This window comes from Balaenoptera ricei, chromosome 21 (genome assembly GCF_028023285.1).
Source record: "Balaenoptera ricei isolate mBalRic1 chromosome 21, mBalRic1.hap2, whole genome shotgun sequence".
Taxonomy (NCBI): domain Eukaryota; kingdom Metazoa; phylum Chordata; class Mammalia; order Artiodactyla; family Balaenopteridae; genus Balaenoptera; species Balaenoptera ricei.
The window spans coordinates 31,039,168-31,109,678 of record NC_082659.1 but is presented as its reverse complement, the minus strand read 5'-3'; the positions used below and the strand labels follow the sequence as shown (position 1 = coordinate 31,109,678).

The 70,511-nt window shown below is 41.0% G+C and overlaps 2 protein-coding genes across 2 annotated transcripts in view; both read left to right on the top strand.

The window, feature by feature from the left end:
• Positions 1-3,846, top strand: part of IDO1 (indoleamine 2,3-dioxygenase 1) — a 13,155-nt gene extending 9,309 nt beyond the window's left edge. The window contains exons 7-10 of the mRNA XM_059909332.1: positions 1-105; positions 1,154-1,205; positions 1,658-1,806; positions 2,749-3,846. The exon at positions 1-105 is cut by the window's left edge and continues 13 nt beyond it. Of these exons, the coding sequence (XP_059765315.1) occupies positions 1-105; positions 1,154-1,205; positions 1,658-1,806; positions 2,749-3,113 (671 nt within the window). The 3' untranslated portion in view covers positions 3,114-3,846. The remainder of the gene's footprint in view (positions 106-1,153; positions 1,206-1,657; positions 1,807-2,748) is intronic.
• A 6,430-nt stretch (positions 3,847-10,276) lies between these two features.
• IDO2 (indoleamine 2,3-dioxygenase 2) lies at positions 10,277-61,384 on the top strand. Its single transcript, XM_059909365.1, has 10 exons — positions 10,277-10,497; positions 30,240-30,335; positions 37,165-37,284; positions 39,401-39,519; positions 40,548-40,562; positions 41,986-42,085; positions 43,398-43,515; positions 52,736-52,787; positions 58,817-58,965; positions 60,235-61,384. The coding sequence occupies exons 1-10, from the start codon at positions 10,399-10,401 to the stop codon at positions 60,588-60,590; spliced, it is 1,224 nt and encodes a 407-aa protein (XP_059765348.1). The 5' UTR covers positions 10,277-10,398; the 3' UTR covers positions 60,591-61,384.
• Positions 61,385-70,511: the final 9,127 nt, after the last annotated feature.

Here is a 70,511-nt window from a genome sequence, read left to right as displayed (position 1 = left end):
TATTTAATGCAATACAATGTGAAGACCCAGATACTTTGCAAAAGGCATTGCTTGATATAACTTCTTGTCTGCACAAAGCCCTTGAAATGTTTCACCAAATTCATGGCAAGTATTGTATGCCTTACAACATGCCAGGCCACTGTCAAATGTTTCTAGTTATCTAAGATGTAAGTTGTAGAGAAAACAGAAGCAAAACCAACTCTCACGTAGTGGGTGTGTTTGCGCTTTATTTTATCTCACTAAATCATTATACTTTCCGTATGGCAGGTTTTATTATGTCCATTTTACATATAAGGGAATCTAAATTTGGAGGGATAAGATAAATGACCCAAGATTACATAAGTAGTAAATAGTGAAGCCAGAATTCCAAGCTAGGGCTATTTACCTCTAAGGAACATCCTTGTCTCCCACTAAAAACCGTGGAGAAACTTACCGAAAGTACAGGATGTTTTAAGTTCTGAAAAACTTAGCTTTTGCTTGATAGGAACCGTCTGCGAATTCTGCTTTTTCACAAGCTAACTAAAAAAGGAAAAAATAAGAAAAATAGAAAAGCCATTGAGCTCGAAAGTTATTGCAAATTAACAGCTAAAAACCAACAATAACCAAAAGAGTACAGAAACAAGGATTTGCAAAAGGAAATGTGCCCTACTGGGTTGCTCCAACAAATATGTGACTGTGTATCACTGAGCTTTGGCAAGAAGATTGACCTTCAAACCAAAGACATTAGCAACCTTTGGGGAGGGACACCCGTGGTCCACTGGGGCTCCTGGAGGTTTTGTTTTCAGTTTTCTTTTTGTTTCGGCTTGTTGTTTTCTTTATGTAAGTAATTTATCTGTTGTATCAGTAAACACATGAAGTAGTCTTAAGTAAATATTGGCAGCTTAATTGGTCTCCTGAAGATGAGTGGTGGGCGGGCCCAGGCTCTTTGTCACAAGCTGTGTGTTAGCCCCAAGGTAGACCCCGTTCAGTGGACACAGGTGATGAGAATGGGCAGGTGAGGGAGAGCTTGTCCTCAGGGAATTTCTCTGCACAGGCTGACCTAACGCCTTTCTCGTATCCTATGCTGAAATCCATGATCAGTTGTTTATAACACCTTGATTTTTCCCAATCTAGCTGATGCTACTTAATTAAACATATCTCATCTTTTTTTCAGAATATGTGGACCCAGACCTATTTTTCAATGTTCTTCGCATATACTTATCTGGGTATGTAGCCTCATGCTTGAATCTGTTTTCTCTTAGACAATTAACATAAAGAAGACAACGTTTCCACTGATGGTCCCTACTAACAATCCAGTTTCAGAAACAATTTATATCCTAACATACACATGGTAAGAAACAATAAGACTATTCGCTGGGTTATTACTTGGCCAGGCATACGCTGGAATATGGACCCGAAAGCTAGTCATTTTAAGGAGAGTGGAATAATCTTTGGTAGTGCAAAGGTAAGGTTTCACGCATAGAATACTTATGCCAGATTTGCTCAGAACTGTATTATTTATTATTCTCATGCATGAACATGAGTAGAAGGGAGAATGTGGAAGAAGGATAATGAAATCTATCTCATTTCACCTTCCATTCATCCTCTGTTGCAAGATTTGACATATGAAAATTTGGCAATTCATAAAATAACAATTATTCTTTCCTTCCTGGTTTAGCTGGAAAGGCAACCCTTTACTGTCAGAGGGTCTGCTGTATGAAGGTGTCTGGGACACCCCAAAGAAGTTTGCCGGGGGCAGTGCAGCCCAAAGCAGCATCTTTCAGTGCTTTGATATTCTGCTGGGCGTTCAGCATACTGTTGGTGGAGGTGAGTGGCAAATGACAAATAATCATCATCTCTTATGCTAATAGAATAGTATCTAAAAAGTACTTTCCCATCAGCATCTTATCTGATGCTTTTAGGAGAATAGTAGAGACTTTATTGCAATTATCTCATTTCACAGATGAAGAAGCAGAAACTTAAAGAGCATAATAGACAGGCTCCCTGTTAACCAGCTAGAAAGCAGTGAAGCCAGAATTTAGACCAAGTTCAACACTGTCGTGATCTTGACCTTTGAACATGTCTATGAGGTCTGATTGACTGTGGTGAAGCCAATATCACATGTTCTGAAAATGTAAGACCAGATTCAGAAAAAGAAAGTCTCCTGCAGATGAGATAAGACCATGAGTTGAAACTGGGGAGTGGAGAGGCTTGGCACTGTCTAGTTCTGCCATCCTACTGCCTTGGGGGTCCCGGGGCAATGCCTGCACCAAAGTTTAAAGATGAGCCACACTCATTATATTCCTTCTAGAGGATTAAGGGGGCTTAGTGGAAGAAGCTCCAGGAAGAACTTCTTTCTACTTTTCTTTGTCTTCCTAAACTTCTATTGAATAGTCAAAGGGGAAGGCTTTGGGCTGCATGATAATAAGCTTTTTCCTGAGCTCATTCGCTTATTTAAAAATGATCCCTTATATTCTCTTGGATTCAGCATCATGATCTGTCAGGTATAGTACATATACTCTGTCCTTCTTAGAAGGATCAAATCCAGTAGGAAAGTGAGAAAGGAAGCAAAACAAAAATATGAGTTTAGTTCATGTGGTTTTCAGAATTAAGTATATTTTACAATAATTACCATTACTAGTAGCAAGCCTAGTAATATGCTAACAAGATGGTCGTAAATTCATGGCCACCCACTCCAACCTCACTCTGCCCTTCTTCCCTGGATTGGAGAATGCTTTGACCTCCTTACTAATCCGTCTTTGTCTTTAGTTCCTTCAGACTCTGCTGCTAAATTCCTCCAGGAAATGAGAACATATATGCCATCAGCTCACCAGAACTTTCTTCGCTCGTTAGAGTCAGGCCCCTCGGTCCGTAAGTTTGTCCTTTCAAAAGGTGATGCCACCCTGCAGGAAATTTATAATGAATGTGTGCAAGCCATGGTCTCTCTGAGAGACTACCATTTGCAAATAGTAGTTAAGTACATTGTGATTCCTGCAAGCCGGCCATCCAAGAAAAAACAAACCTCGAAAGAGCCTTCAGAACCAGAAAGTAAAGGAACTGGAGGCACCGATATCATGGGTTTTCTAAAGACTGTAAGAAGAAAAACTGTGAAGTCCCTGTTGAAGGAAGATTAAGGTCATCCAAGAAAGTGCTTGTATTGCTACCACATGTGGTAATGTCACTGCCCATTATATCAGAAATAGCGTTAACATTCATAACTTGAGGAGAGGAAAGTAAAACTAATGTCCATAAAAAAAAACCTGCACATGGATGTTTATAGCAGCTTGATTCATAATTGCCAAAACTTGGAAGCATGAAATAAACCGAGGTACACATCCTTACAGTAGAATATTATTCAGGGCTAAAAAGAAATGAGTGATCAAGCCATGAAAAGACCTGCAGAAACATGACATGCATGTTATTAAGTGAAAGATGTCACTCTGAAAAGGCTACAGACTGCGTGATTCCAACTATGTGACATTCTGGAAAAAGGTAAAACCATGGAGGCAGGAAAAAGATCAGTGATTGCCAGGGGTTAGGGCAGAGGGTGCGATGAACAGGAGAAGCACAGAGGATGTTTAGGGCAGTGAAATTATTCTGTATGATAGTATAATGGTGGATACATGCCATTCATTTCCCAAAACCCATAGAATGTACACCACCAGAAGTGGACCTTAATGTAAATTGTGAACTTTGGATGCTCATAATGTGTCAATGTAGGTTTATCAATTGTAACAAGGGTACCATTCTGGTGTGCAGAGATGTGTGTGTGTTGGGTAGAAGATACATGGGGACTCTGTACTTTCTGTTCAATTTTGCTATGGACCTAAAACTGCTCTAAAAAAATAAAGTCTGTTAAAAAGAAAACTGCTCTGCGTCCTTCAATAATTCACTTACCTCTCTCGTCTGTTTTCACACGTCTAAAAATAATCAGAGATAAATAGATTAAGGTGCTTTCCAGCTATGATTCAATCCTGTATGTGATCTGCAAATTCATAGAAAAAAATCAATTGATAGGCTACGTTAATCTATGGAGATTTTAAACAACATGTGTTCAAAAGTAGAATAGCTCTTCTATTTCTTCCAGATCATAAAGACAATGATTTTGATGTAACAGTCATTTTATATATCTATAATTTTTCAAAGTTTACAACGGGTTTTCCCTCAATGGCATTTTTTTCCTGTCTATAATGCTGTTGGTAAGTCAGAATAGGAATTATGTTTCTTATTTTTTGCTGGTGGTTTTCTAACATGGTGGAGGCACGGTGAATGAGTAAAGGGCAACACCAGGAAAACTTGTCCTTTGAAGAGAGTGTCGTTTGAAGAGTACACATAACAGGCTGTCTAATTCTCCAAGGACAGTCAAAGCCTCATGGACCCTGGGAAGATCTCCAATGATCATGCCAAAACAACCACTTCCCACCCATATCTATTAGAGACCCACTAGTTTAGGCCATTACCCAAACCACCTGAAGGTAGGGAATTCTCTCTCAATTCTGTCCCCACAGATTTTTTATTCTCTTTTAGTACATGTCGCTTTTCTCTTATGTAATGATCATGGCTGTGTGTATGTGTGTGTGTGTGTGTGTGTGTGTGTGTGTGTGTATCTTATTTCACTTGCTAATTTGTCAGTTCCCTGTAGAAAAGATCCATGGCTTTCTCATTTTTACATTACAGCACTTAGCAGTGTACTTAAAATATCACCTGTTAAGAGAAGAAATACATTTGACCCTTGAACAACTTGGGGTTTAGGGACACCAACCTTCTCCACAGTGAAAAATCCGCATATAAATTTTGATCAGGCCTCTGTATATGTGGTTCCTCAGTATTTGAAATTTGCATCCTGGGATTCAACCCTAACCCTAACCCTAATCCTAACCCTAACTGCGGAACACTGTAGCACTGCAGTATTTAATATGGAAAAAAATCCACGTGTAAGTGGACCCATGCAGTCTAAACCCATGTTGTTCAAGGATCATTTGTAGATGAATACTGCGTTGACTCAAGTACTGTTTCATTAACCAGGTTAGACCTAACCCTGTAAGCACCAGAATCTCTGCTCTAATGACTCATTTGTTCAATAACCATTTAATAAGCAAACCTAGGATGCTACCCCCTGAGCTAGATAGTAGGAAGATTAAGGGCACCAACCCTACCTTCAAGGAGCTCACTAGTGGAGAAATGGACAAATGGATTGTTTCAGCACAATGAAATAAGGGCTATATAAACATAAGCAGACAGTTTAGAAGTATAGAGTCCCCAACCCAGACTAGAGGGCAGCAGAGGGGGTGGGGCTTTCCAGGGACAAAACAGGGAAGGGGAGGGTACTGAAAAAAGTACGCGGTAAGAATAGATTTTCCTAGATGAGGCAATACATGAGATGAGTTTTAAAGGGTGATTAGTGTACAATATGCAAACCAAAGGCTAGAAAATTCCAGGAAGAGAAAGAAGGGTGTTCAAAGACTAGCAGCATAACAAGGTCTATTGAGGAAGTACACACAGCTCAATATGGCTGAAACATTAAAGAATAAAAAGGGCCATGCAATAAAGGAGTTTCAATTTATCCTGAAAACAGAGGGAATGTTTTTAAGCAGAGAAATGACTTTATTATATTCATATATTTGAATCATATTTAAATGAAGCATTGCCCATTGTAAAGAAATATGCATTGAAATGACTCTGGTAGTATTTGGGGGAAAAAAGAGTAGGGGTGGGATAAAATGGGGAGTGATAATGAAGGCAGGGGGATGAGTTTGGAGGTTGTAAAAGGAATCCAAGCCTGCAACGATGGAAAAGTATCATGGGCTTAGATTTGAGGCAAAGAGATCAGTTAAGCATTGGAATATATACTCTTCCAATAGTAAATGGTGAGGAATTGAAAACAATGGCAGTGGCATTGGAGATCATGGAAATATAAGAAATATCATGGCAGTAGGAGTGGCAAGACTGGTGTTCTGTTGGATGTGATAAGGGATGACTTTTAGGTCTCTAATGATCAGCTACGTCAACAGAGTTACTAGGACCAGCCCATGTTGTCAGGTAGGGTCTTGCATGCAGAAGGGCCCACACTTGGCTTCATACTCTACTGTCACTGTCTTGAAATTCTGAATAAGTTTGAACAAGGGTCCTTACATTTTTATTCTTCTCTGCACCCCACAAATTATATTGCTAGTTCCGAAAGATACCATTCACCAAGACATGGCATCGATGGGGGAGATGAGCTTGGTTCTTACTATCAGAGAATAAGTAATAAGTAAACCTTGGATTTGTTGCTTGGCAGTGGGCTCTCTGCTCAAGAGCTTGAACTAGTTGCTGGAGGTTTTGTAAGCATTTGCCCTGGTCTTAATGGAAGGTGTCTAGTCTATGACTGATGTGTTAAGGTATTTCTTATGATGCCTCTACAGAACAGTTGAGTAAGGATGTCTAGTAGATGGTAGGAGAGACCCAACTACAAACAAAATGTTGGGAGTCCTTAGCCTAGAGATGATGGCTAAAGTCTTTGAACAGAGGCAATCACCCAGCGAGAGGGAAGTCAGGACCTGAACTAGGGAGGGCACCAATGGTAAACTGTAACCAGAACAATGAGAGAGAAAAACCAAAGAAGGGAAGCCATGCCTCTAGTGGTTAAAAGTGAAGACTTTCAAGTCAAATGGCTCCAGCCCTGACTCTACCACTTACAAAAAGTATGACCTTGGGCTCTTACTTAACTTTACCAAGCTGCGGTTTCCTCAGTTGAATGTTGGGGATAATAATAGCACCTAACTCACAGGGCTGTTGTGAACGTTAAGTAAGTTGCTCCATAGAAGATGCTTACCGTAGGACTTGGCACAGAGGAAAAAATCAGTGAGTGTTAACTATCAGTTTTTTCTTATTAGTTTTAAGTATAGTCCAACCAGAAGGAATACGTGTCATAGGAAAGGTCAAAAAGAGAAGAGAGTTAAAAAAAAAAAAAAAAGCAAAATGCCAGATGCTTGAACAATTAGAAAGGACTAGAAATTCCCATTGAATTTATGAACAAAGGTGTAATGAATGAGCTGTACCAGATTAACCTCAGTGTACCAGTGCTGTCTGGGCTGATTGCTTTTGACAATTCAGATTTGGGACTTTATCAATTTGAAACTAAAACTAAGTATATCTGAGATCACACACAGAAAAATTTCCATTGTGAATGTTCTTCTTTCTTTTTTGAATACTTCTTGGTACATTTCCAAAAGACCCTAATGCCCAGTTTAAGAGACGGGGAACCTTCGTTGTATACTGAAACTACAATAATTCATGGGAAAGCTGATTATAGAACCCAGTACTCTGAAACGACAAACCTTACTATTAGGAGAGGAAGTTCTTGGGCACAATTATGTTTAACCAACTTCCTCTTGGTAAATAAGAAAGATGCCAAGCAAAGCTTCATGAGGCCACTGTGTTCCCTACTTCAGAATATGTCTCTGGGACTAGGGCTACAATGGTGTAACAGAGAACAGCACAAACTTCTACCTGGCATCAAGACCCCAAATCTAAAAATGAGATGCTGAGAGAGATCATTCATTTAACCAGCAGTTATTGAACTTCAGACACTGAACTTGCTGATAAAGGAAAATACAAAGTTGTGTTAAATATGGGTTCATCAAGGAACTTACAATCTAATAGAAAAGATTAGAGGGGCTTCCCTGGTGGCACAGTGGTTAAGAATCTGCCTGGCAATGCAGGGGACATGGGTTTGAGCCCTGGTCCGGGGAGATCCCACATGCCACAGAGCAACTAAGCCCATGCACCACAACTACTGAGCCTGCGCTCTAGAGCCCGCGAGCTACAACTACTGAGCCCACGTGCCACAGCTACTGAAGCCTGTGCACCTAGAGCCCGTGTTCCGCAACAAGAGAAGCCACCACAATGAGAAGCCCGTGCACCTCAACGAAGAGCAGGCCCCGCTGTGCCACAACTAGAGAAAGCCTGCGCGCAGCAACAAAGACCCAACGCGGTCAAAAATAAATAACTAAATCAATAAATTTATTAAAAAAAAAGAAAAGATTAGATAAAGACAATGTTTGAGTGTTAGTAACAGTCGACTAGGTAGAACTTGAAACACGATGTAAAACAGGTTCAAGGTGATAGAAGAATTTTGCACAGCTAGAGGTGTTTAGAGGTCAGGTGATGGACATCCTTAAATGTCAGGGCAAAGAAATTTGAACTTTATTTAATTTACAGGGAGGAGTTCTTAATGATTTTGTGGCAGAATCTGAGATGTTCACTGACCCACAAGTTCCATGGACCTAGACCTTGGAAGTAAGAAAAGTCAAGGCTGAATATGCAGGCTTGGGTACCTGCGCATAGAATTGATGGTTAAGATCAGGTGGAAATACATAAGAATACTGAGGTGGGGAAATGGTTATAATAATGCTGCAAATATCTATATATTTAGGTCTGAAGTAGGGAAAGGAGTCAGCGACTGAAACAGAAAAGATATATTCAGAATGATAGGGAAGAATATCAGAAAAAATAAGATATTAAAACTGTATTTCCAGAATGAGGGGAAAAGAACATGAGAAAAATAGTATTTACTGTTACCCATTTGATAAGTGTTTTACTTAATGTTCCTCATTTATTCACTGGGATAAATATTACTATTTCCTGTAGATGTGGAAACAGAAGCTTAGAATTTTAAGCCACTTGTTTAAAAAGCCACATAGCTAATAGGAGACAGAGTAGAAATTCACACTCGGGTAAGCCAAGCTGAGTGGGCTGAGTGGAAAGTTCTGGTCTGAGACGTCCAAATTCTAGTCCAATTCTGATGGTAACACCCAGGGTGACAGTTGGTAAGTCATTTCACTCCCATCAACCTCAGGTTTTTCATAGTTTACTGAGAGCATTGAACTAGATCACTTATTCTGTCACACTCTTTTTAGTTTTGGTATTTTGATGCCACGCTCTTATAATGTTAGAGTAAATTCTTAAGAGGGTGCATAGGGAATGGATAAAAAATAACAGAACTAGCATAAACAAAAATAACTGTGCCTTCTTTTCACCTGAGTTTGAAGGAAAAAACAAGAAGATGATTCAACAAATTAAGTTTGACAAACTGCCTTTAGGAGGCATAAGAAATTAATCTTCAAAACTGGTTGGTTGCTGGGCTAAGAGGAAGTGGATAATTGAAGATGGCTCTTAGGGTCTAATGAACCATAAATCAATTAGGCTACTTTTGACATACTACCTTCAAAGTTGAATGCTCCATGGGAACTGTTACAGGAGTTATCAGAGCACTTCCTGCTTTAGGTTTTATACTTATCTTAGAGAAAGGGAGGGAGGAGAAGATGTGTATAGACAAATCAGCTTCCAAATAAATTTGTTGACAACCTGACAACCTAAGTTCAGGGTCCAACTGGGCAAAAGGTAGAGTCTTCGGAATTTTCACAGTGCACATCTATGGCCTGGAACTTATCAGTGAGCTCCATACTGATGTGAATTCAAACCATGATGGCGCCTTTGACAGACAGCCTGGCAGCCTGATGGAGTGAACAAAGGAATGGCTTGGAGATCAAGCTACGTCAGCTCTAGTACATAATTAGTGGAGTGACAGTGGGCAGGATTATTCACATGCGTGTGCCTCAGTTTACTAATCTGTACCTGGTTCATAGGTAAAGTCTCCCATCTTAGTGGTCGGTTCTCAAAAGATGTTTAATAAAAGTAGAAGGTTAAATCAAATGATCTGTTAGGCTTTTCTCAAATTCATTAGTATCTGCTATACCTCATTTGTTAAACTTCACAAAAGTATATATTCTCCTTTAATGTCATGGAAGGTTTCAAAAACAATAATATTTCTTAAGGTAAATCAAAGCAATAATAATCTTTAGAATACACTGTTCAAATACGTGCAGAACACTTCTGAGGTTCTGATATGCGTTTAGAGACCTCATCCCCACTCTACCCATGGCCAATCCACTGAAATATCTGAATGTAACTAACTTCTAGTTTTAATGTTTACACCTTTGGAATAAAGACCCAGTTGTCAAAGTTCATCATGGACCAAGTTCCCATCGGGGTGTTTGGGATCATCCACAACCAAAACGCTTGTTCATTTCCCGTTTTCTAAAATAGAACAGATTTGTCTCTGGGTTTAAAAATCAATCTTCTTATATTCACATACATGAAAAGAAAGGAGTTCCCCCCCACCCCGAGGTGATTTTGTTTGCCTGTTTGTTTTAATCAGCAGTCTTTAATAATTTACTCAGCCTTATGTCAGAGAAAGTCTATGGCAGTGTGGAATTCAACCTTAGAGCAAGGTTCTTCCCCTGTTCCCGAGACAACTGTACAGCTAACTGCGAGGAAGAGATGCTGTTTTGAAGCTCCCTTACCCTGGGTCTTTGATGTATTTGGAGCAGTTGTCTCTTCAGCAGCAGCCTCTGTGCAGATACTTCAAACAAAATTATGGAGCCTGAAAGTCAGAATTTGAAGACAGCACCACCTTTGACTTTAGGAAGATTTCATATTTCTGAAGATTATGGCTTTCTTCTTCCAAATCCTCTGGTAAGGATAGGGTCTTAAAGCAGGTCAGTATAGCTTTCTTGAGAGGCTGACTTGGGTGTTTGTTTGTTTAATTGATGTGGTCATTAAGAGAGATGCAGTATAAATGCCAAGTCATTGATTTGGGACAGATAATACAAATAAGGCACAGTGTGATTACCAACAAAGGCGAAGTGACCGCTACAGCAGGGGATAGAGCAAATGGAATGTTTTAATGTCAGTTTTTTTTTTTTAAATGGATTGTCAATCATTCCAGCAAATTCATGAGCAAATGTGCAGTTATCAAAAAAAAAAAAAAAAAGAGAGAGAGAGAAAGAGAGAGAATTTAGATAAAGATCAAGTATATGAGTAAATCAGTTTATCTTGACTTGCTAGTGGGAGAGAAAAGAGAACACAAGGGACCCTGGCTGTGTTCGAGGTTCGTAGGAGGGATTAGATATTCACAGAAATTGATGAGAAGAGGAAAGAACCTTCGAGGACAAACAGCACCTATTTCTTTCTTTTTTTAAAATTTATTTATTTATTTATTTTTGGCTGCGTTGGGTCTTCGTTGCTGTACACGGGCTTTCTCTAGTTGCAGCGAGCGGGGGCTACTCTTCGCTGTCGCGCGCTGGCTTCTCATTGCGGTGGCTTCTCTTGTTGCAGAGCATGGGCTCTAGGTGCGTGGGCTTCAGTAGTTGTGGCGCACAGGCTCAGTGGTTGTGGCTCGCGGGCTCTAGAGCGCAGGCTCAGTAGTTGTGGTGCATGGGCTTTGTTGCTCCGCGGCATGTGGGATTTTCCTGGACCAGGGCTCGAACCTGTGTCCCCTGCATTGGCAGGCGGATTCTTAACCACTGCCCCACCAGGGAAGCCCCCGTACCTATTTCTTAATTGTTCTTAAGGCTCAACCTGTAATGCAATTCCTTTAATGGTCAGGTCTAAAATGTCAACACTTTAATGGTCAGGTCTAAAATGTCAACACTTTAATGGTCAGGTCTAAAATGTCAAAACCTCAAGAGTCCTTAGAAACCATAGCTGAAGGCCAGACGTTCTTGCCCAAAGTTATATTACTGGAAAAAGCAGAAGTAGTACTCAGGACTCTTGACACCTTTTTTCTACTATATTCTAAATAAGGGCCAAGCCTACTCAGCTAAGAATCTAGGGATCCAAAGTTACAATCACTGCAGTCATTTATTAGATCCAGTTTTTCCTTCTAGGGGTCTAATAGGGGGTTTAACTGTGATTAATGAATGATCTGGTGTTTAATGAGCTTTTATGGAATACCTTCTTCTGAGTGTGAATAGAAGAGTAAAAATGAAGATAGGATCTATTTGTTGATCCCAAAAGCCCTCTGTAGAGCTGTTAGTTGTGAGACCAAGTCACAGATCTGCAAGTAACTTGAGCATTAAAAGTAATGACTCTAGGGTGTTATGCAGAGGAGGGTTGTGGCCCAGAACACTGGACTGTGTTCTCTGACCCTGCCACTAGGGTGACCAAGAATGTCCATTTGCTAGAGGCCGAAGGGGATTCCAAGATGCAGGACTTTCCATGGTAAACCAGGAAAGTCCTGGGCAAAACAGAATTATTTAGTCACCCTAAGTTTCACTTACTAACTCTTGTGACCTAGAATGAACCACCAGCATCGCCTGACCCTCAGTTTTCACATGTACTTGGAGAGATTTAGTGTACCCCCTGCCACTGGATTGCTATGGAGTATGAAAGCACTTCCATAAATCCAGTGGAAGGTTAGAAGCCAGTTTGCACAACCCTCAGTCCAGTGCTTATTCAAAATTCCATTCTGTGTGTATAACTTGATTCAGGAATATTTCCATCATCCCTAGTTCACAAGGAAGAGTCGGTCAATGGGCCAACACTCAATTATTGGGATTAAATATATACACTGAGCTGAGAAAAATAATATTAAAAGTATGTAAACATTGGGTAGGGCCACCATGATTGTGTTCCTTTCTTTGCTGTTTCCTTTCTTATAAATAAGAAAACCGGACGGGAAACGAAAGCAACATCAAGTGTTTGTGACTTTCTGAGAAAACACAGGACTCTATCTGTCCTGTGGTTTGGTTGATGGATACTCCTTAGAAGAAATTTCCAGTCTGGAGCTCAGAATTTCCTGGCAAACTGGGTCTACTCTCACAGTCATGTCTCAGAGTTCTAAAGAATGCAATTCTTTGTTTCAGTTTTAATTTTCTCTCACTTGTGGAAGAATTTTAAACATCTCCCTTTCTGGGAAGAGGTAAGGGAAGAGAGTTTACATCAGAATCTGCCTCAGTTTACTCAACTGATCAGGAGAGAATCTCTCACCCATGACCAGATAACAGTGGTGTCGCAATAGATCGCAAATTGAGAAATACCAGCCACTGACTTTGCTAAGGGCATGAGTAGGCTTTGTTTGCCTTTACGTAAGCGATGGGGTGGCTATTCCTTCATGTCAATGAGCCCAGACATACTCTTTCAGCAAGCTTGGTTGTTTACCATAAATACTTAAAGCATGTGAGTGTAATCATGTACCACAGGTAGTAAATATTTTGTTATATTTCAATGATTTTATGGATATTGGACCAATCTGTATGCTATTTCTAATAGCATTTTTATGACCAAAACTAACAAATATCGGAAACGGTTCTGATTTTTAATAACAACAGAAAAGAAAAGAAAACACAGTCAAACTAATGAATAAGCAATCATTCTGGCTTTGGGGGAAGGGGCTGACTTGGTTTCAAATACTCTATCCCACTGTTTCTATAAACTCTCAAACATCTCCAGGGTCTAATGTTTCAGTGAGGAGAATGTATACCTTTCAGACCCACGTCCATAAGGAAGCCACAGAAATCCCTTGCCAGATCGTGTGTCTGTTGTGTACGTGTGTTCGTGTGGGTGCGTGGGTGAGGAGTAATTTTTCTTTAGACATAAAGAATGTGAGGAAATTTGCTTGGCAGGAAGGGAGGAACCGAGATCGTTTATAGCAGGAGATTAGATTGGAGTGAGACCAAGGGAACTCAAACGTTAGGCTCAGGAATTTGGATTTCATGCGTCTGGTAAGCAACAATGCCCTGGTGTGTGAATTTATTCCTAGTAGAAAGTTAAGTGCAGGGTGGGTTCCAGCAATGGTTCCTGAACTGCATATCAAAATTAGCTGGGAAGCTTAAAAATTACTGATGCCAAAACCCCAGCCAGGAGTTAATTCAGAACCTCTAGCCTAACTAGCTCAGTACTTGAAAATGACAGAATACGTAAAGGACAATGCAGGTCCAGGTGAGGGATGAGGGGCTACACGTAGGAGGTTGTTTGTGGAAAGAAAGGTGTCATAACTATGAGAAACAGTGAGAAGAGCTTGGAAGTAGTTTACTAAAACAAAGGAAAGGGAAAAACAAAACAAAAGCAAATTGTAAGGGTGCCATAGAGCAGAAGAAAAGGAATCGGGATGCTGGGAACCTTGTTCTGTATAGCGGCCAAGCAACGATTTAAGAAAAATAAAGTCATATATACTCTCCTGTCGTAATTCAAAGCACTTGAGAGAAGCAGTGGACTCCAGCTGCTTAGAAGGAAGAGTAGAAAAATAATTAACACAGGAGGCTACAGTTTTCTTTTTAATTTTTTTAAAATCTTCTAAAAAAATTTTTGGCTGCTTTGGGTCTTTGTTGCTGCTTGGGCTTTCTCTAGTTGCGGCGAGCGGGGGCTACTCTTCGTTGAGGGGTGCGGGCTTCTCATTGCAGTGGCTTCTCTTGTTGCGGAGCACGGGCTCTAGGGGCGTGGGCTTCAGTAGTTGTGGCATGCGGGCTCAGTAGTTGTGGCTCGCCGGCTCTTGAGCGCAGGCTCAGTAGTTGTGGTGCACGGGCTTTGTAGCTCCATGACATGTGGGATCTTCCCAGACCAGGGATCCAACCCAAGTCCCCTGCATTGGCAGGCGGATTCTTAACCACTGCGCCACCAGGGAATTCCCAGGAGGCTATAGTTTTCAAATAGAAAGTATAGGTAGGAAGAAATCTGATATTTCCCTGAGAAAATATTGCCATCTCTGCTAGTGTCTGGGGTATATATGCCTGATCATGTCAAATGAGATTTGAGGCAATGATGGTTATGTTACTAATATATATATTAGTATATCTACTATATTGTGGAGATAGACACAAAGAGATCAGATTTCAGAAGACTTAGTGGAGATCAATAAAGAAAGATGTGTTTGTGGGTGGGAACGGTTGGATGGTACGTGGATTTCCATGCCAAAGTTAAGGAACCGAGAGAAAAGGTGAGGCGAGCCAATGGGGAAATGGGTGACGATGGAGATAAGAAAGTGGGAATGGAGACAGCCAAGAGGGTCCTCTAGAAACTGGGATTTGAAGCAGTGAAACACCTTAGAGTCTTCTCCCTCAGGATATCTAAGCTGTAGAAAAACTTAAGACAACATGCGGAGAGGTGAGCTGAGAGATCTAAGAAAGGACGAAAAAATCACGCATCGGAAAATACATACCTGCTATTTTCAGTCCAAAGGAGCCTCCGGGAATGAAGTAATTTCCTAGGGCCGTTGTCACAAATTACCACAAATTTTGGTGGCTTAAAGCAAGAGAAATGTATTCTCTGTGAGCTCTCGAGGGCAGAAGTCTGAAATCAGGGTGTCAGCAGCAAACTCCCCCTCCAAAGTCTCTCGGGGAGAATTCTTCCTTGCCTCTTCCATCTTCTCGTGGCTCCAGGCATTCCTTGCTTCTGGCAGAAGAACTCCACTGTCTACCTCCATCTTCACATGGCCCTCTTCTCTGTGACTGCATCTTCTCCCCTTCTCTCTCTCTGTCTTCTCTTATAAGGACACAAGTCATTAGATCCATCCTAATGTTGGATGTTCTCACCTTGTGATCAACTAAATGACATCAGCAAAGAACCTTTTCCAAATAAGGTCACGTTCACAGTCTCCAAGTGGACATATCTTTGGGGGCGGAAGGGGGTTGGCATGCACCATTCAACCCCCTACAGACAGTGAGGCGGAAAGATAAAGAATTAGAGGGAGGGAGACCCTGGGCAATGGAAACCGAAGCGTTGTCTTGTCCTGAGATTCCCAAAGCTGACCATACAGGAGGGTGAAAGGTAGCAAAACGAGAGGGTGCAAAACACAAAATGGTAAAGGAAACGTGAGGACACAGTTAAATAATGACTGGCTTTGTCCCATATTGTTAACTCATGTTCACCAGTATGACCTCGCTGTTCTGAAGAAAAGTCACGCTCTGCTGTAAAACTGTAGCGTTGAGGTCAGAGAAAAGCTAGCATATGAGAAAACATCATAGGGGCAAAGGGTAGACAGCTAAGCTAGCCCACATGTGCTCAAGGTCCAGCCTTGTTTTTTAAATGTCAGCACAGTAATTACATGACCACAGCTGCAGAGGAAAGGAGTCTTCTCTCTTGCATAAATATAAAAGGATAATCTAGAATCACGTTTCTGAAACTGTGGCCTATGGAGTGGCGAGACGGAAGAGGAGCAAAGATACACTCCTGAGGGTGCATAAATACTAAGATTCTTAATTCTGTGTTTTTATTTTATAACTAGATATAGAAATTTCACAATTTCACAATATAGAAATGTCACAGAGATAACTTGCAATTGAAAGACATTTTCCATAAAATAAGATTTTAGTTTCTTTCTTCCTTTTTTCCAACTGAGGTCTTTGGATTCTTGGGAAATTATTCTCTGGGATCCATGAAAATTATTCCTTTAAGGCAATTCTATACACTACTCTAGTTGAGAAATAGTAGATAGTTAATATGACAAATTCTGGTTAATGGCATAGACAACACTGTAATAGTCATACTGATTTGAAGTCTAGCTAAATCTCTTACCAGTTTTAAAACTAACAGGTCATATTTGATCTCTTTTAACCTATTTTCCTTGTGTGAGGCTAATACGTCACAGGCATACTAGGAAGATCAAAGTAGGAAATCTACCACGTAAAACCCCTTATAATTCTGACACTCTGTGGTTTGAGTCTAGAACTAAATACTAGGTCAGGTCCAGCTCTGGGTCCTACTGACAAGAGGATAAGTTATTACTATACAACCTAGATTTTCTAAACCATGACCAATTTGGGAAGGAATATTTTATCACATTTCATATTATAATGTCAATATTTATCATACTAGGTGTCTTAATTTGATTTTGAAACATACAATTGTTGTAAATATCTCCCAACTGCTTTTAATCACATCTTATGACCCCATTATTGATGAAAATATATCTTTCCATTATATATAATATCAGGTTAATGTGTACCATAAATTGACTATCCTCTGCTTGAAATCTTACTTCACAATTCTTTTTACAATTATTTACTTTATTATTAATCTTTAGAAATTGGGAGACTGCTAAAATACGGTGGCTCGTCATGAGTCACAAGATTTTTACGAAAAACATTCTAAATGTGACTATTTTCTTACCAACTTAATAAATTCACATCAAATACAAAGTGGAAAAAAATTTTTAAGTAGGAAACTGATTATTCATAGCTCCACCACAAAATCAAAATACCTTAGTTGTCTGGGGGTAATTTATCTAAAGGTGTGTATGTTTGGGTATGTATTTGTGTATGTGTGTGTGTCCGTGTGTTTGCAAAGCTACAAAATTGTAATTCTGTTGCATATCCAAACCTGCATTGTGCGTTTTTTAACTCAATGCTATAAAATAAAACTTTGCCTGAAATTAATCAGTCTTAATAATATAATTTTAACGGTTTCATTAAAACCCACTTGCATGATAAAGCATTGCAATTTAAATGGCATTAGACATTTAGTTAATTTCAATTTTCTCGCTTTATGAATACAGCTGATGTATAAAACTTCTGATGCTTTAATTCAAACCAAATAGTTCTCACAAAAATTGCATATCTCCTTCCTAAAAGTAACTTGTAATCACGAGCTAATTTTGAGGGCATTTGTTTAGGATGTTTCCCCATCCTTCATTCTAACCTCCAGACATTCACTCTATTTCTCTAGTGTCAAATTAATGTCCCTCCCCGATCTACTATTTCTTCAATTTTTTCACTGGAATTTTATTTATTGTTTCAATCTAGTGCATATTTTTCACTACTTTGTATGTTTAAGGGCACTTAGGTTACAGATGTGAATTAATGTGAACTCTGTACTCCCAGACTAAAGAAAATTTTGAAAGAGGATGAGACCAGAAGAAAAGATGTGGGCCCCCTAGGTGGATGAATTAATTTGGTGTCAACGAAGAGTTTTTAATATTTGTCCAGGCTTTATTATAGAAACACTTGAGCTCTCATTCTGGGTGGAGTGGTGGCAGAGGCGGTGAACCCCTCTCTGTAACAGCTGCTGTCCAAAGCTACTGAACTTCAGTCCCAGATCTGTTTACATCCCCCAGGAAAAAGCAAAAAAAGAGGAAAAGTAAAGAAAAGAAAAGCTTATCATTGCCAAGTTCCATCTTAGCAGGCATTTCAGCAACCATTTATTGTTACTTTGGTATGCCCTCAAGGAGCTTATCAAAATAGTCTCTCCAAACCTTTCCTATACTTTTTCTGGGTTTTCCTGATTTTATGTATAGTAATAACTTCCCGATATCAAAATATACTCATAGTAATGCTCAATATGGATTTGTCTTTCAATATGCCATTGAATTCAATTTGATACTATTTTATTTAAGAATTGCCTTTTTGTATTCTTACACCACAGTAGTGTTATTATGTCAAGGGCTAGTCCTCGGGGTCTGTTATCTTCACAAGATGCATTAGGTGCTTTGTCCTCTGTGTCTATGCTCTGGAACAGATAATATATCACCATTCTTAAGACTGGAAAAATTTTAGGTGGTAAGTTTTTAATTATATTTTTCATTTCCTCTGTGCTTATTGGTCTATTTAGATTTCATACTTCTAGGCAAAAAAAAAAAAAAAAAAAATTCATCTTTTAAAATTTTCCAAGTGGGGTTTTAATTCAGATTTTCAAAGTATTAGCAAAATTTATTGATAGCATTCTCCTATATTTCATTAAGAATGGAGTTTTTCTTATTTCCTATGGTAACCTTCTTATAATATATAATAAGAGTAGTAATTATTATTTAATAGGTGCTCACTTTGTGCTAGGCCTTGTGTTAACTGCACATTTCCCATTTGAATCTCACAGTAATCTTCACTCTCAAATGACTCATGTGATAATTAAGGAGTTCAGCCCTGTCTCTGAAAACTGTCTTTTAGCTACCCACCTTTCTCTTTTCCACCCTAGTCCAATCCACCACTATTTGTCCCTGGACTATTGCCTTGTAACCCGTCTTCTTATTTCCCCTCTTGCCCAACTATAACACAGTCCCCGCATGGCAGTCAGAGTGACCCTTTAAAACAAAAATCAAATCACATCACTCCACTCTTTAGAACAAAATCCTATGTTTTAGTGTAGCCTCCAAGGCCCTCTCATGCCGCTTACCCATCTCTTCAAAGTCATCTAATATCTTTCTCCTCTTTAGTTTGCAGCGATTACACATCAGCCTCTTTCCATTGAAACTTGTCTTTTATTTCACTGAAAACCCTCTCCTTCACATTCTACTCTGTCCCATAGTTTACATTCTAATTTTTATGATCATAATATTGTCACCCAACTTTCCTTTGTTGACGTTTGTCTGCTTTAATTTCACTTAAACTTTCATTTTTTTAACTTTATTTTCTTAACCAGAAGCTGGTTTCATTAACTTAATCAGTGCTAATACAGTTTATTGTTTCTATAAAATACATTATTTTTTTTAAAGTCTGTTCTTTTCTAGATTATAAATGTGTTGAGAAGAATTATCCAAAATAGAGCAAAAAGAGGGCTGAGTTTTATTTAGTACCATCCGGAACCCTGTCTAACTAAGCAGTCTCACCTTAGGATGACTTAATTACCTAAGGGATGCTCCTTTTTTGACATGCTGCTTACTATTGATTAGGACCGAATCTCTGAAGCTGCATATTAACTTGCAGATTTTTGTTCAAAAGAGCTGCCAGTGATTTCTGTTGAGTAGAAAATAAAACCCTAAAGCTTGTGATTGTTCTGCCATATAGGCATTAACCAATTACTATGTCTTTACCTTAGCAATTTAATTTTAACATACTTTTTTCAAAACTCTAAACACTTCAGTTTATCAAGTGCTTTTGAACAAATTGGACCGTCCTCTGAGTTCCTCATTAATAAACTAAATATATTTTGGACACACATTCCATATTTGCATGAGTCATTTTTTTTAACTTTTTGAAAATTGTACTTTGACAGATATAAAAGTGCAGAAAAAGAATAACATCAAATAGGAAACTGAAAAAATAGAAAAGAAGGCCATAGATTTTATTATTTGTGTCCATCCCACTTCTGGGTCTTCTGATTATTGGAATGAGGGGAAGAAAAACATGTAAAGTTTCTTTCGATTTCTTGTCCCCTTGTACTAACCACCTCCGCAGTCACCATTCTCCATGTGTTTACTCTCAGGAGGTACTGGAAAGTACACTGAACTCTGAGTCAGAAGAGGTTTGACCTGACCACCGACCAGATGTGTAAACTTGGGAAAGTTATAAAACTTCTCTGGCTTGAACTTCCTCTATTTTGAAATGGAAATAATGAGATAATCTATCCTAACTCACAACACAAGCGTAGATAGATGAAAGATGTAAGCACCAACAATTAAACTAGAAATTCTCTAAAAGAAACGATATTGGGATGGGAAGAACTTTCTAAGCATAATCGAAAACCCAATGGCATAAATGAAAATGTTGGTTCATTTGACTACCCTGGTATGAATGGCATTTCACACCTGCACACAAAACGCAATGACCAAAGCATGACAAGATATTCAAACTCATTAATAATCACAGAAATTTAAATTTAAACAATAAAATGATAGCATACAAAATTTCTGGAAAACCACTCAAACTTCCAAGGGTCATCATTGCTAGATGAGAGGATGAGAATAAGAATAATTTTACTTTCCACTTGATAAATTTTGTGCTTTTTGACTGTCTTGCCATAAATATTGATTACATTATTTTAATCATTTCTGAGAAAGGTATATTTTTGGATGGTTCTTTTATTGTTATTAAAGATTGAAATAATTATAGAATTTTAGTGCAGATAATACATATTATATCTTTAAAAATAATAAAAATGTTTGGTGATGCTCTATTGTTAGATTCATATATAAACTGGCACTCCCATTATATATTACATACTATAAATGTGATTATAAATTCATGTAACTTTTCTGTAAGAAAACCAAGAAGTAGCTCTTAACCTTTCCATGTGCAAAATCTTTAATCCAGTAAATCCACATTTATAAATTTGTCCTAATAATGAGAAAACATCTAAAAACACATGTATAAGGATGACTCTTTCAAACTTGTTAATGATAGTGAAAAATTGTAAGCAATTACCAATATTCATTAATAGAATATTGAAATTGTATATAGGTTTTGAAATAGCTGTGATAGATAAGTATTAACTAATACCAAAAGGGGTGCTATTTAGTGAAAAACTCATCAGCTGATCCTGTCCCCCCATACTGTAACTTAAAACAAAATCTGGCAATCAAAAAGTAAGTAACATAATTCAATATTTTATTCAGTCTCTAGAGGAAAATCCCACTGGAAGGGTGAGTACATTTTATTTTTTAACATCTTTATTGGAGTATAATTGCTTTACAATGTTGTGTTAGTTTCTGTTGTATAACAAAGTGAATCAGCTATATGTATACATATATCCCCATATCTCTTCCCTCTTGCATCTCCCTCCCACCCTCCCTATCCCACCCCTCTAGGTGGTCACAAAACACTGAGCTGATCTCCCTGTGCGATGCAGCTGCTTCCCACTAGCTATCTGTTTTACATTTAGTAGTGTATATATGTCCATGCCACTCTCTCACTTTGTCCCAGCTTACCCTTCCCCCTCCCCGTCCTCAAGTCCATTCTCTACGTCTGTGTCTTTATTCCTGTCCTGCCCCTAGGTTCATCAGAACCATTTTTTTTTAGATTCCATATATGTGTGTTAGCATATGGTATTTGTTTTTCTCTTTCTGACTTACTTCACTCTGTATGACAGACTCTAGGTCCATCCACCTCACTACAAATAACTCAATTTTGTTTCCTTTTATGGCTGCGTAATATTCCATTGTATATATGTGCCACATCTTCTTTATCCATTCATCTGTCGATGGACACTTAGGGTGAATACATTTTTAATGGATTATGAACTAGCTTTACAATCCTTTCTCCCTTTCCTTCGGGGTCCCCATATCAGTGGTTTTCAAACTTTGGGGTACATTAGCTTCACCTACAGGGCTTGGTAAAGCACAGGCAGCTGGTTTCAGGTTCAGTACGTCTGGGGTAGAACCCTAGAATTTGCATGTCTAACAAGTTTCCACATCATGCTGCTGCTGCTGGATGGGAACCATACTCGGAGAACCCAGAGGTTCTCAAAGCTCATGGTTTTCTTACATTTGTGGGGTGATACCGGAGTCCAAAGGCTAGAACTGTTTAGAGAAGGGAGAGGATGAAGAGGAGGAAGGAAAAGAAGCCTCTAGGAATCTAAGGGGAAAGAAAAAGAGATATTCCAGAATAGAGTGTTGCTTAGGTTGAGGCAAAATGTAGTATTTAAGGATCCCCATGCAAGCCAGGAAGCAGAAATCCAGGATGCTTTAATTTTTTTTTTTTTTTTTTTTTTGGCTGTTCATCATGGCTTGCAGGATCGTAGTTCCCCAAACAGTGATGGAACCTGGGCCACCGCAGTGAAAGTGCCAAGTCCTAACCACTAGTTTGCCAGGGAATTCCCCAGGATGCTCTAATTCAATTCTCAGAATACGATCCCCTCTCTAGGCATCAAAGAAGGAAGGACAGATTTAGTTACAGCTTTTCTTCAAACCCACTTTAAAAGGCCCTTCTGAATACTCGGAGTCTGCTTCTGTGATTTTCTTTTGTAAATATTATATTCCTTTGTCTCTGTAGCTGCATTCAGTTTTTGTTCATAAAACATATGCAGCATATAGATGAGAGGAAAAACAAGTTGCCAGTTCAGAGTCAGTTTACCATAAATCGCTCTGCCTTTATGTGTGCGAGCGTTCTCAGCTGGGCCACTGCTCTGTAAATTCCCAAACTTGGGTCAATTAGCAGCTTTCTTCAATTCTGCACGACTGCTGAGCTCTGCTAGGGAAAATTATGCCATTATGCTTATAAATGTTCTCTCTGGGAGAAGAGTAGGGAAGCATAGTGGACTCTGCCTCTGAGAAGCTGAGGTACTGGATGAGGAATGCATGCGGAGAACAGGGTGTGATTTCCTCTTTGTGAATATCTGTATTGTTGGGGCCCAGGGCAAGTCACCCGCGAATATGCCTCAATGCATATTGATTATTTTGGGTGAAACTTAAGAAACAATCAATTTAAGAGGAAATTTGACCCTCTTCTCTCTCTCCCTAAAAGCAGGAAATAAATCTCTCCTATGAAAGGTACCCTCCCCCCATCTGGAGATAGGACACCACCCTTACCACCAGAGGTAGGGAATTCAAGCGGAGAAGCCTGAGTAAATAAAACCCTGTTACTTCTTTAATTGACGACCCCAAGCCCAGACTCTGTTTAGATAAGCACCTGAAGCCTAAGTTTCTTTGTCTTGTCCATTCCTCACAGATTTATTGGCTCTGTGTCTACAAAGTATAAAAGCCTGCTTTGGCCACTTCTTAGGTCCCATTTCTATGAGACCTCTGTACACACAAACTAAAATTTCTTTCTTTTTCTCCTGTTAATCTGTTTTGTGTCAATTTTATTGACTCCTGACGCAAGAACTCAAGAGGAGTAGAGGGTAACATCTCCCTCTCCTGCACAATATCTATATTAAAGATGTTAAATTGTGATGTTTGGTGTAATTTGATTTGTTGGGAAAGCTAGTAAAGGGTGCCCAATTTGTCCTAAATTGATTCAGGGGCAAAGATAGGAAGCAGAGGATTAAATAAAGTCTATAATTTTCAAAGATTGTGTATTGGATGTTAGATTCACCCAGTTTTATTTTAGATTCTGAGAGACAGAGGATCTCCAACAAGTGACTTATTGGTAACCTACAGATCTATGGCACTCCAAACTTATAGTTTTCAAACTTCCCTGGGTTTTTAAAGTCATTATAATGTATTTTAATATACATATTATATATTGCAATATATTATTTTATTTGCATTTTTTAAAAAACATCTTTATTGAAGTATAATTGCCTTACAATGGTGTGTTAGCTTCTGCTTTATAACAAAGTGAATCAGTTTTATATATACATATGTTCCCATATCTCTTCCCTCTTGCATCTCCCTCCCTCCCACCCTCCCCATCCCACCCCTCTAGGTGGTCACAAAGCACCGAGCTGATCTCCCTGTGCTATGCGGCTGCTTCCCACTAGCTGTCTATTTTACATTTGGTAGTGTATATATGTCCATGACACTCTCTCACCCTGTCACATCTCACCCCACCCCCTCCCCATATCCTCAAGTCCATTCTCTAGTAGGTCTGTGTCTTTATTCCCGTCTTGCCACTAGGTTCTTCATGGCCTTTTTTTTTTTTTTTTTTCCCTTAGATTCCGTATATATGTGTTAGCATACTGTATTTGTTTTTCTCTTTCTGACTTACTTCACTCTGTATGACAGACTCTAACTCCATCCACCTCATTACAAATATCTCCATTTCATTTCTTTTTATGGCTGAGTAATATTCCATTGTATATATGTGCCACATCTTCTTTATCCATTCATCTGTCGATGGACATTTAGGTTGCTTCCATGTCCTGGCTATTGTAAATAGAGCTGCAATGAACATTTTGGTACATGACTCTTTTTGAACTATGGTTTTCTCAGGGTATATGCCCAGTAGTGGGATTGCTGGATCGTATGGTAGTTCTATTTGTAGTTTTTTAAGGAACCTCCATACTGTTCTCCATAGTGGCTGTATCAATTTACATTCCCACCAACAGTGCAAGAGTGTTCCCTTTCCTCCACACCCTCTCCAGCATTTATTGTTTCTAGATTTTTTTATGACGGCCATTCTGACCGGTGTGAGATGATATCTCATTGTAGTTTTGATTTGCATTTCTCTAATGATTTAATGATGTTGAGCATTCTTTCATGTGTCTGTCAGCAATCTGTATATCTTCTTTGGAGAAATGTCTATTTAGGTCTTCTGCCCATTTTTGGATTGTGTTGTTCGTTTTTTTGTTATTGAGCTGCATGAGCTGCTTGTAAATCTTGGAGATTAATCCTTTGTCAGTTGCTTCATTTGCAAATATTTTCTCCCATTCTGATGGCTGTCTTTTGGTCTTGTTTATGGTTTCCTTTGCTGTGCAAAAGCTTTTAAGTTTCATTATGTCCCATTTGTTTATTTGTGTTCTTATTTCCATTTCTCTGGGAGCTGGGTCAAAAAGAATCTTGCTGTGATGTATGTCATAGAGTGTTCTGCCTATGTTTTCCTCTAAGAGTTTGATAGTGTCTGGCCTTACACTTAGGTCTTTAATCCATTTTGAGTTTATTTTTGTGCATGGTGTCAGGGAGTGTTCTAATTTCATACTTTTACATGTAGCTGTCCAATTTTCCCAGCACCACTTATTGAAGAGGCTGTCTTTTCTCCACTGTATATGCTTGCCTCCTTTATCAAAGATAAGGTGACCATATGTGCGTGGGTTTATCTCTGGGCTTTCTATCCTGTTCCATTGATCTATATTTCTGTTTTTGTGCCAGTACCAAACTGTCTTGATTACTGTAGCTTTGTAATATAGTCTGAAGTCAGGGAGCCTGATTCCCCCAGCTCCATTTTTCGTTCTCAAGATTGCTTTGGCTATTCGGGGTCTTTTGTGTTTCCATACAAATTGTGAAATTTTTTGTTCTAGTTCTGTGAAAAATGCCAGTGGTAGTTTGATAGGGATTGCATTGAATCTGTAGATTGCTTTGGGTAGTAGAGTCATTTTCACAATGTTGATTCTTCCAATCCAGGAACATGGTATATCTTTCCATCTATTTGTATCATCTTTAATTTCTTTCATCAGTGTCTTATAATTTTCTGCATACAGGTCTTTTGTCTCCTTAGGTAGGTTTATTCCTAGATATTTTATTCTTTTTGTTGCAATGGTAAACGGGAGTGTTTTCTTAATTTCACTTTCAGATTTTTCATCATTAGTGTATAGAAATGCAAGAGATTTCTGTGCATTAATTTTGTATCCTGCTGCTTTACCAAATTCATTGATTAGCTCTAGGAGTTTTCTGGTAGCATCTTTAGGATTCTCTATGTATAGTATCATGTCATCTGCAAACAGTGACAGCTTTACTTCTTCTTTTCCCATTTGGATTCCTTTTATTTCTCTGTCTTCTCTGATTGCTGTGGCTAACACTTCCAAAACTATGTTGAATAATAGTGGTGAGAGTGGGCAACCTTGTCTTGTTCCTGATCTTAGTGGAAATGGTTTCAGGTTTTCACCACTGAGGACAATGTTGGTTGTGGGTTTGTCATATATGGCCTTTATTATGTTGAGGAAAGTTCCCTCTATGCCTACTTTCTGCAGGGCTTTTATCATAAATGGGTGTTGAATTTTGTCGAAAGCTTTCTCTGCATCTATTGAGATGATCATATGGTTTTTCTCCTTCAATTTGTTAATATGGAGTATCACATTGATTGATTTGCGTATATTGAAGAATCCTTGCATTCCTGGGATAAACCCCACTTGATCATGGTGTATGATCCTTTTAATGTGCTGTTGGATTCTGTTTGCTAGTATTTTGTTGAGGATTTTTGCATCTATGTTCATCAGTGATATTGGCCTGTAGTTTTCTTTCTTGGTGACATCTTTGTCTGGTTTTGGTATCAGGGTGACGGTGACCTCGTAGAATGAGTTTGGGAGTGTTCTTCCCTCTGCAATATTTTGGAAGAGTTTGAGAAGGATAGGTGTTAGCTCTTCTCTAAATGTTTGATAGAATTCACCTGTGAAGCCATCTGGTCCTGGGCTTTTGTTTGTTGGAAGGTTTTTAATCACAGTTTCAATTTCAGTGCTTGTGATTGGTCTGTTCATATTTTCTATTTCTTCCTGGTTCAGTCTCGGCAGTTTGTGCATTTCTAAGAATCTGTCCATTTCTTCCAGGTTGTCCATTTTATTGGCATAGAGTTGCTTGTAGTAATCTCTCATGATCTTTTGTATTTCTGCAGTGTCAGTGGTTACTTCTCCTTTTTCATTTCTAATTCTGTTGATTTGAGTCTTCTCCCTTTTTCTCTTGATGAGTCTGGCTAATGGTTTATCAATTTTGTTTATCTTCTCAAAGAACCAGCTCTTAGTTTCATTGATTTTTGCTATTGTTTCCTTCATTTCTTTTTCATTTATTTCTGACCTGATCTTTATGATTTCTTTCCTTCTGCTAGCTTTGGGGTTTTTTTGTTCTTCTTTCTCTAATTGCTTTAGGTGCAAGGTTAGGTTGTTTATTCGAGATGTTTCCTGTTTCTTGAGGTAGGCTTGTATTGCTATAAACTTCCCTCTGAGCACTGCTTTTGCTGTGTCCCATAGGTTTTGGGTCGTCGTGTCTCCATTGTCATTTGTTTCTAGGTATTTTTTGATTTCCCCTTTGATTTCTTCAGTGATCACTTCGTTATTAAGTAGTGTATTATGTAGCCTCCATGTGTTTGTATTTTTTACACATCTTTTCCTGTAATTGATATCTAGTCTCATAGCGTTGTGGTCAGAAAAGATACTTGATACGATTTCAATTTTCTTAAATTTACCAAGGCTTGATTTGTGACCCAAGATATGATCTATTCTGGAGAATGTTCCATGAGCACTTGAGAAAAATGTGTATTCTGTTGTTTTTGGGTGGAATGTCCTATAAATATCAATTAAGTCCATCTTGTTTAATGTATCATTTAAAGCTTGTGTTTCCTTATTTATTTTCATTTTGGATGATCTGTCCATTGGTGAAAGTGGGTGTTAAAGTCCCCTACTATGATTGTGTTGCTGTCGATTTCCCCTTTTATGGCTGTTAGTATTTGCCTTATGTATTGAGGTGCTCCTATGTTGGGTGCATAAATATTTACAATTGTTATACCTTCCTCTTGGATCGATCCCTTGATCATTATACAGTGTCCTTCTTTGTCTCTTATAATATTCTTTATTTTAAAGTCTATTTTGTCTGATATGAGAATTGCTACTCCAGCTTTCTTTTGATTTCCATTTGCATGGAATATCTTCTTCCATCCCCTCACTTTCAGTCTGTATGTGTCCCTAGGTCTGAAGTGGGTCTCTTGTAGACAGCATATATATGGGTCTTGTTTTTGTATCCATTCAGCCAGTCTGTGTCTTTTGGTGGGAGCATTTAATCGATTTACATTCAAGGTAATTATCAATATGTATGTTCCTATTCCCATTTTCTTAAATGTTTTGGGTTTGTTATTGTAGGTGTTTTCCTTCTCTTGTGTTTCTTGCCTAGAGAAGTTCCTTCAGCATTTGTTGTAAAGCTGGTTTGGTGGTGCTGAACTCTCTCAGCTTTTGCTTTATTTGCATTTTTATGTTTAATTTCCTCTTCCCTTCCCTCCGATAATTAATTTAGCACCCATCCCTCTCCCCAAGGCATATAACCTGAATCTTCACCATTTGCTGAAAAATTGAGTTCATAAGAAATGAATCCCTCAAACTCCAGACTTTCTCCTTCCAGCTCTTCGCAGCCAGATGCTCCATTTGGGCTCTTCCTCTCCTCCTCCTCTGCCTCACGACCCTTTACTTTTAATTATTCCCTCTCTCCTTTCTCTTCAATCTCCGCCTCTTACATTAGCAGGCTGTAAATCGCTCAAGTTTCCCATTCGAAAGTGGGAACAGCTCTCAAACACAAACTGTCCCCTTGTTACGGGTTATGGCTCTCCCAAAAAAGTAATTCACATTTTCAATCTCTGTTTTCTTCCCTCCTCAGCACACTAAAATTTGAACCCTGTTTCTATGACCCTGACCTGAATTTCTATGCCATACACGTGGAAAGACTGGTGTATATATTGATATATTAGTGACTATTTAGTTTTGTCTTCCAAAGGGGTAACTTTACTTAAATGATGCCTTTGGCCATCTGATGAATCCCTACTTCCGAGAAATCCTCTAATGTCTTGACTTCTATAGGGTGATTCTCTTCTGGCTCATTTAGCCTCTATACCTGTCTTTTTGTGCTCGATTCAGTTCCTCTGCCTGCCTTGTAAGTATCCCCCCAGTAGCCTGATCTAAGCCTTCTCCTTTCACTTGGAAACTTCTCCCAAATGATCTTGTCCCCACTTGTGGTTTTTACCACAATGCGGAATTTGCACTACTGTGATGCCTCCCGATTGTATATTTCTAATATTAATTCTCTCCTGAGCTTCCAATTGTATACCCAACTGCCCAGTATATAGCCATATCTTGACATTCCACAGATATTTTAGGTTGGACATATCTAAAAACAAATTCACTATTGTATGTCCTCTCTTTGACTTGCACCTGCATTTCTTTTTCAATTTGTCCTCTCACAATTTGTCTTCTCACCAATTCATTCAGTCATCTGATTCAGAAACATGGAAATCATCCTCACCGCTTCTCCTTCTTAACCCAGAGACACAACATTTCAGTCTTGCAGACTGTACTCTGTAAAAGGGGGGGAACAGGTCATGAGTTGGCAAACTTTTTCTGTAAAGGGTCAAATAGTAAATATTTTAAGCTTTGCAGACCATATTGTCTCTGTTGCCACTATGCAACTCTGCCATTGTAAAGTGACAGCCACTGTAGACAATGTGGAAACACATGAACTTGGCTGTGTCCTAATACAAGCTTATTTACAACACTGAGTGTAGTTTGCTGCAGTTTGCCATTTCTTGGGATAGAGTCAGGGTTGCTGAAATCCAACCTGTGTTCTTCTTGGCTAAACCAAGGACCCAGAGTGGGCAAATAAACTGTGTTATTGGGCTAGGGATCATCTTGCCTTTAGCCCCATCCCTGCCTCTAAATTTAATTATTTCAATTTTATTTTCCAAATATTTTTGGATACATACCTTCTCCTTTCCAAATTCACTGCCATTGCCTAAGCTTAATTTTTAGACAGCATTTCAAAGGCTTCCTAATCTGACTTTATATCTTAAAATCCCAAAGCAAAGTTATCTTCTTAAAATTCAGATTGAACCATGTCACCAACATACGTAAAAATAAAGTTCTTATGTAGTCAATAAAAAGCATATTTGATCTGATTTTCTCATCAAATCTTCCATCATCCTTTCTCTTGAACTTTATGTTCTAGTGACACTGAATCATCTGTAATCCCAAGAAGCGCAGTTATCTCTATTTATCCACTATCTCCTCTGTTTCACTGCCTTCCCATCTTAAAAGTTCCAACCAGAAAAGTCACTTTCAGACCCTACGACTGGCCCCAACTATCATATTTTTATGAACATTTCCCTTTAATTCCCTAGCACAGTTGGCAGAATTAACCACTTCCTCTTCAGCTGGTTGCTAAGCTTACACATATCCTTAATTGAACATATTATACTGCATTGGGTATGTCTGATTACATTTTATTTATCCCTTACTAGACCACATGCTCCTTCACTACAAGGACTGTATTTTAGTCACCTGTGTATCTGCAGTGCCTAGCATAGGGTACAGCAGATAGTGAATTCTCAATATCTGTTGATTGGAATTGACCTGAATTCTGCCTTAAGACTGAAATCTGAAAACAGCTACTACACGAAGCTGCTTCCCAGAGAGGTCTAAAATACTGAGACATTTTTATTTTTTGAATGCAGAAAGAACTCCCTGATCACTATAGACCTTGGATGGAAATTGCCAACCGACTTCCTCACTTGATTGGGAGTCGCCAGCTTCGAGCTCAAGTGAACGAGGTAAAACGTTTTGTATTCTTCTCCTTAACCCCTTCTCACTACCCTATTTTCATCCTCACGCCATTTTCCTTTCTCAGCATTGCGGAGGTGGGTCAGCTGACCAATCACTGCTGTTGAGTTTAATCCACAAAACTAAAACTATCTCACCCTTCATGATGAGCAGAGTGACACTTGCTTCTGGTGTGACAAGTGTGTTTCCCTAAGATTTCCAGAGCTTGCACAGAACAGTTCCTGGAACCTAGTGAGCACTCAACAAGCATGTGTTTAAACAAGGAAGACAGTCTGGTCGAGAGGTGTCAGGAAACCAATGAATAAGACCTAGCTGGGGAAGGACAGGCGTGAAAATTCTCAGGGCCCTCACGCCAAGCCACATGGTCAGGGCTCCCCTCCCCATGAGTGAAGCCACATTGATTTACTGTCGGTGTTTCACAGAATAGTTGAGTCAAGACACTTTCCCAGTTATAAAGTCAGGGTTGGCGGATTCTTCAGAAATCATTGATAAGTCTGTAAATGCCACATATGAGACAAGACGAGCAATGTTTCCCCAAAATATGTAAGGAACGGTGAAACTCCTTGATCCTGGGAGAACTGACATGACCCCACAGGAATAAGAAGAAGGTGTTATAGGAAGAACATAGATTTGACTCAGGAGGACCTGAGTTGGACTCTTGGTTTTATCACTTAGTCGCTATAAACTTTGACTTAACGAGTTACTTATTCTGTTTCCATATTTATAAAATGGGAGAAATTCGCGGCCCCTAGAATTGTTGTGAAAACTAAATGACTTTTGCAATAGTGCTTTTGTATTTCCTGCCACACAACCGTGTTTGATATATATATTTACATATAAACATATATCCCTCTCGTCTCTTCTCCATCTGTTTTAATCTCACCAATTGGCGTGCCATGTGATTTTAGACATATAAGAGGTTTTCCCCTCCAAAATTCTCCTTCACTGACTTAGGCATATTTCATGTCTATAATTACAAATTCATTTAAAAATACTTATGGAATGTCTGCTAAGTGCAAGCACAAGGTTTAAAACCCTGCAAGAGATGTAAGACACTGTCTTCAGTGTCTATGAAGATGGGAAACTAAGCCTAAGAATTTATTTTCCTGCCGCCTAAAGTCTCATTAATATGACCAAAGAAATACAAAAAGAAGAAAAAAGGAGATATCTGAGTGAGGGAAAACAAGAGAAATGATGGAATAAAACCCTTAAGGACTTTTGTACCATATTAATCAAATTATATCAGATCCAGAAATGAGTCTATTGTACCCATGCCAAGCATTCAACCAAAGCAAAAGGAAGACACCTGAGGCTCCCTCTCCCATCTCAGAGTAAGAGGGCACAGAGGCAAGGGGCAGTTTGCAGGAAGGTAGATTCAAGTTCAATATGTGAATTTCACAGTCCTCTGTACAAGGCTTTCCTCGGGCTTTATGTAACTCAACCTCCATACACGAAGTGAAGAACTTGTTGAATTGGTGCTTCTCATATGTTAAGTGTCAACGAGGAAAGGCCAGGAGTGTCCAGCTAATTTCTGGTCACTGTAAACATGGGCATGGGGGATACAGCTCAGTACAGCAGTGGAATTAATCCCCCTGATACTTCTCCTGTGTTGAATAGTTTCTCTACAGAAATTGTGTCTTGGAACCTGTGAAGATGACCTCATTTGGAAATAGGGTCTCTACAGATGTCATCAAGTTAAATAAGGTCGTGTGTGTTGTATTAGGGTGCACTCTAAGTTCGCTAGGACTGGCATGCTTAGAGCAAGAAGGGAATTTGGACACAGAGACACAGATACACAGGTTAGAACATCATGTGAAGATGGAGGCAGAGACTGGAGTGATGTATCTACGGTCCCTTGAAGTATGCCAAGAGTTGCTGGCAACCACCTGAAACTTGGACTGAAACAGGGAACAGATTCTTCCCTGAGAGCTTCCAGAAGGAACAAACCTCACAAACACCTTAATTTCAGACTTTCATCTCCCAGAATTGTGAGAGCACAAATTTCTGTTGTGTTCCTTCTTTGGGGCAGCCCTAGGAAACCAATATAACAGCCGTGGCCAGTCCCTATGCTTCTAATTAGTTCTAAAACAACTAACTGGATAGAACCACTCTTTAGACTTCACCACCACAGATGGAGACTGAATCAATTGGAAAACCGTCATGAGAAGCAAATACTATGGCTTCCAGGACCACACATAGAGCTACAGACTAAGACATTTGTCCTCTTGAGGCCTTTACTTGGCACAGACAAGACAGAAAGTGAATTTACACTTCTAATCTCACAGTACCTCCAGGCCAACCACCTTACTCTTAAGAAAGCCCCCAAGGCCCCTATCCGTATGTTGGTAAAAAACAAAAGAAGGCAGACAAAAACTTGTTAACTGGCTTAGACTCAACCATCTTCTTCCAGGAAGGGTCTCCCTTCTCCAGCCTTCTGGGACAAAACACTACAGACAACTGATGGGCTCACAGGAAGCTCGCAAGTATTCTGGAAACATGATAAGGGAAGCTCTATTACTTACTAATTCTGATAACCCTGGCCTCCATTCCTGAACACGAATGGATAACCCCAAATGACCAAACGATATGAAGAGAATAAGCAAGTCAAGAAGGACGAGGGAGAGACAGGACATTTGGTCTCCGACAGAAGCCAAAAGATGAGATCAGTGCTTTTAAAAATTGAATTAATGTCTTCAGTATATGTACTTCATAAAAATAAATAAAGTTGCTCTGTAAAAGGAACTATTGGAAAGCAAAGAAATAAACAAAAAGCTCAATATCAACCCGAATAAATGAGGGAAACACTGATTATAGAAAAATAATGGCGATTTAGGGACTTCCTTGAAACGGTTTTATAAATCAGAAAGCAAAAATTAAATGCCAGCATCAGAAAAATAAAAGTATATGAAAAAGAGAAATGGATCATCTAAATTCCACAAAATAGAAGTCCCACAAGTAGACTAGTGTGGGTGAAGAAAAAGCAAAGCTTTAAACACGTAAAAACAAAAATTTTCAGATCTTATGAAAGATTGGAGTATTTCTATCAGAAAGACAATGGGGGCGGGAGACCACCCATAGATATCCTGGTGAAACTTCAGAGTTTCTAGAATAAGAGGAAAGTTTTGCAAGTCTTAATCAGGAAGGAAGAAAAATGAAACTAGGTGACTTACAGAGAAACATAGGACTATGTATCTATGTTAATAAGTACTAAAAGGCAATTTAAAACCTATTTGAACAGCTAACATTTTTTTAAAACTCTGGCAACATCAAACACTGGTGAGGCTATATACCAAAAGAGACTCTACTTCAGTTTGCTGATGGGAATGCAAAATAGTCTGGCAGAATCTTTTAAAGGCAAACATCGACTTACCATATGACCCAGCAATCACATTCCTAAGTATTTACCCAAATAAACTGAAAATTTATGTTCATGGAAAAGCTTGTGTGTAAATGATCCCGTAAACCGGAAACCACCAAGGTGTCCCTCAACAGGGGAATGGTTAAACTGAGTACAATGGCCTGAATGTTTGTGTGGTCCCCAAATTCATATGTTGAAATCCTAATCCCCAACATGATGTTGTTAGGAGTGGGGCCTTTGGGAGGTGTATTAGTCAGGGTTCTCCCAAGAAACAGAACCAATGGGAGATACAGAGATATATAGAAAGAGATTTATTAGGAGTGATTGACTCACATGATTATGATTATGGAGTCTGAGAAGTCCCACAATCTTCCTTCTACCTGCAAGTTGGAGGCCCAGGAAAGCCAAGAACCAGAGGAGCCAGTGGTGCAATTGCCAGTCCGAGTCTGAAGATCCAAGGACTAGGGGTGCTAATGTTGGGGGAAGATGGCTGTCCCAGTTAAACCAGAGAGCAAATTCACCCTTTTTCCACTCTTTTGTTCTATTCAGGCCCTAAACAGGGTGGATGATGCCACCCGAACTGGTGAGGGTGATGTGCTTTACTCGGTCTCCCAATCTCTTCCGGAATCTCTTCCAGAAACATCCTCAAAGACACACCCAGAAATAATGTATCTGGGCATTCCTTAGCCCAGTCAAGTTGACACATCAAATTGACCAACACAGAAGGTAATTAGGTCATGAAAGTGGAATGGGATATTCATAAATGCAATGAATGCCCTTATAAAAGTGACCCCAGGGCTCTCTGGCCCTCTTTTGCTGTCACGTGAGGATGAAGCAAGAAGACAGCAGAATGGTTCTCACCAGAACCCAATCATGCTGGCACCCTCATCTTGGACTTTCAGCTTCCAAAACTGTAAGAATCAAATTTCCATTGTTTATAAGCCATCTAGTCTATGGTACTTTGTTCCAGCAGTCTGAACGAAGACTCCTGTATTCGTACATTGGAACGCTATACAGTGACAAAAATGAATAAGCTATTGATTTATTCAACCATATGGATGAACCTTAAATACATTTTGCTAAATGAAACATGTCAGACCCAAAAGGTTACATATTGTATGATTCCATTCATGTGACATTTATATATATATATATATGGTTGGCCAAAAAGTTCGTTCGGTTAGTGAATATGTTGGTCAATAAAGTTCTTCATGAAAATGAAAAATGTCTTTTATTTGTACTTAAAACCAAACGAACTTTTTGGCCAACCCAATGTTAGGATGAATAAATAAGTAAATGAATGGTGGATAATATTTCACCATCAGAGATGAAAGTTATAAGTTAGCAAGGGGGGAAAGATAAGATCAACCTGTGACACCAGATTAGAGTTGGAGACGTCTGACATGTTTAGCATTTTAGCATCATATATACATATGATGCTAAAACGTATATATATATATATATATATATGCATACACACACACACATTTTGTGCATATATAGATGGATAAACAAACATTATATGTATGTGTACATAATATGTGTATACACACACACAGAACACACACACACATTTCCTAGCTTTGCCCACTGTGAGGATCTAGAAACAGTGGCATTCCAGTAGCAAAGAGCAAACCCAGTGTCCATTTATTGGAACTCTTTTCCAAGAAATGGAACTGGGGCTTCTCGGAGAAAGAGCTGATTATAAATCCGGAACAGGGAAAAATAGAAGGTGACCCCAGAACATCTTGGGACCTTATTCCTTTACCTTGAGGCTGCATTGTAGGTAGCCAGTAGCCACTCATGGCTACTGAGCACTTGAAATGTGGCCAGGACAAATTGGCATGTAAGATACTCACTGGAATTTGAAGACTTACTATAAAAAGAGAGGATGAAAATCTCGATATTTTTAATATTGATTATGTGTAAACATTTTGCATACATTGACCTAGTAAAATGTTATTAAAACTAATTCCACCCGGGGCTTTTTTGTTTTTTGTTTTTTGCTATTTTTAAAATGTGGCTGATAGAAAATGTAAAATGACAAGTACGGCTCTCATATTTCTTTCGGGCAGTGCTGACTTCAGAGGGCAGGGCTGTGGTCAGCAGAACTGAACTAGCACCCTGGCTCAGTCCCTTCCTGGCTCTGTGGCTCTGGGCAAATATCTTACCCTCTCTGACCCTCAGTTTTGGCCTGTGGGTTTGGGGGAAGATAGAGTACCAACTTGCCTGGGACGCTTTTCACACCATGCCTTGGACACTTTAGTAATTGCCTTAGAATAAGTACTGAAGAAATAACTGAATATATTGTAACTGTGGTTATAATTCTCAGGCTAGTTCCTGTTAAAATGCAACGTCTCAGCAATCCCTCCAATAGACACACACACACCCTAAGGCACAGAACTTTCGCGATTCTATCTCAGAGCCAATTTTAAGGGCGAAATAAGCAGTCTGGCACAGTGAGGACAGACTCAGAAAGGTTGCCCCCTAGGGGCCAGGGGAGGAAGGATTCCCATCGGGGAGGCTGCCGCTCCGGATGCCAGGCGCTGGGCGTGGGGAACCGCGGTCCCAGCCCACTTGTCACTCATTGTTTAAGAGCCCGGAGCTTATAGAGATACACACATCCACCGCCGCCCCTTCTGGCACTTCGGACCCTGGAGAGGGGCACCTGGGAAGAACTAGATCAGACTGTGTCTAGAGCTGGGGAAGGGATAGGGGACGGAGGAAAGCCGAGGGGGAGGTACAGGGAAGCTGGAGCTCAGAGGCAGTTGACAGCAACCAAGACAGGCAGGGCTGGCGGGGGCAAAACTGAGAAACTGGTAATATTTGCTTAGACAAGGCTGTCAGTAATAACTAACTTGTGTACAGGGTGTTGCTTTCAACGACATCAACTTTACACCTGGCTATGACGCATCTTGACAGGGAGGGAGCGGGCGTGGAGAGGTCACAGGGTCACGGAGAGTGTTCGGACGAGAACCGAACAACCTCTTGGTAAGGGATTTGATCGGATTCCTAACTCCACTGGCATCCGGTGTACTCGTTTACCTACGAATTAAACGGAGTAAACAGAGACAGTAACGCCCACAGCAGCAGGGCTGTTATTAGGGTTAAATTGTACCCGTTATGCAGAGGTGCTTTGATAAGGCAGGATTGTAAAAGTTGCCCCGGGAGACTCCCGTTTAATAAATGTTGTCAGTCTCGGGACTGAGTTATTCTAGAACACTCTAACCAAGCGGTCAGTGATGGTGACCAGTGTCCGGCACAACCATGGGGCCAATTTGGTGTAGGTACTTCGTGAACAATATCATCTGGGATACCTCCTCTACCACAGTGTCCTAAGATCAGGGCAGAAAGGGGGGTATGTGGGTCCCCGTCACTGAAATATAACCCCTTCAAGCCACAGAACCCCTACACCCTTCACACCCCTGCCGCTGGTAATCTCTGGAAATTCTCTTGAACAGATGCCCCTCTTGAACTGTCAGTTCCTCACGGGTTACCGGGAACAGCGGCTGGCACATCTGATCCTAACCTTTATTACCATGGGATATGTCTGGCAGGATGGAGAGGCACAGCCCAAAGAGGTAGGGACAAAGGGACACCTGTCTTGTCATCTGGCAGGCCTTCTGCACCTGGAGGACGCTGTCTACACTGTTTGCCTGGAAAGTGGGTCCTTTCTTGTTCTTTCCTTTGGGTATGAGGTGAAGGAAGGGCAAAGGGCCCATTTGAATGAAAACACCTTTTCCCCCTGGCCAGGAGGTTAATTTTCCTTAGAACTGGTAGCCCTCTCATTAGTTTTTGAATTTTGTTTTTTCTGGCACCCACCCTCTTCCAAGAATTGTGAAGAGCTGCATTTGAAGGCACGTTCTGAGGTGTCCTAGAAAACTTAATGATTTCCATTTTACAGCAGTTTGTGCTCTTATACACATCCGTAATCACAGTCAATGTTCACAATCCCATAAGGTAAGTACAGCAATGCTGTGCCCATTTTACAGATGGCTGAGGACTACAGGAGTTAAATTCCTTGCTCAAGGTCAGACGGCAAGTTCGTGGAAAATCCAGGACCACAACTCAGACCTTCTGATTTCACTAACGTAACCTTCTTTCCCCAGAGGGGAAAAGCACACATTGCCATTTATAACACTAATCTTACTTTCTTTAATGTTGCTTGCTATCTACCAAATATTGGTCTGTGTCTCTTAATACTTCATGTAAGTCTCTTCTGAATCTTTTCATAACTTTTTAGTTTCAATCTGAAACTTGAAATGTGAAATCTTTGTTTCACTAACTGCAGTATAAATTCCTATTAGTTTTATTTTCTTATAAATGGACATTCTCCAGAAATTAGGGTGTTACCCTTGTTCTAGTACTTCCTGCTTGAGTCAGCAGCCTGTGCTTATTTTGTTTGCTTGGTTGATTCTGCCTTTTCTCTCTCAAGTAAATACAGGAGACTCCCAGTGAGAAAAAGAAAGGAAAGTAAGAAAGGAGAGAAGAGGAAAGCATAGAGCTGCTTCCGACTCTTTAAAAAGAGTCATGTGTCAGATGTTGGAAAGTCTGAGATCTAGGCACATGTGACAGGACATCCCAATGGGCTTCCCTCCTCCTTCTGTTCTCCAAACCACAATCCTCAATCAGGGGAAGGGGTGGGAGCCCCCGGTCACACTCCACCCCCACCTCGGGCCATCTCTTACCTTCTTTGTATCTCCTCCTTTAACTTCTTCACTGTGGAGACACCTCACTTCTGCGCTGCCCTCCTCATCCACTGCCCCCCAAGGGAAGTTGGCCTTAGGTTTGAATCTGAAAACTCTTTAAAGCTCTTTATTGTTTTCTACCTGAGAAACAGTTCTGTCCCAACTCTCTCTAAAAATCTAAGGGAAAACAAAGGCAGAAGCTGGACTTCTCTGAGTAGATTAAGGGGAAGGAAAATGGAAGTGGGAGACAGGAAGCATAAGAATGTTCTTTTGGATCTGGACTAATTTAGCCTTGTTCGTGGTTGGAGTCTCCCACTGGCACCCCCATGGGTCGGGTTAGTTTTTCTGGATTTGGGGGCATATAGGGTTCTTTAGAGTGTCCTAGGATAACTCAGGGGTTGAATGGGGACTGTCTTGAGGTGACTTACTTGAAGTTGTTATTGGGTTTGATGAAGCGTTCTATCCTTCCCATCCCTCTCCCTGAGGAGAGGACACACACACACGCACATACACACACACACACACGCACGCGTGTGTATACAAACACATACGCATATGCTCCTAAAACTAAGACTATACACAAAAACACACATATATCTAGATAGCTACATATCTCTATGTATCTATTTATCTGGAGAGATATATATACGTAGAGAGAGAGATTTTTTCCCACTGCTCATCAACTCAGCCCCCATTTATGCTTAAACATTTGCTCAGGCTCTTCTCTGCACAACATTCAGAGATTATTTTATACTATATGTGTAAGTGCGTGTGTTCCAGTTTTGTAATTTTCGTATATATTTCAGACCATACTCATAAACAATATATCCACCAGGTTGTTAACAGAATAAACATGAGAGTGAGGTGTGTGCATATGGATCACTCATATAATTCCAGCTTTATCCCCGGCTCGTTGCTCTATCACAAGATTACCAGAATAAAAGACAGATTGCTTCCTCTGCTGCATTCTTTCTAGAATGTGCTAATTGTCTGGATTTATATCTGCAAGGTTCTGCCGAGAACCCTTGCCCTTCCCTTGGTCGAGGTCTCCAGGAACTTGGGGCTCCCTCCTATCCTGCTTCACTCGGACTTGGTTCTGGCCAACTGGGCTACTAGGAACCCGGGAAGGTAAGAGCGGGAGAGGGTGCTTGGGATTTGCACAGATTAAAACCGAGTAAGGGAGAGTCTTGACTTTTCCTTCTCTCTGCAGGAAAAATCCAGGCTTTGTCAGCTATTTTGTGATTAGAGATGTTCATATTTATTACCTGATTTATGGTGCCAAAGAAGGGGTGAACTTGAACACAAGTTCAAAAATCACAGTTCCCAGGAGTTTCCTCTCAACCCACTCTGAAAACATTGGGGCAGCGAATTACAAGTATATAAAAGGAGCACGATCAATGGTCAGGATGGCCACAGGCTAAATGCTCTGGGGCTGATATGTAAGTTGAGATCTATCTCCCTCTTTGTCACTCCGAGGACTGTAGGGGAGGAAAACCTTGCCCTTCTTCCCATTTAGGCTGCTTAGCTGGTCTAATAATCAAATTGACATCAGATAGGTGAACAGGAGAAAAACAAATTTAATTTTATACGTATTAGAGCCCCACAAAAATATGAGACTCGAAGATGCGACTAAAGCCGGAAGCTTGTATATCTTCTAGATGAGGAAGCAATGCATTTATGAAGAATTGACAAGACACAGGCTTTTGGGCTTGGGTTAGCTAACTAGGGAAGAAGTAACAAGGTTTGTTTATACAGGCTTCTCAGCCCTGAATTCCTGTCTCTGGTGATAAGGCTGTCTCTCTACTTCCTGGTACAGGGCGGGCGCCTTCACATGGGAGATTTATTTCCTACTTTCAGGGGCACAAAGAGGTCCGAGTGTCCTTTTGGCACCTGCTGTTTCTCAAGTACCTTTAATTCAAAATAATCAATACACCTAAGTGGCATATTTGGGGTGGTCTATTCTGCTCCCCTCAGGCCCACGGTCTAGTCACAACCCGTGACATCCAAACTGTGCACGATGTGTGTGTGTCTGCACGTGCATTTGCACACAAGTGTGCATGCCTGTGTCCACGTGACCCTAGAAGGCATATCAGGTTTGCAAACTGATTTGTTCTTTTCTTTTTCTTTCCTTTTGTCAATAACTGAAATTGGACTAGACCCCTGGAAATCAGGTAAGTTCTCAGAAATCCTTCATTCACTTTAGGATCCTTGCTAACTGTAAAAGCTTACAATAAAACCAACAAGCAAAAAAAGAGAACGCATACCACATTGTATGTATAGTACATAAAACATATAAAAATGCATGAAAAAATAGTAGAAGGAAATGTGCCCCAAATCAACAGCCCAAAAGTCAACAGTAGTTGTCTCTGCTTTGTAGAGATTAAGGGATTAATTTTCTTTACTACATTTTCCTATTTGTACATAATAAAACAAGTAAAATGCAATGTAAGAAGAGCAAAAAAACAACCCAAAACTCCCCAAAACACCAAAACTTCACCAGTTCTCCAATTCTCTGTGATTTTTTGAAGTCTAATGATCTGAGAAAGATCTCTGGTCTCACTATAACTTCTCTGAAAGGCCAAATTGCAGGCTGTGGTTGCTACAGCTACAGAATCCCTTTGAAATATTACATAGACTGGAGCTCGTGGGGCAAGTCTGGTGCAGATGTTCTTAGGCTCCTGTTTCCCCAGGGAGCACCGTTAACCTCTAAGTTGACACTGCTTCTCCGGTCACCAAACCTCAGCTCAATAAAGGGGCTCAGTATAAAAGCTGTAGCTCAGAAGATGGAGAGATGAAGCATGAAGACCCCATTTCCCACACTAATGTGACTCTGCTGAAACTACGGGGGTCCCTGACTGAGTTATCTTTTGTGTTTGTTTTTCACGTCTTCTCATGTTTTAGAGGCAGAAGTGATTTATGGAATGAGGTTTTATGTTTTGTAGACGGGATCCACCTCTGGGCTATTTGAATCCGTGTGATAACAGGTCATTTAAGAATGATCCCTCTATAACAGTCTTCACCTGTCACTATTATAATACAGAATTTGGGGGGAAAATTGACTAATTAGAGAGAGCACCAGCCTGAGGTATGAAACTGTTCTGGACCAGGTCCAGTGACTAACCAGCTGGGTGCAAATGGGGAAGCGATTTTGCTTCTTTGGGCAAAAAGGAGCATGGAATTAGCTGTTGCCTGTGGTCACTGCAGCATTAAGACACTGTGTTCCTAACAGGAAGGGTGTGATGGGCCCCGGACTGGCCCTGTAAAGAATCAGCCCTACTTGTCCGCTCGTGCTTTAGCAGTTCCACAGCAGGAGTGGGGACGGGGGGTGGGGGGCGGCGATGATCTAGGACCATCTGGGCCATGCTAGACTTTGGGAGTCCTCAGGTGAACTTGGGCTGGAGCAGATCTGTCTCTTTCCTACCTGAATGTTGTTGGAGGGAACATGCCCATCCTCGGGCTGCCCTGTGGAGAGGAGAACGTCAACCTCTGGTTCCACCTTGGACTAACAGTTCCCCCTGACTCGAGGCCACCGCTGGGCCCTGCGTACTCACTGTGTCCAGACCTTTCTAACCACATGGTCATCTCCCTCCCAAGGAACTTGGACCCCATTTTCTTATTCCCTGGGGGAGAAAGCCTCCGTGGTTTTATACTGGTGACTGTTTTGGTGGAGAAAGCAGCTGTACCCGGGATTAAGGTATCTTCCCACTCACAGACTTTTTTTTTTTCTAAATGAAAAGTCAGTCTGAGCTTTGCTTTCCACCCAGGCCCTTTCCCTGCAGTGAATTCATCAATATAGGCCTCATCTTACTTGGTTAGTTGAGCAAAGAGATTTAAGTTCTGGCCCACAGAGGTATCTACCTTTCCTCAACTACTGAAAACACGCAGTTGACCGTTTGCCCATCAACAAACAAGCATTGTTCTAGGCGATGGGAGATCTGGGGGAATAAGACAGACATTGCTCTGGCTTCCACAAAGGCTCAGGATCCAGTGGAGGAGGGTGCATCGATATAGGGAGTAACATGAAAAAAACGTGCCGTGTTTCATGAAAAGACGTCTAAAACCTAATTCAGACTTGAAGGGTCGGGCAAAGCTTTCCAAGGGAAATGACAGGTCTGAAAGTTAATACCTGAGTAATGTAAAGGAATTAAGCAGAGAGAGAGAGACAGAGAGACAAGAGACAGAGAGAGAGATATGCAGATGCCTGGAACTACCATACAAGGGCTCTGAGTTAAAGTGAACCATCCTTGAGATTACCTAGCCCTGGGGGTTGTAAACTTGAATTCCTTTAGGGGTCAGGCAGGTCCCAGAAAGGTCAGGTGTCTGCCAGAGAATCCATGCCCTGCCTGAAGATATTGAAGTTAGATTTCTGTCCTTCCTCACCACCTTCCCTGGTAAGCATATTTTGGGTGCCTACTGTTATCTACTGTAGGGTGGCCAGATTGGGCTACAATTTTTAGAGCTCCCTCTTGCACTCTGAGAAGTGAAACTATGTGGTCTTTACTTCTCATCCGTGTGTTTATTCCATAGAAAGATACAGAATAAAATACTGGTCTTCCAAATATAGCTCAGATAAGGTCGAGACTGCTAATGAATGGGGGGTCTGAGCTGAGGGCCCCACAGATTCTGATTTTCTGTAAGACAGAGCTCAGGGGTGAGGCCGTCCTGAGTCAAGACGCAGGAGTAGAAAGAAGCCTCATGTGTAATAACTCAAGAAGCAGAAAGGAGGAAAATGACAGAGTGAGGCCCCTGAGAGGCACAAGAAGTATCAGCCAGTGGAAAGATCCAGAAAGACCTAACCAGGTCCATCTGGGAGGTGACCAGGAAGATTCTCCTTTGAGAAGGACCTCATGGCAAATGTAGCTTAGGGGCACTCCCTGAGGAGCCCTGTCACACAGTCCGGCAGGCTGAGGGCTGCCCTTCCTGGATTCCCCATCTCTGAGGCTCACTGCATCTCAACGGGCCTTCAGTGAAAGCTAATGCATTGTGACACCGAATGTCATCCCCAGGCCCTTGTTCAGGCAGTGAATGCCGTCTTGCTGCCCAGCCCAGACTCCCTGCTCCAAGCCCTGCAGCGACTGAGGATCTCCATTCAGGACATCACCAGAGCCTTGGGACAAATGCATGGTAAGGGGCTCCTGAAGGCTGAGGGGTCGCTTGCAGGGGAGAAAGGGCCTGGAGGTTGGCAATGTCCATGAGATGGCACTGCTGTGCTAGCTTTGTTTTAGGTAACTGCCGCTCATACTATTAGAAAATGATCTCTCAGTTGGCAGGGATATTCTCCTGATTTAGTCTTTCTTTCTATTTTCTTGTGATTAGGCTAATTTCCTCTCTTCCGCTGTCATGTATTTCTTTGTGTGTTGAGGTCTTGCACGAAGCTTGGGAAGAGGGGAGGGGCACACAACATGGCTTGTACCTGCTTTACCCAGCAGTGACCCTGGTACCAGAGGACATGACTGACCTCGGCTTCTTCAGTTCTCCTCTGTGGCCGGTGCAGGATGGGTCACCACAACTGTGGCCACTTAAGGGGCCCACCCTTCCTGCAACTGGTTACATATTATTCTGGCAACTGCCTTCCTTTCCAATGTCTGGGCAGCTCTTCAACTTCCCCTAGCAGAAGAATCTCAAAAATTTAAGGGGGAAAATAGGTGTGATCGGTTTAACAAGGGAAAAGCAGCTAAGTGTCAGTTTCCCTAAGTCCTTCTTCACTGGAAAACAAAACAGATTCTGGAAAAAGAGAGTGTTTATAGGAAACAGGACAGGAGGGAGGGAGCCGGAGACGGGATGGTGCTCAGCTTTATGACTTTTCATTAAAAGGATAGATTTCTTTGTCATCCCAGACTCTCTGGGAAGTCCATCTGAAGTCACAGGGTTATGTATTCTTTCCATTTCAATGTCCCTGTTTTACACGTTTGACTCACATCTCCCCATTTCCCTGATTTTTAATTTTAAAGTCCTCCCGATCACACTAATAGGTCTCCTGCCAAACAAGCTCTCCCAGCTTAGTGAGATGGATTTTAGTTTTGCAAGATACCCTGCGTTTATTACTCAGGATGTCAAGACCACTAGAGGGACATTGCAAGGTCTTCAGATCGTACGAATAAGCAGAAGTGAGTGGTTTGGAAGGTCACAGGAGGCCCTCCACCCTGTCACGGGGCATGTCTCAGTAAAGTGGCACAGCCCTGTCTGGCTCTCACACGCTTCCCTAGCACTCATTTTCAAAGTCACTTATTCAGCCCAGGCCAACCCTAATGCTTTCTTGATCATCCTCTGCAGGAGGTCTGATGGCCTGGGCAGGTGATGGGGTGATTTCCCTTGTGTCCCCCAAAGGCAAATTTTCCCACACAGACATCATGTATTTTAAAGGTTTCACTACTAGTCACTGCAGTGAAATAGATGAATGTATCAGCCTGCGGTTTTCAAAGATGGCCACAACAACACCATCCATCCTCAGGGCTCCTTTACAACGTGGCCTGGATATTCCTCTCGTCAAAGCCTGTGTCCTGGCTTGTGACGTAGGCGGGCTTGTGACACGCTCACGATCAGTAGAACTCAGCGGAAGTGACACTGGGTGACTTCCCAGACAAGGCTAGAAAAAGTGATGCAGCTGCCACCCTGTATACTGGGCCACCGTGTAAAATGTCCATCTACTCTGTGGCCACCATGGCCGTGAATGAGGATGTCAAACCACACAGGGAGGCCAACTGTAGGTGCTCCATTTAGCACCTAGCACAGGGGCGAATAAGCCCTCAGGTGAGTCTAAGTTCCCACTTTCCAGGCATCGTTACTCTTCCATCTCCTCAGCTGAGGACCCAACCACTGTGAAGCAGAGACAGGCCATCTCCACTGTGTCTCGCCCCAATTCCTGCCCTGAGTCCATGAGCGTAATACGATGGTTATTCTGTGCCACTGAGTTTGGAGTGGTTTTTTATGCAGCCACAGTAACCAGAAAGGTGAAATTATAAAAATGATAACAAACAATAAAAACTGCAAGGTGTCAGGAATCGCACGGATTTTTTAGTGATTGATTGTGGTGTATGGTTGTTGAATTTCTTCTGCCTGATAAATAGAGCCCAGCAGCACTGCTTTCCTCCCCCAGATGGAGCTTACCCAACGATTCCTCTTTCTGAGCCAAACTTTAGCACGAATTGTGTACTCCCTTCCTCTATAAACCCTCCTTTCCAGGAATTTTCAAAGTCACGCCTAAAGATGTGGTAATTCTAATATTTGAAACTGGTTTCTGTTTCCTTCTTGTTTTTTAACCTTTTCTTTCTTTTTCAGTCCTCACGGTGGTTGTCATTTTTTTTTCTATGCTTGATTTTGTGTTCACCTTGTAATGTTCGTTGCCTTTGAAACATCATTTGTAGGCAGGTTTTGGGGACTAGGAGAGAGAAAGATTTGTATTTGGTTCTTCCTGGTTCTTTGGAACTCTAAAATTCTGCATCATCTTAAATCATGTTGAACAAGTAAGGACCCGACAACTGAACTTGGGCTAAAAATGTGCCAAAGAAAAGGTCATAACTTTTCAGGGACAGATTATTTTTTTAATCCTCTTTGGCTTGGTGCCAAAGTTAGTTCTAATTCTGTCTCCTGTGGCAAACGGGGGTACAGTGGGGCCCTGATTCACTCGGAGGTTGTGAGTATAGGCATTTGGGGCTCCGCGGATAATATGAGGAGGTTCTGGTGCAAAATTCCTCACCAAAGCTGGGACCAGGGCTCCCATCATACAGAGAAGCCACTAAACCAGAGCCCTGGCGAACCTGGATGGGCAAGTGATTTCAGGGAAAACTCTCTCTGCTGGTCTTGTTTTCTACCTCCCTGGGTTTCTGCTTTCCCTTGCAATTTTTGCTTGGTGGTTCCTTGCTGTCTTTTGAGCTCTTTGATTGCCTTTAGGATGTTTTCACATTTATCCAGCTTTTTGTTGTTGTTGTCAAGGGAAGGATAGGTCCAAGTAAAACAACATTCCATTACAACAAAGGGAAGTCTCTTTCTGGAGTACTTTTGGCATCTCTTCCTTTCCCTGTGTTTCCACCATCACTTCCTCTGCACCTGGCTATCTTCATCTCCTGCCAGCACTCCTGCAGTGGCCTTCTCAATCCTTTCTCTCATCTGTCCTTTACCTAGTCGAATCCATGCTCTGCACAGAAGCCTGAATCAACTTTTAGGAGTGCAGATCGGTTGCAACACTTTGACTCTTAAAACCCTCCAGTTGTCCTCTTGGCACAGTCCAATATGGTAACCTTTAGCCACACGCGGCCACTGAACACTTGCTATATGGCCGGTGTGACTGAGGAACTAAATTTTTAATTGTATTTAAATTTAACAAATTGAAATTGAAGTCGAAAAACTGAATCAGTGTCAAATACTTTTCTGTTAGACACAGCTTCATTGTTAGAAAGATTACCTTTCATTTAACTGTTGAAAATTCAGCATCCGAATTAAAATGCACTCTAAGTATAAAATAAATTTTAAATCTATAAGAATATACCCAGGATTTCAAATAATTATTTTTAAAAACCACATTAATAATTTTTATATTGATTACATACGGAAATGATAATATTTTGGATATTTGGAGTTAACTAAAATAGAGTATTGATATTAATTTTTCCTTTTTTTTTTTTTACCTTTTGAAATATGGCTACTAGAAAATTTAAAACTACACGTGTCTATCACATTAGATTTCAACTGAAAGCACTAGTTTATCCATTATTCTAAGAATAAGGCCAAAATCCTTAACCTATTCTGCAAGACCCAAGATGAACTGACCCCAGGCTATTTTAATTTTAATTTATTTCACATCATCTTTCCCTTCACTTATTCTTTCTGACACTAGCTTTTAGTTCCTGAAAAGAACTTTTTCCACTTCAAGGCTTGTGTACGCACTATTCCTTCTGCTTCAGACATTCTTCCTAACTCACCCTCCGCCTACTTAACTCCTGTTTACACTCAGATTTAAGCCCTGGTCTCATCCAGGCATATATAGCTGCTTAAACCCTATCAGCAATGCTTCGAAACCCAGGAATGGGGCAAGGGATGGAGCAGTGACTGCAACAGGAGAAATAAACAAGACTCCCCAAGGAGAAGGTCTGAGGATTGGCTGAGCCGAGGCAGGAGGTGGGGTCAAGGGTATATACATATGTATGATTTCAAAGCTGGTTGAAAAAAGTCATGAGGCCTCTGGCAAAGATCTGTTATTTGGAAGACTGAATCAAGTTCTGCTTGGTTGGCAGATTGATTTTCAACGTAAATAGGGAACACGGGGAAAGGAAACAATACTTGCTTTGAAACATGTCACATTTAAGGTGATGGTGAGACATTCAGTGGAAATATGTGGCTTTAAAAGAGGGAATTACCCAAGAAAGACACAGTTTGGTGGTCAGGTCCATCAGATGTATAGTTCAATTATGCACCTACAGTGCTTTGTTTCAGGTGTCAGTAATGGAGCATTGACTGCCTTACCTTCCTGAGTGGGATGACCATAATGAACATTAATAATGTCATGTGAAAATACTGCAGTGATTCTGGGTCTGTGGTTTTAGTACTGACCCAAAGCAAGGATTTGCTGAGTTTTGTTTTGTTTAAAGGCCACTTCTCAGTATAAAACCTAAATCCCTACCCCTGAAAAGTTGAAAAAGCAAGTTTCCTTAGGTTTTCCAAGCAAAACAAAAATAATGCTTATGATAAAATGTTCATGAGATGAGAGTGGACTAATCAAAAGCAGACATTGTATTTTTCTTGAGAGTCACTTAGATTTAAAAGAACAAGATACTTGACCAAAATGTTTTGTGTTTTTCTGAACAATAGCAACAGCAACTGTGGAAGACATCTAGACCCATCCACTAAGTGCACCTGGGCTTGGCCATCGGGGCAGAAACTGCCGTCCATGGGGCCATTTTTCCACTCCTCTAGGAAGGCACAGGGAAGGAAAGGGGGGAGGCTTAACTCAGGTGTCTGCTTGGATCTTCTATGCTCCCTGTAGGATAATGACACTGGCTTTCAGGAACTGCCCTTCTTGGCCCAAGTGTACACACATCAGATCCAGAAGCAAGAGTTTTTATGTGGCTCTTGTCCTTCACCAGCCCCGCGTTAATAGATGTTCTCTACCTGGTTTAGGGAGAGAAATACCTTCCATCAGCCCTGGTAGGGAGGGATTCTGAGGCTTTTTCACACTTTCTATGGATACACCTGCTCCAGTCTTCTTGCTCCCTCTAGTGGCAGAATTCCTAGTCCTCATCGTCGTGCATGCCTTCTTTTGAGCCTGCAAAGCCAGGCCAGGAGCTGACATTCTTCCTTTGCTTCCCCTAGGGCAGTGCTAAACTCTCAAGTGTGTTTGCTTTCTCCCAATCCCACAGAGTCCCACTGTACCTGCTTGCTACCTATCTGCAAAGGCTCACTCTTGCCACCCTCAAGAGTGTGCCAAGAAGGTCTCTCATGGCCCTCTGCTGTGCTGCCCTGGGGAAAGGGTGATGTGGGTAAAGTGAAATATTCTTCTTACCCTCTTCAGTGCGTCCAATCTTAGATTTTTTTTTTTTTTTTTTTTTGCTCCAACGGTGTTCTGGAACCTTTCACTGGACTCCTGGACTTCCACAAAGGCTGTCTTATCCACGGGTGACTGTCTAAATCAATGTTCTTTGGGGGGAAGACAGTAGAAAACTCTTATTCTGCCATGCTGATGATGTCACTCTTGCATTTCCCTGATTTCTAATGAGTTAACTCTCTGTGTGTCTGGGATGGGGGTGGAAGGGCCCGTGCTCCTGCGTGCTCATCACGCGTGTCCCTGATCTGTGAAATGCATGGCTTTCCTTATTTTTGGAAATGTCTTTTATCTTTTACTCATTGCCTTTAATGAGTTTTTGGGTACACTCTGGAGGGTGATCTTTGTTAGTTATGGATTGCAAACATTGCGGTTTGTCTCATTCTGCCTTTTGAAAGCAGAAGTTCTTAATCTAAATATAGTCAAAGTATTTCTCGTTTCTTTTGTAACAGTTTATTTTTAGGAAATCTGGCATAAGATATAATTTCATAATCAGAGGTCATAGATATATTTTTCTACATTTTTTTCTGTAGTTGATGTTGTCTGTCTTTCACCTTTCACCCCTTAATACACATATGATTATTATCTCTATACAGTATGACATAGGAAATAAATTCGATTTCCCTTCTGTGAACAATCACTAGTCTACAATATTAACACTGTCTTACATCAGATTTTCTTAAATGATTGGATCTCTTTCCAGGCTCCCTATTCCGTTTCATCGTCTGTTTGTCTTTCCCCACACCAAAACCATCGGTCTTAAATGAACCATAGCTTCATAGTATTTCTCATTTTCAGGTAGAGAAAATCCCCCTCACCTTCCTCTTCTCCAGGGGCGCGTGTCCTGTCTTTGACCCTTTGCTTTTAATATAAACTTAGAATCAGCTTGTCAAATCCCAACAAAAAATTCTGTTAAGAATTTTGCTCAAATTGCATTAAATCTGTATATTAATTTGGAGAAAAATGACCTGATCTTGATGTTCTATCTGGTCCTTCTGTCCTCTGATCAGGGCAGATGGACAGGTGGAGACTAACGTAAAGACGTTAATGTGCTCTCCGAATCACGTCTTCATGTTGTTGGGTGTTCTTCTCTTCCCACATGGCCTGAAATTTATCCAGATAGAAAACTCTTCTTTAAAGAAATAAGAAGACTTGTCAACAGAAAAAAAGAAACCAAGAAAATGGAATGATACCACTGAAGTGCAGAAAGAAAATAACTTCCAATTTGGCATTACACACCTAGCCAAAATATCTTTCAAATTTGAAATTAAAACAAAGATATTTTCAGGCAAATAAAAACTCTGAAAACTTATTGCCAAAAGACCCACACTAAAATAAATGTTCATTTGAGTTCTTTGGGCCAAAGTACAAAGATTCCAGATGTAAGCACAGAAATACAGGACAGAATGAAGCACAAGGGACGGTCGGTAACTATGTGGTTAAATTCAAATGATTATTGACTTTATACAACAATAATAATGTAGGTTTAAAATGTATGTAGAAATAAAATAAATGATAACAATAGCACAAAAGGCAAAGGGGTTAAATAGGATAAAGTATTCTACAGACCTTGTATTGATTGGGAAGTGGTAAAAGTACTAATTTTAGTGGATCTATTGAATCAAAGATATCTGTTGTAATCTCAAGAATAACCACTAAAAGAATAGCATTAAGAGGGGGAAACTAATGATAATAAGGGGGGAAATAAAATAATTTAAAACATTTTATTCATGAAAGCCAAAAAAGAAGAAAAAAGGGAACAGAGAATATGAGACAAAGACAAAATAAATAAAAGTGTATATATAACCAAAATATATCAGTAATTACATTAAATACTTGAATATACAATAAAAACAAAATAAACAAAACAAAACAAAAAACTCTTCTTTAGATACATTTATTTTCCTAGATATTGATACTGAGTTTTCTTGTCCGTGAACAAACACACATTTTCTTAAATTACTTTGGCTTATTTCAAGATAAGAGATTTAGATATATTTTGCTTTATTCATAGTTACTTTATATTTTTGTTTCTAGCCAATAATTCCAAAAACATTGTTTTGTTTTTTCATTTACAATACTTATAACTTTTTTCTTTTAATTTTTATTCTTATTCTTCAGGCGAGGGGATGCCTAACACAGTGTTGAATGGACGTACTGATACTTGGTTTTGTCTGACATTTTAAAAGACTTTTTTAATATTTCAACATTAAGTATAACATGTACTGGAGGCTTTCTGTGGATTCCTTTTATCAGTTTAAGGATGTTCCCTCCTATTCCTAATTAGCTAAAATTTTTTGTTTGTCTTAATCATGAATGGATTTTTTATATCAATTGAAAATTTTACATCAAAATTATCTCACATTTGGGAATTCCCTGGCAGTCCAGTGGTTAGGACTCTGCGCTTTCACTGCCGAGGGCGTGGATTCAGTTCCTGGTCAGGGAACTAAGATTCTGTAAGCCATGTGGTACAGACAAAAAAAAAAAAAAAAAAAATTATCTCACATTTACTGAAATAATCATTTGGCTTTTCCTCCTTAAATACGATAAGTTGGGTAAAACATTAAATTATCTCCAGTCATTACTGCTTCAGCAAAAATTTGTACACAGTACTTAGCATATTTGTGGGAACAGAGCACCAAATGGGAAAGAGCCAGAAATAGGGCCCAGAGAAAAGTCCAGCGCATGGGATGCTGTCGCAAAGGAGTAGGGAGGATGTGACGGCCCTCAGAGGCCCTCGGAAGCCCTGAGGCTGATGGGAGATGTGAGTTACCTGAGCCCAGGGGGCTTCAGAGAAGACAGAGATGGAGGACCAGAGACGAGGTGTGACGGTGGAAAAGGTAAATTGATGGCATAGAGATGCCATTATTTAGGTCTCATCAAAAAGATGTTTCTTTTTTTCTCCGAAACAAAGAGACAGAGACAGGAATCTGGATGAGAGAAACATGTCCGCTCCCAGAGGGGCCCCATTGTGAGAAGAAGAGAGAATAACGTTCAAAAGTGGATGAAAAGAAATTCGGTGCAAATGTGAGGACGTGCTTCTTTACACACACAAGTTAATAAGCTAGTGGGATCAGTTATCCCCACGCATTGGCTTAGATTCAAAATGAGCTGCACAGGGACTTCCCTGTGGTCCAACGGTTAAGCCTAGGTGGTTCCAATGCAGAGGCCACGGGTTGGATCCCTGGTTGGGGAACTAAGATCCCACATGTGGCGCCGTCAAAAGAAAAACCCCCCAAAACAAAAACAACAACAACACACACACACACACACACACACACACAACGAGCTGCACGGACTAATGAATGCAGGTGAGTGAGCCTGTGTCTGACCAAGTGTAGCAGAGCCTGAGCAGAGGATCCCCCACTCTCTGCCCTTTATTGACTACACAGAAATGCACCCAGGGGTTCAGTGGTCCTGTCTTCTGAAAGCCTTGAAGAGAGCAGATTCTTTCTCTCTGCTTTTCTCCTTTCTGCTTCCCACATTCTTTCATTCTCTCTGTCTGTTTAAAATATTAATTTTTTAAAGATGGCCTTGACCTCTCTTTTTGGTGATTGTTGTTAAGTGCAGAAGAGGGAAGTAACCACAAATAGAAAAAGGCAGCATTTGGAACCGTTTAACCCTCCCGTCAGCGCCAGTGAGGGGGGCGACCGAAGGGAACATTCCTCCCCCTCCTGCTGCTGTGTTCCCTCCAGGTTTCTGTGCAGATCAGATAGAGGGGGTGTCCCGGGAGGGCAGCAGAGCCCGTGCATATGGAACCAATTGCTTAGTTTGCCTGTAGTAAAGTTCACATTTTGATTGCTCCTCCAGATTATGTAGATCCAGACACATTTTACTCAGTCATCCGGATCTTCTTCTCTGGGTAAGTATAGTTCAACTCTTTTCCTGCATGAGGTATCTGTAGCCTTTCCCAGATTTATGAGGGGAGAAACAGACAGAAGCTTCCCAGAGGAAGAAACACACCAAGTAACCCTTGCTAACAAAGGAATCACCTGGATCCATTCTCGCATAAAAGAAGTGGGGTATCATTTGCATGACAAATGACACTGAAGGATGAATATTTAAGTTTAGAGTAATTGTCCTGAGGCCATCACTTTAGATTCAATGTATTCACCTTTCTTAGAAAACCACTGGATGACAGAGGGGAAAAAAGCCCGGTGTGCCACCCACAAAGCTCGATTATGTATATCCTTTCTGCGGCCTGTTATCCAGGCAGGTGGAGGCATAGGCAGTAGCTTAAAAGCTTCCTTCTAACATTCCTGGAATAGCTACCCCAAAGACATTTTTTCATGTTCCTGGTATTCTTCTTTGGTCACCTGGCCTGCAATTTCTCCAGATAGAGAACTCTACTCTTAGATACATGTCTTATTTTAAATACATTTATCATAATGTGACATGTTTTAATGAGATTGCTTTCCTATTCACATTAACTGAGAGAAACTAAGTTTTTGTTTTTGTTTTAATGGTGAAGAGTGAAAGGTGGAGGTGATGGATGGAAGAGGTGAAAATGTGAAATAGATATCATCTAGAGCACCATCTTGATAACTAGGAGGTGCCTGAAACGCTGTTGGTAGAAAGAATATGAAGCTGTGTCTGGATGTAGCAAGAGTCATGCCGAATTCCAACATCAATAGATGTATTGATTCATCAGTAGATTTAGTTGTATATTCCATGGGTGCACGAAGGGAGTGACCATGTGTATTAAGTATTTTCTCTAGATTGGGTAGGTCTGTAGTGTGAGACAGTCTCAGGGGAGGCCAGCCTGGGTGGGGACTCCTCATTGTAGGGGTAGTGAGTGGAAGCAAAGTTTCTAGAGAATAACTTGAGAGTAACAGGTACCTGGTTAATGGGGAAAAGAGAAGGAAAGGGAAAGAGCAAAGGAATGGAATTGAGAGCGTATCTCAGAATTTAGACCTTCCTATGTACCCTTCACTCCTGAAACCCCAACAAAGGGATTATTCATCCTGTAGAACTCTTCTTGCTCTCCGTATCTTTTGCATGTAGTCAGGGTCAATACAAAGATCTGATTGTAAAATAGAGATTCTAGCAACAAGTATTAAGCAAAACATGCAGACAGGCTTTGGTAGGATTAGAGGGGAGAACAAAAAGGCCATTTTTCCAAAACGTTTTAAATAGACTGCGTTTTAGGAAGACCTAATTCTGGAAAATCTCCTTGTGCTTCAGTTTGCTCTCTGAGTTAGGGTTAGTTTCCACTGTTCCATAACAAATTACCACAACGTAGCGAGGCTCATTTATTATCTCACATTCCTGTAGGTCACAAGTCCGGGTGAGCTCGGCTTGGTTCTCTGTTTAGTGTCTCAAAAGGCTGAAGTCGGGATCTGCTGGGCTTGAGCTCTTATCTGGAGAATCTAGGGGAGAATTCACTTCCAAACTCATTCAGGTCTTTGGTAGAATCAGCTCTTTGTGGGTTGGGAACTGAGGTGTCTCATTCTTTCCTGGCAGAATCTGCTGTCAGCTTCTAGAAGCCTCCAGTATCCTTTCCAATTCAGCAATGATATTTCCAATCCTTCTGGTAATTCAGAACTCTCAGAGTTCTCCTTCTGTCATCAGCCAGAGAAAACTCCCTGCTTTTAAGGTCTTGTGTGATTAGATTAAGCTCCCCTAGATAATCCAGGATAACTGCCGATGTTAAGGTCTCTCGTTAGTGACCTTAATTACACCTGCAAGGTCCCTTTTGCCTTGCCTTATAATATATCATATCGACAGGCATGCTGTCTTATCATATTAATAGTTCTAGGAGTTAGAATGGGAATCTTGGGACGACATTTTTAGAATTCCATCTATCATAGTTAAATGGATACCAAAGGGTGACTTCATTTTCATTAAGATAAGTTCTGGGTCAGTGATGCGTTTTATCTGTGATCTACATAAATGCCTCCTTTCTATTTCTGATCCTCAAAATTATTTCCCACATAGCTAAGCTAAGTGGCCAGTAGCCAATCCTAATTGTGTTGGTGGCCAAAAACATCTGGATTGTTGAGAGTTCCCAGTAGGGTTGTTTTAAAAAATCTAAATCTGCTCCTGTGTTCTTGATTTGTCTTATGCTTGACTTATTATTTTTGTTGACTTTTTAAAAAACATTTTTATGTAGGAGCATTAAGAAATTCCATCTGTAAATGAAACATAGTCCCTTTATTTCTCACTCACGTCAAATTTCTCAGGGAAGTTAGCCCCTATGGATAAAAGTCATCTCTTTTCCTTTCTTTTTTTTTTCTGTTTAAACTTCCCCTTTTCTGGGGTTTGCTAGGAATATGCTACAAGAAATGTTAAAAATAAGCTTGCCTACAGAGATTTGTAAGGAAAATAATTCCTTTTCTTCACAAACAGCAGTTTGGGCCTGGGAATGCATGGGAGCAATCCTTGGGCTATTCAGAGAAACCCAATTTTTCTTCCTCATATTAATCTCATCATAGGTGGAGAATATGGGTTTTGAGAGTAGATGCCTTCCTTTTATTTTTTTTAACTTTCACATTCTTTTTTTCTCTATCATCTTCTTTTAAGCTGGCCAGGTCCTTTCAACAAATACACTTGGATTTACATAATCTAGCTCTATAATACCTAATTCTAGAATGCTATTTTTTCATTCATTCATTGATCACATATTTAGCTAGGGCTGACCAAAGGCCAGGCACAGTTCTAGGTGCTGGGAATGGAGCAGTAAAAACAGCAACTTCATTTCTGTGGAGCTTACATTTTAATCACGGGAGACAGATAAAGAATAAATAAATATAACAAAGGCAATACCATACTCTATGTGTTACAACAATAAGAGATACAGGAAAATGTAAAGTAGGATCATAGAGCATTATGGAGTGTTAGGGGTGGTAGCCATAGTTCTTCTTTATTTATTGTGATCTGCGGATACCACGTTTCTAAAGGATGTTTAAGCAGAAATGTGAAGGACGTGAGGAGGATGAGGAGCAAGCCACCCAGGTACCTGCCCGGCCTGAAAGGAACAAGCATCATAATGACCCTGGGGTGGGAGCAGTCTTGGAGGAAGAGTTGCACCGAGCCCAGCAGTGCTTTCGTGGAGTAAATGTGGGGAGAATGAGAAATACAAGCGATGGGGGGACCAGATCATGTAGAGGCTCGTTGGCTCCTTTTCTGAGTGAGATGAGCAGCATGGGCAAGTTTTGAGAAGAATGACATGAGCTGTATTACGTTTCAAATCGTCACTCTGTCTTCTGAGTGGGGAATAGAATGGACCAAGGGAAGCACCTAAGAAACTCTGACGACAATCCAGGGTGGTGGCCTGGACTAGGGCAGGAGCAGCAGAGGCATTGAGAAACAGTCAGTTCTGGTTGTGGATTGAAGTTATCGGCTCTTGGATTGCACGTAGAATGGAAGAGAACGAGGTCCGTCAGAGAGGACTCTAGGTGTGTGTCCGGATCCATGGAAAGCATGGAGCTGCCATTTTCCTTTCTCTGAAGGTGGAGACGTGGGAGGGGCAAGTCTGGCAAAAGGAAGGGGGGAATCGAGAGGTCAGTTTGGGATGTGTCCCCTCCCATGGAGATGTCTGGTAGGCAGTTGAATACACGTCTCTGGAATATAGGGCAGAGATCCAGGTCCAGGTGCACATTCGTCAATAATCCTAATATAGTTGGCTTTGAAATCCAAGAGACTTAGATGAGATCACTTGGGACGTGAGAGTAGTGAGAAGCCCAAGGAATGAGTCCTGAGGGTGTCCAGCACTTAGAAGTGGTCATGAAGGGAAGGAACTAGAGAAGGAGACCAGAGTGACTCTATGAGACCATCAACAGGATTACAGAGAAAAATCTGAACCGGTACAGCCATTGTGTTTGGTCCACTTACCACACAACAGTGGTCTGGTCTTCAATATTTCTGCCCCGTAAAATGTTGCTTAGAAATTTTATTGGACCAGTGTCCTGAACTCTGATGAGTCAGTAGACCTTTGTGGAATCCACTTGATTCTTCCAGCAGCTTTAGGAAGTAGGTACAAGTCAGGAGAACTGAGACTCAGAAGGGTTTGTACAAAGTTACAAAATAATGAAAGGAGGGAGCAGAGGTTAAAATTCCCTGTGAATAATATGATAAAATGGCTAATATTTATCAAATGCTTAATATTTTTCAGGCACGGAGCAGGTATTATTTTAATTCGTTCTCACAACCCAGTAAGGTAGATACTAATATTACTCGGATGAGGAAACTGAGGCTCCAGGAAGTTAATTAACTCACCCAAGGCTCAGAGTTACTAAGTATCAAAGCTGAGATTCCATTCCATATCTGCTTAAGATAGAGCGCCCTCTCCGAAGAGCTACAGCAGGTTGTGATCTTAGACTCAGAATCCTCCCTGGTCTCCTCCAAATTGTCCCCTGCCCTGCTGTGCATCTGTCATCTCTTTCCATGGTGATATTGCTCCAACTGCAAAGGCCACTACGATATTCATCCAGTGAAACCACAGAACAGGCAACGCAAAACAGCCCCCAATGAAAACAATAGCATTTCCTACCTCAGGGAAGTATTTGGAAAAGGTCATGGATGCGAGCTGAGCAGTCTGTCTGCGGCTTTTGTGTGTGCGTGATGTGTGTATTTCCCTTCTCTCCAGCAGAATGACTTGTAGAATTACAGGAAAAAGGAGAGACATCAACATAAGCCTGTTACTTAAAACCATTAACAACAGGGTTCCCGGCAATAAAAGAAAAAGATTCTGTTCTTTAGTAAAAGTAGAAATGTACACGTGGGTGGTCTTGGGAAGTGAAACTAGAAAATGACAAGTTTGGGGGTCAAGTTCTGGTTCCCTCTCTCTCTAAAAACGTGGTCCTAGAGACTTAGTGCCTTGAGTCTTTGTTTCTTTATCTGTAAAATGGATTTAAAAATGCCTGCCTTGATCTACTCCAAAGAGGACAAACGAGAAAATGGATGTGAATGTGATATGTAAACTGTAAAGCATCGTGAGGGCAGATGTGGTGTGTTCTTGGCGCTGCTGACTGCCTCATTGTGGAATCACCCACATACACTCTGTGACTGTTCAAGACCCTATAAAAAGTCAGACAGCGAACTGAGTAAAGTGGCTTGGGGACTCAGGAAGAGGGGGACTCAAGGACAAAAAGATGAAGACATGGAATCATGGCGACAGAAGAGGAGAGAAAAGAAGAGAAGAGAGGAGAGAGAAGGAAGGAAAAACCATTTAATCTGAGCCTTAATTCCGGTCCTTCCTCCTGTTCTTGACTGTAGATTCTGGTGACCTGCATAGCTGTATTGTGTTCTCTTTGTTGCTACCCTTATTATTAACAACTGCCATCAACAAACTATCTGATAAAGGCATTCTCATGAAGTTAGGTAGAATTTAGAACTGAAGTTTAATGTGAAAACTGTTATACCTATAATTTTCAGGGAAGGGACAAGATGTGTGTGTATATTTGTATGTATATTTGTGTGTTTGTGTCGGTGTTTGGGGGTGTGTGTGTGTGTGTGCACGTGCATGTATTTTCAAAACTCTACTTGTGGAGTTACGGGCATCAAGATCATCCAGGTTGAGATTAGCAGAGGGAGTGAAGATTGTTCCAGATCCCCTATGTTAATGGTTCCTGTTGATTAGCACTGAGGTCATCTTTATAATTGAATTTTTCCAAAAAATATGTCGTAGGACCAATGCCAACGATTTCTCTCTAAATATCTTTTACTTCTCTGGAACAGTCCTTTATATGAGCAAAGAGAAGGGCTGGCCTGTTAGGAAGTTGGGTCAAGATAATGCTTAAGTACACATCCTACAAAGATATGCAGCCTCTTGCCCTAAAGTTGCCATTGAAACTGTGTTCACTTTCTTGTTCAATCTCTGTTTCCATATCAGAAAATATACTCTTAACCCCTAGCACCCACTTCTTCTCTCTGACTTTTACTCTTGCCTAGCTGGAAGGATAACCCAGCAATGCCTGCGGGGTTGTTATATGAAGGCGTCTCCAAAGAGCCCCTGAATTACTCCGGCGCGAGCGCTGCTCAGAGCTCAGTGCTGCATGCCTTTGATGAATTCTTGGGTGTTCGTCACAGCAAGGAGAGTGGTAAGTCAGCCGTTTTTCTTTTTCTTGTTTTTTCCTTAACAGGGAGGAAGAATAGCGGTGTTTTTATCAACTAATACGTCCAAGTGTAAATGAAACTATCAGGAAGTCTATACTTCTCCAGATCAACCAGGAGACTGTGTACCTGCCATCTGTGACTGTCAAGCCAATTAGTATCAGAGCTCAGCTGAATATTGGGTTTTATTTCCAAATCTTAAAACATTCCTATATTTCCAGCTGTTCCCTGTAACTTTGTTTGGGTCCTTAGGCAGTAGCTTGCTTCTGTGGAGTGGGGGAGAGATCTGCAGATCCAGGGCTGTGATACTATGTTGCCACGTCTGGATGTAGCTGGGGATGGGTATAGGCTCCTCCCCTGAAGCCCATTCCGTAAAAATGGTGCAGCCTCAAGCCAAGGCTATTTAGACCAGAAGAGGGGTTCTGCCATTTTACAAGCTTGAAATGGCTCTTTTCCTTACCTGCCAGCATCAAGCCTAATGTTCAACAGCTGCAAAAAGGCACTTCCTAGTACAGAGTTTTCAAGTTGGATTAAGAAAAAACAAGTGACTAGAATTCGGTGTCATAGGGTCCAGTCTCATCCACAAAAGTCTGTTCTATAGAACTATGATCACTTTTCATGGACTTTTGATTTGATGAGGTTAGTAGTTGACGTACCATGCCTAATATTAATCCCATAATGAGTTTCCTGTAAATGATCTCTCGTCTACCTGTATTGCCCATAAAGATCTATTGATTTGATTTTTAAACAATTTGACTTCGAGAGGCTATTACTGTTGATCATTCTTTATCTTCCTGTCCTTAGGAACTCTATTACTTTCCTCTTCCTTAGCACTCCCTCCAAAACGAAGCACTCAGGGAACAACATTCAGCAGAGTATTTAGCTCAGAAGTTTAAGGGTCCATGCCTTACATTTGTAGATATACCTCATGTCACTAGCAAGATATGTTGCCCACATTTGGTAGATGATAAATATTTATACCTTGGCTGGTAGAGCTAGTTCCATCTTAGTTATTTGCGATGGGCTTGCTGCTTTTCCTTCCTCATCTCCGATCTACATTTGGAGGATTTGATGTCTGTACACAAAAGAGCCAGCCAAGTTGATTGGACACTATTAGGATGAACAGTTAGGAGAAGAACAACAGCATTTGCTGTGTTGATGTCTGGAAAGGCGGACAGGCTCTCTTACCTTTCCACGTGGAGATACAGCATCGTTCTGCCTTGTTTTATGACATTGTTCTGCCTTGTTTCTTTCAGCTGATTTTCTGCACAGAATGAGGGATTACATGCCTCCTTCCCATAGGGCCTTCATAGAAGAAATTCACTCCGCTCCTTCCCTGAGGGACCACATCCTGTCCTCTGGAAACAGCCAGCTTCTGACAGCCCATAACCAGTGCGTGGCGGCCCTGGCAGCTCTGCGCAGCTATCACCTCGCCATGGTGACCAAGTACCTCATCACGGCCGCACCCAAAGCAAAGGGCAGGAGGACGAGCCATCTCCCGGGGCCGCCTCAGGCCTTAGAAGAGAGGGGCACAGGCGGAACGGCAGTCGTGAGATTCCTGAAGAGTGTCAGGGATAAGACCTTAGAGGCGATCCTCCACCAAAGTGGCTAAGAGACTGCCCTTCTCCCCAGCAATACCACCCAGGTCTCTCCTTATCCTCCTTTCACTGGACACCAGGTGGGCCTGGGGAATGAGGACCAGGAATAATCTGGAATAGTCTGGAATAATCTGAAAGGGACCTCAGACCTGTTCATGTTCTCGCTCTACAGAACACCATCTTTTCCTATGTTGAGAGAATTTTCATGACCAGGAACTTGTCTTTCCCTCCCTGATCACTGGTTAATAGCAAACAGTTCTGGATAGCCCCTCATTCAGAACCCCACAGAGGAGTGAGTGTACCCCTATTCTGTTTGTCAAGTGATAGAAAACCAACATAATTTCACAAATCAAATAAAATTGCTTGTGGACAGATCACCTTGCTGATTTCTCGAAAAAAAATTTTTTTAAATTCCTGCATTCGTTGGTTCACTTACTGACTTATTCAGCCCATGCTGAGTCCTGGCTTAGGGGTTACAGCCGGGATTTTACAGTCCTCTCTCCCCACGTGTGCAGAATTTGGGGGCAGAGGTTTGGAGGTGCTCCAGTGGAGACGTGAAGGGAAGAGGAAGCTGATGATAAGAATCACCAGTGTGGAAACGAGAAGTTAATGATATGGGAACGGGTGAGGCTTAACCACAAGGTTCAGAAATTTGTACTGTCTATTTTGGTTTCTTTCTTTCTTTTTAGAAGAATGATTTTTTTCTCCTTACGCTGAAAGTTTGCATTTGTAAAATGAACGAATTGACCCTTTGGAAGTAAATGAGTGAAATGGGAATACATGGGAAATCCACACGTGTCGTGTGCAAATAAATGTCACTTTTTATTGACTTGGTTTATATCTCAAGCTCTCACTCCACCTGGCAGTAGAAAACTAGAGAACGTTAATCTTAGGATGAATTCCATTAATTTAGGGTTGCCCTCACTGTGCACACACATGTCCCTGGGCTGGTTCTAAATTCCGGAGGGCTGATCTATATCACAGCATCAGGGAGAGGCAACTGATCATCGGGCAGGCGGGCAAGTTAGCATCTGCTAAGCAGGCCCCCTCCCTACGTGGGTAGTGGTCTAATGGAGCCCTCAACATGCCTCATCCTGTCTAAGCCAGAAAAGATGCTCAGCCCTCAAGGTCCTATCGCGCCACCTGGAGAAGCATTGACTTATTCCCACAGCCCCCAGGAATGTTGGGCGACTACCAGACCGGCTCAGAGCATCTGCCCAGTGGTGTAGGCACAATCTCCACTCTTCAGTGCCATGGCGGGCGGGGCAGGGGTTTCTGGACTCTCCTCAATGCTCAGGACCCTTGGTAAGAAGTCACGAACCAGTATATTTCTTGGGGTGCCAGGAAGGCTCCTACTGTCCCACGTTCTCCCAGGGCGTGGCCTTGCAAAAAAAATGGGGAGGTGGGCATGAAGGGGCCAAGAGCATCTGGTCTGAGTGGACCAAGGGAAACTCTGGGTCCGATGAGGTCCTCTCTGCCTACCGTTTAAGTCAGAGTTTCAGCTCAGAAGACCGAGGTTCTCATCACTCAAAAAGCCTTTTCACTCCGCAGGCTGTCCTTGTGTTTGAAAAGTCGACTGTGAAACTCAAAAAATGAGCATGGATATATTTATTTCTCTTTACTTTGCTTTTCTAACTGCTCTAACTTGGTATCAATAAGCCCAGGCTGTCTTAACTGCCCGGGCTGTGTGTACGCCACAGTCCAAAGAGGTCCAAAACATCACCCCTTCTTGATGTCCTTCTTGGGTAAAAAGAATGTGTGACCTTTAAAATATGTCTGAATTTAGTGTTTGAATTCTGACTTCTCCATTTTTTTAAATTTATTTTTTAAATTGAAGTATAGTCGATTTACAATATTGTGTAAATATTTACAGGTGTACAGCAAAGTGATTCAGTCATACACACATCCATGGATATATCTATGTTCATTCATTTGTTAACAATGTGGTTTTTGACCAATTTTAGAATATCCCTCATCCTCAGCTTCCTGTTTCTTAAACAATCAAGATGATCAGGTCGGTCTTGGGGTGGATATAAGTCACAGAAGGGATAGTTCTTGTTATGGAGGAAAAAAATTAATAGAAGTTTATTTGTTTATGGGATTGGGCTCAGAGCATCGTGCAGACATCAGTTCAAGAGAGAACATGGCAGTCCTCCAGCTTCTTGGATTCACAGAGTCTGCATGGCCATAAAATGACCATTTATCATTTGGGAATTCTAGAAAGTAGAAAGTAAGAAAAGTGTGGGCTTAAAGAGCTGAAAAAACCTGGGTTCGTATTCCAGCTTTGTCACATTTCATGACACAAATTATCTAATGTTTCAGAGCCGCGGTTCACTTACTTGTAAAAGAAGGAACGTTGCCATCATGGAAGGGAGCTAATATAGAGAGTAACTAAATGGTGCTTATGATACTTTTATTCTCATGTATGGGGCCTTGAACTAGAGGGAACCATGTCTAGGGCTTCCTAAGAACCAGAAGGGAAGTTGGACCTGGTTGTCTCTATCCCTGCACTTGGTAAAGAAAAGAGATAACATGACCTCAAAATAGGCAAGCAAAGAGAGACAGAACATAGACTTTTCTTGAAATAGTATAATGATAAGGACCTTTCACTGAGAACTTAAGAAAGGAGGCCAGTTCAGTCTAGGTTTTAAATCTAGGTTCGTATGAATTTAAAAAATTTTTTTTCCCTGAGAGTGACAGGATTAACAGAGATTCCTCTTCCCTGGTATCCTTTCAACAGATCCAAGTCCACACAAAGAGACCACAGGGCCTGACTCTGAGCAGGTTTTCAATAAATGTTGAATAATTAGAAAACCAGATAGATTACAGGGGGGCTGAAACGGAAGTGAACAAAGTGTAGTCTTTCAAAGCTTTCAGAATGTTTTGTTTGTTCGTTGTCTTTACACAAGAATGAAATCAATGCAAACCAAAGAGTTCCTTTGCCAAAGAACCAACTCCTAATTCATGTTCAAGCTTTGATGTCTAGGGCCAGTGAATTCCATTTGCAGTTTTATGGCATAGTGTGAAAATAAAGCTTCCAGAACAAAAGAGAATGCATTCTCCTCAAGATTTCTAGAGATAAAGGGAATCCATATCAGTGGGGAAAAATAACTAACGGTAGGAATGATTTGATGATGATGTTGATGAGGTGAGGAAGTTAATGTAAGCTCGAAGAAGAGGCAAAAGTGTAGGCTTAGAAACTCTTTCTACATCTGTATCTGTATCTATACCTATACTTACATCTACATATATATCTGTATCCGTACCTATATCTACATCTATATCTATCCCAGGCTGAAGACCCAGGGAAGAGCCAATGCTGTGGTTCAAGTCTGAAGGTCATCTGTTGGAGAATTTCTTCTTTCTCAGGGGAAGATCAGCCTTTTGGTTCTATTCAGGCCTTCGCCTGATTGGATGAGGCCCACCCACCTAGGGTTAGGGCAATCTGCTTTACTCAAAGTCCACAGAATTGAATGTTAATTTCATCCCCAAACACCCTCAGAAACATCCAGAAGAGTGTCTGACCAAATATCTGGGCATCATGGTCCAGCCAAGCAGATGTATAAAATTAGCCATCTCCAGCTTCCTTGAGAAGTTATGGTGTCTAACGCCACACTCTCCCCACACCCTGTATTAGCAGAAGAATCTTCCTTTGTAACGATGGCAAGGAGGTAAAAAATGGTACCAAGTAGAGCTATCCTCTAAGACATGCCAGGGAGGGATGCAGCAGTGGAGTGGGTAGAAGCCACTAGGGAGAAGCAAGGAACACCACCTAGAAAAAGCTGACTTAGTTCACAACTAAAGGCTCCCTATGCTGGGTGATCTGCGTGGAATGGAACCGTTGCCTCTACTTATTTATTTATTTGTTAGTTAGTTAGTTTGTTTATTTGGCTGCACCAGGGCTTAGTTGCAGCATGTGGGATCTCGGTCCCTGACCGGGGATCGAACCAGTGTCTTAGCCATTGGACCACCAGGGAAGTCCCCACTGTTTCTCTTAATAACAATAAAAACCCACTGCTCCGAGGTTGAGGATGTAGGACAAATCTTCACCTGAGGAGGAGGAACGAGGCCTTCAAGCGCTAAGCCTTGTACACGAGACTCAACTTCCCTTTGGCAGCTGCCACCAGCCACCACTGCTGGTGACAAGGAAGCACTGAGTCCTTTCCATCCTGTGCCCTTGTCTGGCTAGGCTGGGTGTGGTAATTTTTTAAGAGGCTTTAAAGATTCAGGCTTTCAGACTACAGGAAGTTTTGTAATCCCCCCAAAGCGTTGGTTATTTATTTATTTTTGTCATGACAATTTTATTTTTATTTTTGAAAAATGAGTGTCTTTATTTAGACGGGACCTCAGGGACATGGGGGATTAGCCACTGTTTCATTCAAAATGATGCATTTATTCAGGGCAAGACTTAATTTTGTCTTTTTCGGAAGAAAGAGCGGCAACAATGCCTGAAAGGGAGGACTTGAAGACTCAGGAATGATTTTACAAGGAAACAAACACAGCTAACATGTCACGCTCTCTCTGTGGGCTCGCAAGCCCCACGCCATCCTGATCCCCGGCCTGCCTTCAGGTCAAACTTGGATGCAAAGATCTGCAAAGGTCTCTCAACTTATAGGATATCAAGACAGAGAGGTTCAGAGACTGAGTTCCCCTCTCCTCGCTGTTAATCTGTAATTTGCTTTCCGTTGTTTCCGAACCAGGGTTAAAAGCAAAATGAAACTAAACTATGACAACAAAGAAATGTTTAAAGCCTGTGAGATCTTATCGAATTTAAGATCTGGGATAGAAAACTTTCTGTACCCACAAGCCAATTATTCCTTCCACGACGATGAATTTCACCCACCAAATTGTGGGTTGCATTTCCTTGTGCACAGACGTCCTATTTGCTTTGCTAATGGGAGAAATGTTTTTCTCTTTCTTTGTTCACTTAACCGTAAACTTAATAAAGAAGTCGGATATCATCGCTTTCTGAAATGCCACCGCTAGTTCATTTTTGCAGTTTAGCATCTGCTTGCCTGCAACATTAAAAAACTGAGTTCTTGACCATAAGCATCATTAAAAATACACTTAACTGTGGCAATGGTAGTGGTTAAGAGTAGGACTGATTAAACCAATAATATGTAATTATTCTCACTTTAATTATCTAAACTTTTCAGAAGGGTTCAGTAAACATGATCACAGCAGTCACACTGTGAAAAAGCAAACTCTTACCATCTCAATACAAAGAAGACACCATAGTCAGTCCACAGGCAAAGTTGGACAGATTGTGAACACTTGGGATTATAAGGCACATCCCTCGGAGCTGTGGTCCCTTGTTGAACCACAAACCACAGTTGCCAACATCAGTGACCAGTGACCATGACTGTAGAAGAGGGATAATCTACAACACATCGCTTTGACATTGAAAACAGTGTTACTTTCAGCTCCTATTTGGGGGACTGTCATGTGCATTTTGCCCTTCTCCTTTAGTCTTTGGACGCAAGATTGAAAAGTGGGACTTTTCACATCCCGATGAAGGGTTTCCCAGGACATGGAACTTCAGTGTTGAGAGCAGGACAGATGCAGGAACCCAGTCAGGTCGCCCTAATGGCCCCCAAGAGTCCACACCGCTTCCACCACTGCCACCTTCTAGATCATGCTCTGGGTACGAGAAACACAGAATCCTTGCACAAGGGGTCCCAAGACTGCTTCTGAAACCTGCATAGTGTTCTCCTGGGTTTGCTCCTGATGGGGCCAGGGCTGTTCGTTCCGTGGACGCACAGCAAGTGCGTGGGGAGGAGGGGCTCTTTGCAGAGCAGGGATGGGGTTGGTGCTTGGCCAGGAGGCTGGGGTGTCATCGTGTGATGGTGCGGTCCCTGGAGATGTGCAACAGAGCGGGGCTGGGAAGAGTGAGCTACGCCTGACACCCACTGTCTCCAGGCCTCCGGGTTTCATATGGGATTCTCAGGGGTCTGGGAAGTTTAACTTGAAGATGGGCCCCCAGCTTATTAGGAAAGTATCTTTTTCGAGGTGGGGTGATGGAAACCTTTTTAAATAATTTGCTATCTTGATTTATCACTTTTACATATGTGTAGACATGGCATGTGGATGTCCATTTACCCCAAAGGCCCTGGCAAACATCAGGGGTGGGGATTGCCTCGCTCTGTCCCAGGCTTGAAAAGTATAAACTTTGCTTGCAAGTCTGCTCTGTCACCACCAGAGGGCAACAGCGACCTGCAAGACAGCACCAGCCCGAGCAAGGGTGGTTCCCCAGCTATCTCACAAAATCTTTTCCTATGTTTTAGAATTATCTCTTTCTCCACAGTAGGACTTGGGGAATTTTGAGAGGTTATCCCCCAGGGCCATGGCTCCAGACAGAGCCACAGTCATCCATCCAGACAGCTCTCTGTGTGTCTAAAAGCAAATCAGGGCTTCCCTGGTGGCGCAGTGGTTAAGAATCCGCCTGCCAATGAAGGGACTCGGGTTCGAGCCCTGGTCCGGGAATATCCCACATACCACGGAGCAACTAAGCCCATGCGCCACAACTACTGAGCCTGCACTCTAGAGCCCACGAGCCACAACTACTGAGCCCACGAGCCACAACTACTGAAGCCCGCGCACCTAGAGCCCGTAATCCTCAACAAGAGAAGCCACCCCAATGAGAAGCCCGTGCACCGCAACGAAGAGTAGCTCCCGCTCGCCACAAGTAGAGAAAGCCCGTGCACAACAACGAAGACCCAACACGGCCAAAAATAAATAAATAAAAATAAATAAAAGCAAATCTTATTTTATTTATTTGTAAAATTTTTAGTAGGGATATTCTGGGTGGTAGAACTGTGGATAACTTGGATTCCTCTTCTTAAGAGTTTCCTTTATCAAAAAGAAAACTCTAATCCCTGTTGTTTTGAAAGTTGGAGAGGAATTCTTCTTCCTACCTCAGTGACCACTGTTATATGAGAATCTTTACTGTCAGGGAAGCTTAAATGCTGGCGGATTGTGAAAAGAAGATTAATAACACAACTAAGGGTTGAAAAGGAAGATCACATAAATACTACAAACAGGAAAAGCCAAATAACTGTCTTGGGTTTAGAAAGAGACTAGTTGGGGCTTTGCCTACAAGAAAAGAAAAATGTCATCACTGATTGCATATTTCTCTCCTCTTTGCCTCCTTCACCCCCCATCCCGATCCACTGCATCCGGAGCCATGTGTGACTCCTGCGGAATTCCTGCTGTGGTAAGAACACAGGGATGAAATCTGCACAGGCAAATAGACGCTTCACTTAAACATGTCCTATCAGGGCAATCACTGAAATTGTATTCAGACTCTGGAGGGGAACTTTCGGGTGGACGGAGACAGGAGAAGGAACAGACAATGTGACATCTAACCGATCTGCTCATTGTCACCGCGTTCACCCTTCTTCTAAAATACAAAACAAGCATAAAAAGAAAACAAACTTAAAGAGTCCTTATTTATCATCTCCCTTGTCCATTAATTTCCAATACAGGAGTTAAAACAGAGAATTAATTCTGATGTGAAGCTAATGAAAAAAAACAAATGTAGACTCTATGCTGCAAAATGCCCCGTAGCCATGTAGTAAACAAATTTGGGATTAGAGATTTCGATACGGAGCATGAAGCCCACAGAAATCTCCTCATAACATCCTCCTTTCTATGTCACTTGCCTGGGTACGAATTCCAGTGCCTCCATTCAATGTATTTGTGACATCTTTGTGAGTCAATTTCAGGGTGATGATGATTCATACATTATAGGGTATGATGATTATATGAGTTACTATACTGTATATAGAACATTTGGACCAGTGTCTACAAAGAGCAAACACCATGTAACTATTTGCTGCTATGATTGGTGCTATTAGGAATTTCCAGGGACTGTTAGACACACAGCTGAACAGTATGGAAGGAAACATCCTTTCTTAAACCCGAGGCATAGCGTCATAGAAGAGTTCTGTTCATTTCTGTTCACCTGGGAGGGAATTTTTGCCCTAAGAACCCCAGAGGAAGGCCGCAGGGAAAACTGAGAAATTTCTATGGTATTACATTGTCATCTTTTTAGAGAAATATTTTTCTGACTCTGATTACTGTCATGTTCACTATAAAAGACCTTCTCCAATCACACTCCTATATTCTAAATGATATAAAATATCTAGCTTTAAAACATATAAATAAAATCATGTCAGTGTTGTTGTGAGACCTTACAACACTCTTTGAGGGAAGTGGAGATACTATAGATTTGGAAAAACTAGAACTAGTACTTACAGAGTTAAAGACTCATAAGCCTGTTGGCAAGGGGGAGTTAATTTTCTGGGAGAAGGAATTTAATACCCTACTGCTTGACAGGGTTGGCTAAGCTGTAAGTAGGAAAGTTTAGCTTCCACACTCCTAATCTCCCCTTTCTGTGCTGTCCACCCCCATCTTGGTGCCATCTCTTCTATCATGTTGTATTTTATATCATCCAAAAAAAAAATCCCAAGAATCGAAGTTTGTTTCTCTCTCATGTTTTAACATATCTAGGAATGGAATGGTGGTTCCATTCAGTCATTAATAATTCAAGCTGCTCTCTCTCCACTCAGACATCTCAGGACGGTTCTTCTGCCTCATGGTTTAAGATGGTTGCTGGAGCTTCAGCCTTTATATCTGCCTTCCAGGTGATGGGAAGAAAAAGGGAAATACAGACAATTTCTTTTTTTAGAAGACTTCCAAGAAGTCTTCTATGGATATTTTACTTTCTGTTGACTGTATCGTAATCTCATAGCTTTCCCAGCTACAACAGAGGCAGAATTGCTGTATACCTAGCAAAAAATAGAATTCTGTTAAAAAAGGAAGAAGGCATGAATGCCTGTTGAGGTAGGCAACAAGACATATTTTTATTATACCTTCCTTAAATAGTCTAATTTTCTCTGTGTCTTTCATGGTTCTCAAAACTTTTCCTCAGAAAGGAGTCCAAAACTCAGTTCATTGTATAAGAAATTGGTAAAGGATGAAAGTAGTCCTCCCTAAGGTATTTGACGTATAATAGGATTAAAGCCTTAAGTATAGTTATTAAACGTTACTAGTAAACTTTCAAGGGAGGGAGAGGCAAATACAGGAAGCAGAGGCAGTGTTTGCTAGGAGCAGAGTATGAAATCACAGCACAATGACGACTCACTCCTCCCCTCGGGCCAGTCAGCCTGCACTAAAAGCTGTAATATTATCTTCAACTTGCAGCTACATTGATATGGAAAAGGTCCTGCCTCGGTAAAATAGCTGCTCTCAGATTGGAAGAAATTCTACCTGTTCTCATAGTCAGGAGTAAATTCTTAAATAGGTTGTATTCCTTAAGTTTCCAGCAATCTATTGGGTTGGTCAAAAAGTTCGTTCGGTTAGTGAATATCGTGTTCAGTAAAGTTCTTTGTGAAAATGAAAAATGCATCTTTTATTTTTACTTAAAACTGAACGAACTTTTTGGCTGACCCAGTATATCTCAAACTTTAGACTTACATCAGAATTGCCTGGAATTTGATAAAACATGGGGTTGGAGCACTCCCAGGGTTTCTGATCTGTAGATTTGGGGTTCAACCTGATCATTTGCTTTTCTAACAAGTTTCCAGGTGACGGCATTATAAGCTAAAGTTTGAGACCCACTGGTTAATGACGTTCTCCCCGTTCCCTTGTTGGCAAGGATACCATGAACCATTACCTATAATTCACCTCGCATTTAATGAAAAAGAGTTTTGCTTTCTGAAGGGGAAAACATAAATTCTTTATCATCATCCGAATAAGAAGCAAAAAATGCCTAAGTCTCTTCTGATGGTCTGGTTACCCATCCCTCTCCAAAAACTTGCCCAAAAGTGTTTGTCTTTATTATATAAAAAGGCAATTCTTTCTGATCATTCTCTTGCACCATTAAGTTTCAATTGAAATAGAACACAAATTCAAGTTTCAGGAAAAAAAAGAAA

Coding starts and splice junctions, on each gene's coding strand:
- IDO2 (XM_059909365.1), top strand. CDS start 10,399: ATGGAGCCTGAAAGTCAGAATTTGAAGACAGCACCACCTTTGACTTTA. Junction 10,498..30,239: donor TTCTTCTTCCAAATCCTCTG/GTAAGGATAGGG, acceptor TTTTGAATGCAG/AAAGAACTCCCTGATCACTA. Junction 37,285..39,400: donor GAGAGGCACAGCCCAAAGAG/GTAGGGACAAAG, acceptor TATATCTGCAAG/GTTCTGCCGAGAACCCTTGC.